The following is a 72,089-nucleotide window of genomic DNA, read 5'->3' as shown; positions in this document are numbered from 1 at the left end:
AGAACTTTTCAAGGACAATAGTGATTTTTTTAAAAATTGTTTTAAAAAAGTTTGTTTGTGCTGGGCATGTTGAGATGGTCCCTGGATCCTTTTATATATAATATGGTGTGTAAGGTCGCATATGTTCCATGCATCCTCTGGTTATTTGTGGTGGTCATGGAAAGCACAGGATGTCCTTGAACTCTTAGTCAACCTGTTATTATCCTGCCAAAAGTAAGCACTTTTAGTCTACATCCTAATTAAATCCTTCAGTTTGGATTTCAATATTGGTGAATGGATTAGACAGTGGCTGAGTAACAGTCAGACAACATTTACATAATAAAGGGAATCAACACGATAAAGGAGAAGAGTGTAGAAGAAAAACTACTACAACAAGAGGGCATAGTCTTCAATTAGAGGGGCAAAGGCCTAAAGGTAATATCAGGAAATATTACTTTACTGAGAAATAGTGAATGTATGGAATAGCCTTCCAGCAGACGTGGTAGAGGTTCATGCAGTGAAGAAGTTAAAGCTGGTTGGTATATGGAAAAGGCTGGCAACAGATTAAGGAAAGTTCAGAAATTGGGCACACTGGATAGCCGACTGGGTCTTGCATGAGAATAAAAACATAGAGGCTTTTCATGGCCAGCCATTACATCATTAGTGGCCTCCGGACTTAAAGTCTCACGGCCTCCTCGTTATACCCAGTCCAGGCCTGGTGATGACATTTTATTCTAATATCATAACTTTTATATATATGCAATATAAGCCTCCCTTCTCTACGGCAACCATCAGTCTTCCGAAAGAAGATAAAGTAGCAGTGCCACTTGTACAATATTATATAATATTATATAATAGTTTAAAATCTATCTTAAATACAATATGTGTGCAGTGAAATTATATTTTTATCCAGGTTGTCTTGATATTAGTACAACCTGTAAATGTGATTGCAGGTTACAGTCTTGCATAGTGTTTCATGTGATTGGTTTTTTTTTTAATAACATTAAACCTATGGTAGAATTTTAATGATAAGGATGTATAAATAAAATTGATATGCCTATATATATATATATATATATATATATATATATATATATATATATATGGACCGATTTTTTGTCTTTATTTCTGCTGTGTACTTTACTGTTTCCTTTAAACAAACTGTACATTTTAAAAGGTCACCAAAAATAATGCTGGGGTAGCCTTATCCATGGATCTATAACTGGCTGACACACCTGCCCTTTATAGCTTCTGAAAAGCATACAGTAAATGATATAATCCATAAAGCTAACCATCTATACATAGAAAAACAGAACGGGAACTAGCAGAACTAAAAATAAAACCATTTTGTTCCTTCATTCTTTTTTCTATTCCGCGTGATCACACGTACCTAACAGCAATCCTTATCAATCATTGTAATTGCCTATTAAGTGCCTACTACTGAATTAATGTGATAAAATCTTTCCCACAGTACTATCTCCCCTTACAGATACATTTGGCCTTGATCCATTGGAACATTTTGGAGAGATGGTCATAGTTTCTCATTGCATACCTCATTGCATATAAAAAAATCAACATGGTAACATTGAACTAAAATCAAGTGAGTAATATGCATATGAAATATTTGTACAAGGTGTAGTCTACGTTATCATTGCGTAGTTATTAACGAAGTTCAATAAAACATCAATTGTTGGGTGAGGTTGACCTTCGGATGTTGAATTACACAGCTGATATATGTGAAAAAAAACATCTGACATGAAAAAACTATGAACCGTATGATAATAAAATACATTTATCTGGCTTGCTTTAGGTAAAAATGCTACATCTCATTACAATGAATACACATGGTTAGTTCAGACAAACCTACTCTCACTTTTTATATGTTGGTCAGCAATATGAATGAATCACTGGTATCCAATAGAATACAAGATCAAAAACTGGGAGTTTATACACATATTAAAAAACTATCACTTTCTGCCCATTAACTTGCCTATTAACTTGCCCTGGACCAGGCCACAGACATTAATGGCCTCACAAAAAATAAATATGAAATATTTAATGTATATTTTTCAGTTCTGCTTGTGAAGCAAGCCTTTTTCCAGGCTTTTCAATGATCTAAAAGAGAGAGGGGAGATATAAAAAGAGAGGGTCAGAGGCTTAGAGGTAATGTAAGGAAGTTCTACTTTCCTTACATTAGTAGTAAAATAAATAGTAGATAAATGGAACAGTCTCCTAGAAGAAGCGGTGGAGGCTAGTACTGTAAGGGATCGAATTAAAACAGATATAGGATAGACAAAAAGTAAAATGTCATGTAGCAAATGAGAACATAAACTGTACAAATTTCAATATTGTAGAAAATAAAGGAAATAATCTTGCTGACAAATCTTAAGCTTATTGTACTTTCACAATACATTGTCTTGTTTGAGGGTGTGCTTTAGTTAACAATGTTTTATTGCTCCCCGATTATGATTTTACAGTTGTTTGTTATCTAGTTAGTAAACTGTCAGTTAATACTTATCCATTCTGTAATACAGCGCAATACCAATCTAGGGCATTGAAGACAGGCTAAATAAATGTCTCGACGATGGGGACAATTATATTGAGACTTATATCCAATATGGACTTTTTGGAAGAAGTGAATAATTGGGAAGATAATGGTTTGAAAAGGGGAAATGGTGGCCATAGGTATGTTGGGTGAGGAAGGAAGTTGAGATATAATGGTCACAGAAAGTGTTTGTGATTAGGTCTTTTTTTTATTCATTTTGATGATACCATACCAGCCTTCAACTGACTGATTAAGGAGCTAACTTTGGGCAATAAAGGCATTCACTTTCTCAGCCATTTCCTCAGCCATTTCCTCAGCCGTATCCACCAAATGACAATACACAAAGAGATAGAGTGCATTTTGTAGCCTACAGCAGGGTTTCGTTTGCCATTGTGACGGTATGCATGTCTACTTCTGTATCTGCAGCTAGTGGGACCTTCCCAGTTCACACAAGATACAAGATGGACTTCCTTAGAAACAATACAATTAAGACACTCAGAGAGTGTCTTAACCTTCACCGATTTTTATTAGAAACAATGTAGTAGTTTCCATCAAACTAAGACTTTATCGTTCTACCAGCAAGAACATACTTTTTCAGTTAACACAATAACACTCAGGTATTTTATGAGGTAAAAACCCCATTTCTATTGCCGCAGATACATGGTTTCAGATTCCACCGTAGATTGCAATGGAAAGTTCTGGAATGTAAAACAGAGACATGGTCTGGTAGTAGAATCTACCCACAGAGACTTGTTTATTTTACTATTAACTAGACAGATGAAAGATATTATTGACAGACTACTTATCACCCAGAAGCTGTGTCAGATGCTCCAGCTTCCTCAAGTTCTGGTTAACAATACAGTTATTATCATTATCTTGAAGATATCTATGCGCAAGGTGTAGTTATCATTTACAACAGAGGTGTAAACTTCCAGGGTTCAAAGGAAGGCACAGGTACCTCAATTAAAAATTAATTAACCTTCATGTTCTCCGGTAAGGATACAAAAGATTGCAGTCTGTTTGTGGTCCTTGTGGGCTGGAGTTGTGCAGCCAATAAAAATCCTAAAATCACAAAATGATCTCTCTGGAATCAAATGTTAATCTTACATATACTTCTTTTTCTTGGTATTTCATTCATAATTAGCAATAAATATTAACATTCAAATTATAAAAGAGGATTGGAGAGTTGATGGGTATTCCCACGTCAAGACATCAGCATAGAGCACATGATCTATACTTTTCTCTATGTTACAAGAGATTCTATTTATCTTATAGGTTAATCAACAACTCTAGGACAACTATAAAAGCAAGTAAGTGGTACAAAAGCTCTCCGCTGTGAACCATCTCTGAAGGGCTTCATACTTTTGAGTTGATGCCTTGAATGCGCGCTGGAGAGTTAAATAAAATGGATTCACGTTACGACTAGGCAAAAAAGAATCATTAATCAGTCACAAAGACATTTTTGAGATATTAGTTATTTAAATGACAATTGACTTCCTACATTAGCAAGCTATCTTAGTGGTCATGTTTCTCCATAAGTATCCTACCCTGTAGTTTGTTACTCTCATAGCTTCTTTAGGTTGCCGGTATTCAATCAGCTCTTTTAGGCTAATAACTGTTTTTCATGCTGCCTTCAGAAACGTTTATTTTTAGGTTACATTTTATTATTTCTATTGCTATTGAGTCTAGACTTTGATAATTTAAGTGTCAACGGATAAGGCTTAAGACTTGACTACAGCCACATGGCCTTGCAAAATAGATATCTAGGTTGAGATTTACAACGACTACTGTACAAGTAAAAGGTAATAAACACGGCGTATGTGCAGGGAAAAGCTCGTATAAGCATTGAATATTCGGCATGCAAGCTGTGAGATATCAGCTCTCGTATGTTTCCAGCACGAAGCACAGGATTTGTTTGTGTGGAAAAAAACAGGTATTCTTTTACTTTTTCCACAGTCCCAGTGTTATGGCTGCTTACCTTTCTCATATTTCTTTACACAGATAAATAAAATAAGAAATGTCAGTGTTGGTGCACCTGTACACAAATTAAATATTGTTTTGATTTTTTGTCAAACTATCTATGGTCTCCATCCTCATCCCACCTGCAGACTCGTGTTGTCACATGTCTTGTCAAAAGTATCAAACAGGGCTTTTGAGATGAACTTGAAATCTGAGAAATTAAATAAATTACTATATTGATTAACACTGACGAAACCAGAAATATAGGAAAATTTAGCATGTGACATCTTTGTGGGGAATTTACCAGAAAATTGTTACGTACCTGGCAGGGAGATCCTCCAGTCAGCAAACTCTGCCGCCGCGAGGTAGAGGGAGACACCCCCCGCTTCGGTCCGGCAGCAGCAGCTGCCGCCGCGAAAAGGGAGACCCCCCGCCTCTGCACGGCAACTACAGCCGCAGCCTCCGTGAGGAAGGGGGAGACACCCCCGCCTCTACACTGCAGCCGCAGCCGCCGCAAAGAAGTGGGAGACCCCCTTCCTCTGCACAGCAGAGGCAGCCGCGGCCACGGCAAGGGAGACCTCCTACCTCCACGCTACGTTCCCAGCATCTGCAGCCGGGAGACGTTCCGGCAGGTACTACCTCGACTTATATTGGGAGATTACGAAATCGCCACACACAAGATGGCCGCACAGGAAGTGACGTAACGGCACTTTGAAAATTTGGCGGGAAATCTCCAATTAGTGCCTAAACTCCTGTGCCTATTTAAGAGACTCCCTAACTCAGAGACATTGCCTTCTGATGGTCGTGCCTATCTCGGCAGTGCCTATCTCAGTACGCGTTCCAGTTGTTTTCCTGTTATTGACCTCGGCTATTCCCACGACGTTCCTGCTCTCCCGTATCCTGACCTCGGCTCTGGACCATCCCTCTCCTGTCCTACCTGACTTCGGTGTCTCCTTGTTACGCTGTGTCGTGACAGAAATAAAGCACTTTTAAAGTGGATTGGAATGCATGCAAAAAAGTCGTAATGGTTATAAAGAATGAGGACTTGAATGACAGGTTATAGGTCAATTATTACTATGGTCTCCAACCTCATCCCGTCTGCAGACGTATGTTGTGGCATGTCTAAAAGTATCAAACAGGTCTTTTGAAATGAACTTGAAATCTGAGAAATTGAAATTATGTGTAAATAAAATACTACAACTTATCTCTAAATTATTTGTTATTGGGTATTTAAAGTAGAATAATCAGAAACATACCTATTTTTCTAAGATCATATTACCCCTGGCAAAACCAGAAATATAGAAAAATAGCATTCTCACGACAGTAATCTTTCACCTTTCTTAAGCATGTGACATATTTGTGGGGAATTTACCAGGAAATAGAGCAAGTTGGTTGGAATGTACGCAAAAAGTCATAATTGGTATAAAGTTATACACGTTATACACGTTATAGGTGAATTATTACTTTTTGCACCTGACCTTGAAAAGCAATAAAATCCAATAGATCACATTACACATTTAGGGTAATTTTAACCAAAAATATTATTTGTACATATTATTATTATTGATATCATAAACTGGATTAAGCACTTTACTATGTAATTTTAAACAGATTAAATATAAATTCCAATAAAGTAGAAAGCCTTTGGTTTTAGCTAGTTGGGTTTGGTCTATATGAGAGTTTGTTATTTGTTTCAAAACTTATGGAAAGAAGACCACCCCTTTTACCAGTTCCCACTTTTAGTCACACATTAAGAAAACAAAGTATAGATTAGTCAGTATACGAGATTTTGCTTCCATTATATAGATATCCTTAGAGCATGTGAACCAGAATTATTATTAGAAGTATTTGTTTTTCAGTAGGTGTTGAAAACATCAAACTTAATATATAGTTATTGCATCTACAACTATGTCATAGCTGCCAACAGTGCTACATTTCCTGGGCCAGCAATAACAATCAAGATTGTGTTTCGGGTATCGGTTGTCCTGGTTAGGGTCCTGGGTAAGAGGTTTTGTGGGTGTAACGTCTTGGGCATCACAACAATGCCTATGTAACACAGTGTGTGATCCAAGATGGCCTTGAACACACCCATACCTACCCTGTGTTCCACTAGTTTCAGGGGAGGCATTTACTTTCTGTAATGACATTACAATCATGAAACGTCCTGGAACTGCAATGGTTAAATGCAAGAGCATAAGGTTCACCACGGTCTCCTCCTTGTGGCTTTTAAGAAAAGTGTCAATGTTCTTCTCCATTTTTATTATATACTATATATTCTTCCTGTTATTTACTATTTTAGAGGGGGGAACAAGATTATGAATTATCTGATTCTATTTTATCAGCTGTTATCTATTTTACTTTAATCAAGTAAATCTTCCCGGAGCCAGTAGGCGCAATCCACTCCCTCCACCAAAACCAGACAGTCTTTGGGGACTTAACCAAGTGGTGTTTTATAACCAGAACACCTGATACTGAGTCATCATCCTTACATGATGCATGAGGTCACCTCTTCCCATAGACGATGTAGGTTGGCTTGGGTATGACCCGTTATTACAGTCATAGTACAACAACAACAGTGGAAATACAGAAGTTATATCCTTTAGTAGATTTCTCAAGGTAATTAGTATTTGTGGGCAATCAACAATAAAATAAACCAAAGTAAAAAGAAAGAATGTTGGGCAACACTACTATATAAATTAAGCAATATAGGACGTATTAGTAACACACACCCAGTTTATAGTTTATCTATGAAACATAGCTCTGCATAATCCTTATTACTCATAGTCCCAAGTGTTTGAGGAATCATGTGCCTTATGACTAAAGCAGTGTGACCTATATTTTAAAACATAATGCTATCCATTTTACCTGAGTAATATACAGGTATTCTAGAGTTGAGCACCGTAAATACGTCTAGTGGCATATTTACCTTCAGTATTGACCTAGGCCTAACCCAGGGCAGCACCACCTGCCACCTACCCAACACCACTGTCCTTTTTATCCGGTCATGAATATGAATGTCACATCATCTTGTGTAGCCACTTAAATATAAAGGTACAGTAATTTTGGTTATAACATCAAGATTAACTCTATTGGTCATGTTGGTGCAGGGCCGGCCGCAAAGGAGTTAAATCTCAGCCGGGCAAAATAGTGCACCTAGGTATGATGAGGCAGGCTTGAATGGGTTAACCATGCAAACCAATTAACCTCATGTGTATCATTACATTTTTATTTAAAGTAAGCCTCACTGTCTTTAACTAGCTGGTGCCCAGGCTAGTTATACAGATTAAAGCCCTGCAGAGAACAGCTACCACTACATGTTTATTCTAAGATTAGTGTTGTGCTGCATATTGCTTATATGTTTTGTTTAAAATACACTTTTTATTTGTGTGCCTGTTGCAATCTCTGTTGCAATCCCTTACACGTTAGCTACCAGTCTAAACTTAACAGATCATAGCCCTAATGACTGTGCCCCAGGGACTTGGCTCATATAAGTAGCAAACGTCAGCACAGGATACGTAGAATACTCTGCCAACCAAGTATGTAGAGTAACAATGACTTTTACATGGCAGCATTTACACTGAATGTGCTCTTTCTGTGCCCATTTTAAGCAGTCTATTTGTATAGTACAGAGCCGGATTGTGGCACTATATTATTGGGCCTCGAGCTTGGGCTTCCCCTCTGTACCAGCCCTCCCTTGTCCATCATTTTCCTTACTTAGCTGGAAGCTCACTATTTGATCGTGAACAGCTGTGCAAATAGCTAACGCCGGTGCTACTGCAGATTACGCTGCCAACATTTATGTGACTGCGCAGCATAGAACGGTGATAAAAGGAGACTCCATGCAAGAGTGGAGAATCACCAATGCATTATCCATGATATCCAGATACCTTCTGCTACCGATTGTTCAGAGAATGCTACAGCCTTGATCGCTTCTTTATATCAGCATTCTTTTTTCATAGTATTCATCATAAAGATGTGATACCTGAGGTGTAGGGGCATGAAAGTATTGAAACATTTTACTAGCACATCTTTTTTATTAGGCGTTGTGAGCAGATGGACCATTATCTCCCATATTGATGGTCGCATGCAAAACGATGCCCTGCTGTACATGAGGTGTATAAACTCACAGACAGGAATTCATTTCTCAATTAAACATCCCACGTACTGCACATCTCGTGCAGATCGGCATGTGAAATCCATAGGAGTGCTGGGCAAATACCCCACCCTGTCTCTCGAGTTTCTGTACACCTTATAATAAAATGTCGTCAGCTATTTGTCCGATGAGCATATCCACAGCACCACATGGTAAAATAAGCTGGCTCATTACATACTTTAAACATACAGTAAATAATAAGAATGGGCCATCAAGCTTACTAAACTTTTCCTTAGCTTTTCCTTTCAGATCCCTTGTGTTTTATGTAAATTATTGATCCACTGATTCAGTAGAATAACCAAACACAGGCATTCAGTGGGGTTATGTTCTATCTCTGGCATAATAAAACCTGATCTCCCGCAGCTTGTAAGAATTTTGATTCCCTTCGAAAATGTTCATTCTCCTAGTTCTTGTCTCAGACTGCCATTATGTACCCAGAACACATAAAAAGAATAGGTATGATAGCACGCCCTCTGCTGGCAGCCATAAAGAACAGCAGTATTTGTTTTTTTCTGAAGATTTAATAATTTGGGATTAGCAGAATTGAAGCAAGTATTCTGTAATTAATAATATTAAACAAGAAGAGTTCCCTGGAAACAATTGCAACATTATGGAAATCTAAATATCTAAAAATCTATCTCTCTTGGTTTAGCTTATGTGGTTGTTTTAGCAACATCACCACTGACGTTTAACTTGTCCCCATCAGTGTGTGAATAGGTTATGATGCATTGTAACAATAATGCCATCTACGGCATCAAACGTCTCTGTAATTAATTAAATAAGTCATATAAAGGGACATTTATTTTTCTTTTATAATTGTGAAGGCCAATACAGAATACTGGAAAATCAAATAAAAAATATGTTTTATCTATATGGGTTACCACTCTTGCTTTTATTTGTTTACTTTTCCATTAAGTCTGACGTTGTGTCAGACTTAATGGAAAAGTAAACAAATAAAAGCAAGAGTGGTAACCCATATAGACCATGTATAGCATTTTTCAGTAATACAGAGTTAACCCCTTTTCTTGCTTCAAATTGAACATAAATATTTGCTTCCCAATTATTTTTTAGAAGAAAGTGGGGAATCAATCAAGAGAGTAAGTCATAAATAATAATGTGTGCGGAAAATTGATGTTATGAGTTCTAATGTTGAAACGAATTCATAGAAGGAGGTAAGTTTAAGATCAACTGAGATGTTAGATATTTCATTCAATTTATATTTGTCCACTCTACCAGCTCAATATCCAATTGCGTGTTCTAAAGCTCTTAATTGAGTCATTCAGGACATTGTGTCAATTGTTTTGCTATTAATATTTGAATATTTATTAAAATATTTCATGTACTATTTCATTAGAGGTGATTACTTGGTTAAGAATGTTAAGTTGTAACCAGATAATGTTTCTCAAATTGATAACTGTTCCATATTGTTCAATATCGAAACAGTTATAACTACATAGGCAAGCACCAAATAAATAAATGTGATATTGTATTAATATATATATATACTGATCCTAAACCATCATAAATGGATGACGTTGTCAATACCCAGCCAACTTTCATCAGGAGCAGGACCAACGGCTGGCCAGGGTGATGCGTACGTTCGTTTTGAGGGTCCATTAGGGGCACATCTTAAGGTGACTCATCAGCTTTACTACACCTGTATTATTTTAATACAGTAGCTTGCCGTACTATACGTAAGAACTACATATATGGTTTGATGGGGTAAGTTGAATTGGCCAACTTCAAAGATGTCCCAAATAGTATATGGGTGCGGAATGACAAGATTACAAAAAAATATTTTGAAATAGCAATGCCCTACTTGTACTTATTTAGCAGTTTTTTTTATTAGCGTTTGTAGATGAGTAAAATATTTTTTAAATAAGTTAGAATATATAAAATGTTCACCATATTTTATTACCATATAAATAATGGTATCTAAAGAAAGCCATTCTTATAAAAAAATATATAACTTGTGTGGGTACACTAAATCAGAAAGAAAGAAATTAAAGCTAAACACAAACATCACAGAAACAAAGGATCACAAAGGGTACAAAAAAAAATAAATATCCCACTCCTTAAGGGCTTAACCCCTTTTCGTCCTTATGTTGACTTAAATCGTCATAAGCACAGTGTTGATAGCAATCTTAGAATTAGTTAACTAGTTAACTTCATGTAATTAAGAGGGAGGTGCACCCTGTACTCGCTGCCTCTCTTTGCTTCCTGGGTCAGGGACACTGGCTCGTATTATTATTAATTACATTTAAGAGCTTTTATTAAACTGATTCATATATTTATTTAGTTTAACCATTGCAGCCCCATGCTCAGATTTCTCTGATCAGTACATTGTACTGTTCAGTTTTTTTGTGTGGGAATCTTACTTTATTAGTCAGTTAGGTGGGCAATTTGGCGGGAAAAGTGGGTTAGTGTTAGGTTGGAAAATGTTTAAAATAAATAAGAAACAAACAAACAAAAAAAACAGTTATATGTCTGCATTTAAAATGTCCCAAATGTATACTGTGGAGGAGGCCTATGCGATTCTGGTGTCTAGTTCGGACACCGCCACTGCCTCAGATATTGAGCCCATTAATGACAGTGACAGTTATGGGGGTTATGCTCACAACCCGTGTCTCCCAAAAAGGAGGTGTACCTAGTCTATGCCTATGCCTGAAGGAAATCCACGGGCCCCACCTAATTAGCATGCTGCTAACTGTCCCTTTAAAATGAAGATAGAATTTGTACGGGTGTGTGAAATCACAGAAAAGAAAAATACATTTAAACAGCCGCATATCAAAAATGGAAAAATTGCTCTGGTCATTGACCCAGGAAAATCTCTGTTCATTAAGGGGTTAAAGTGTACATTACCTAAAGTACATTTTGATCTTACTCTATAATATATATATATATATATATATATATATATCATACACAGTAATATTAATTATAAAACCTTTAATAAATTCTTGTAATTTTTGACCAGATATAACTTTGCTCTTAACCAACGTTCACTTGAGGAAATAATTTTCCACTTGTTCAGGTTTTCTAAAAGAGTGTTGATGTTTCACTAGCAATTTGGTGGGAAACCCCCATTTATATGAGATGTTATTGTCTGTCAGATGTTTTGTGATGTTACTACATTTCCTCCTAATTTGACAGCTTGAAACCATGAAATCTCGAAATATTAGTAGACATTATTAGACAAGCTTTCATAACTTCTTGTATAAATACATAACTAGAAAAACTGGCTGCCACATCTCTAGGAATGTTGTATAAAAGAGGAATAAGTCAGCAGCAATGGTCAATATCACGGTTCTTTTGGTTTATCCCCAGACAGTGGAGGAATTCCATTAACCTCTTTAAACCGGACTGGTTTTTTTTAATGTTGTACCCTTAATGGCAATGCTAACAAAAGACATTAACTCCTTAAATACACACATGCACAAGTTTACTTGGCAAAATCAATGGCCAAGAATTTCTATGTATTCACTCTGATAGGAAATAATTTACCTTGTATAAGGGGATGTACCTTAAGAGTCATAAGGTCAATCAAAAAATGCTATATATTTACATATACACATACATACTATACACACACATCACCGAATAAAATAAATCTCACATCCCCTGTAAATGACATGCAGCATGCATATATAAAAAGCATTTTTATTAATGTTGAACTGAAGGACATACCGGCTGTCCTCTTCTAATTCTACAATGCTGCTTTGCTCAGGCTGACTGCCTATCCTCGTTTAACTTTCCTGCGCAAGCAAAGCGAACAGAGTCTTATATCTGACTGTTGACATCAGTCACAGCATGACGAAGAGAGCTTTTTATGGCCATCCACAAGTAATAAAGAGAGGGTTTGTTAGGTGCTTCCTTGTGGCAGGTATAAAAAATGCTAACAGGGGGCACACGAGGAGCATTGTAAAGGGGGTGCATGGACAACTCACCCCCCCCAGCAGTGCCGCGGTGTATCGGCATCCCATATTAAACATCAAACAATATATATAAAAATCTCCTTCACACAAGAATCCTTTGTCTGATCTTCTAAGCTAAGCTATAAACGGTCCCCTGCTATTCTCCATGAATGGCATGAGACCCAGCCTCTCCACCAGCTTTTCTTGCTACTATGGCCAGACTAGATGGGCTGAATGGTCCTTATCTGCTGTCAAATTATTTGTTTCTATGAACCAGCTCCCATAGATACTGCTTCTTAATAACCCGTGCACAGCTCTTCCATTTAGGCTTTTTTTTCCTTCTGAGTTTCAGACTACTTGTAGATATGGTGAACCCTAATGTATCAAGAGATGCATCTTGCACAAGTTTGACTCACAACAAAGCTTTGCATTAGTGAATAAACACACAAACTGGTCCACGGTGAATACAATTAAATCTAATGGAGCCACACCATCTGTCTTTCTGTCATGTTATTTGTATCCACAGAAGACTTTTGCATAAATTATTGTGTTAAGTAATGTATTTGATGGATAAATAGGCAGATGTTTTTACTAATGACAGATTATACTGCTTAATATTGTCAATCCATAACACACTCATCTGTCAAAATTGTTTTTCTTATATTTTTGTAGAGCCCTGCTTTTCAGTGACTATGTCTGTTACATAGCAAAACCACAAAGGAAGTTGGAAATATATATAATTAAGTGGTGGACTAGCTAGAAGCACAGAGTCCCGATGTCATTGAGTTATAAAGAGATATATATAAACCGATGAAACATTTACTGTAGTATAGAAACAAATCGACATAGAAAAAATTTAATTTGCACTTTTAGTCAGCAAGTTTCATAGCCTGACAAAGAAAAAAAAAAGAAACCAACCGTACAGAGCTCCACAACCCTGCCAGAAAGAAGCGAAGTGGAAGTGATTTGAAATGAGTGTTAAAAATCACTGGTTCTTGAATACAACATTTTTATTTGCATTCTGGTGGTTGGTAACAACCTTTGGCACTTCATGGACGGCTGAATGTGATGCGGGAATGTTTAAGGTTCGTAAAGGAGGAGAAATGATATGCTGCAAAAAATGCAACAATGGTAAGTCTAAACCTGTCCACCTAACTAAATTATCACCCAACAACTAGTGTGTATATGTTGTGTGTTCAGGCATTTATTGGCTTAGTGATTCCTTTTTGTCCTTTAATTCATAATTCATTTCCAGATACATTCATTTATTTTGAATTGGTTCTCTACATTTTAGCTTTTTTATTTGTATTTGCTTTTGTTGATTAGTTAGCCACTTTTAGGGTAATGGTGTGGTTAACAAAATCTTGAGTGCCTGCATAGATTTCAGATATATCTCATTCAGAACTGATCCTGATGTAAAGTTCTCTGAAAATCTGACCCAGATCCTATTGTAAAACCAGATGCCCAACAAGGACACTCCAGCATGATTGCTTCAGAGGGTACCAGTTATACCGTCCTGGTTTGCCATAAAAAATACACAGGGAACAGAATATAGGATCACACAAGATACTCAACACATAGCATGTTCATGGTACTAAATACAGCCAGGGTTTATTACAAGACGTATAACATTAAAATGTTCTATAATGCTGACAGTGTGCTCTCATCAGTGATAGGAAACATAATGGATAAACCTTCTCCTGTATAATGGGGATGTTTTATTCCTTAGACGTATATTATCTATGTCTTAGTAATATCATAAGTGATATGTTTAATACAATTATTAACAAGAACATATGGTAATTCACACATACTCCTACTACATACACTGGGAATTATGTGGGTTTCTCACTTTTATTTCTTGGATTTTCCATTTTTGTTTGCTTAACTACACATTAACTACTGGTTACATAGGGCAATCTAATCTACTTTAGTAAAGGGGCTACCAAATCACCCTGAAGCATTTTCAGCGAATGTTTTTTGTGGTAGGGTAAAACATTTAGATTAGAAGTAGTTGACAGGGATGCACTAAGGTGGGTGTTGTGGGTCTACAGCGCCGTGGTGTCCTAGTAAGAGACACAGTAGTAGAGTGGCAGAGGTCTGGCAGCTCTCATTGAGAATGAGAGCTACCGTGAAGACAGGTCTCAGCACGAAGCAAGAAGAAGGGGAAGCAAGAGGAGTGTGAACTGCATGGATGATAGGAGAGGGATAGAGCGGGAGTGTGTGTTTGTGTACGATGTCATAGTGAGTGTGTGTCTATATGTATGTTATTATGCATGCGTGTTACTGTATAGTGCTAGCATGAATGTGTGTGTTATTATTTGGTGTTAGAATGAGTGTGTATCAGTATTAGAGTGAATGTTAGTGTATGGTGTTGGCATGATTGTAGGTGTTAGTGTATGGCGTTACCATGAATATGTGTGTCAGCATATGATGATAGTGAGTCAGGGTTAAACCAAGGGTTAATGGTACGAGGAAAAGGAGATATAATGTGTACGTATGTGTATAGTATTAGAGTGAGTGGGTGTTAAAGCAAAGTTTGAGCGTTAGTATGTGTGTATGTACACAGGGGCGTTGAAGAAATTCTGCAGCTAGGCACCACTAACCACCTATGTGCCTTGTGGGGCAAGTGGTTGATTTGGGTTAACCCTTTCATAACCACACCACTGGCTGACCTGGAGATTAACTACTATGAAAGAATGTACTTAGAATAAAAATCCAAAGTTTTGAAAAAATAAATGTTTTAGCTCAGAAAAACAAAGTCTTAAATTGTTAACAGGCCTGGAAAATGTAGAAACTATTTTTAAATATGTTTAAAGAGGAAGTGAAAACTGTGCATGATTCACGGCATCCATTAAAAATGAACCATGCCTTATTAATAACTGTAAACAATTTAAATTTTACAGTAAATGTACAAGATCCATGCCATGATGCTATGTCTCTGCCAGAGGAGGGCCGTTGTAATGAAGGTTATGGTTGTGATGAAATACGTTGACTGGCATGCTTACAGCTACCAACTTGCGAGGAAGGTCAAGAGTTAAAGAGAATAGGTAAATTCATAATGTTTCTAGTGTTTCAGTACAAAAGACTAAATGTTAAATGGCCTGCCCATGATGCTTTTTGAGATGCTAATGTGATGCTAGAGGTAGGTTGTGTCAAGCAAGAGTTTGTCTCTGTTAGAATAACTAGAACTGATACTACCACCCAGACCTCATCTTCTTGAAGATCCCATAGAAGATGTTTAATGGAGACTCCAAGGGCAAAAAAACAACCTTAGGGTCTTGCCACCATCACTCCAAGGTAACCTTTGCTTTAATGTGAAATCAATTTTAAAAAAGGAACACAATCTCAACTTTAAAAAAATCAATAGAGGAAGGGCATCAGAGTTGTTTCAACTCCTTGACTTCACTAAAGAATGAACAGCTAGTTTTTCCACTTGGAAGGGCTGGGCTGACCCTACATAATGCATAATCCAATAGGTTAGGGAGAAAAAAAAGAAGACTTTTAAGTATAGATTATACAGGACCAGCCAAGCACCTACCACAGCAGAAGCTCACTGGAGTGGGCCTTTTTTAATGTATCAAGAAGTTGCAATCACAATTCTCACACAAACTTTCCTTTTAGTTATTAGATTCCATAATGTCATCAATCTCACTAACTGATAGATTATTATTAATTCATTAAGTTAAAATGGGTACCACAAAAAGGCAGCAATACATCATTCTGACTCCCCTTATATTCGTGGTAATAAAATAACTCCCTGTGTACATTTTTTAAGGTACAGATATGTATGATTACAAATGTGAGGCCTGTCCAAATGGAACATATTACGACAGCATCAGTGGTTTCTGTGAGCCGGTGCAAAGGTGAGTGTTTTGGATCCTTTCAACATTTTGGCTTTTATCACTTCTGTTTTCATATCCAAGCTAGAGATATGGCTGAAAGTAATTGACGCCGTTGCAGGTGTTTCAGTACCAATGTGAGATCCAGCCAGAGCCAATCAAGGCTCTATATGACCCTAGGTTGGGGCGACCGGCCTTAGGACCATTCTTCTTTAACAGAAAATATGTCCTTCTAGGTATTTAAGAGAGGCTCGTTTGTGGCGCTGCAATGAGCCAGGGCTGGTGTCTTTCACATAAATACACCAATGGCCAGATTATGTGGAACATCAAGACATGCCATGACAACCTGATCAGGAAGCACAGAAACTCTTTTAAGAGACATATGTTAGAGGAGTAATTCCTCAGTTTTACAGTTTAGGGGAATCTGGTGATCTCCAATTTGACCCATTAGTAATACGCCCATTGGCCAGCCTAACAGAAATCTGGTTCTAATAATGATCTTTACAAGGATTCTAACTTTACAGAGAAAGGTGTTTCAGGTGATCACGGCAATAATGTCAACATATTACTCTCATTGACAGGCCTCTCTATCCTGTTACTCAAAGCTCTACTGAAAAAGAACTTCAGAGGTCAACCCCATGTGTTTCATATAAGAAAGGTAGAAAACAAATAATAAAACTTTTTTTTACAACTGTTTTCTTTTCTTAGATTTACTTATAATAATATAGATTTTGTATAATAATTGGTTACCTGTTTGCTCAATATTCAAATCACATTACATCATGTTGGATTTATTTATGTAGCACAAGCAGATTCTGTAGTTGTGACAAACTAAAGACAAATTTGAATGACAATACGCTTAACAAATGTTAAAATATACTGGTAAAGAAGGAGAAGATGGTCCTATTTAAAAAATATTATTGGAATATGCAGGACTTTGTAAGTCCTAGGTTGAAAAAGTACATTTTAAGTGCCTAGGTAACCTCAACATTTGTTCCAGAGTCTCAGAGTATCATAACTTATTACCAGGTCTCTTGAACAGCTATTTTTTCTCCAGTTGGGATGAGTGGCATTTAGCCTCTTCCCATAGTGTCTTTGACATGATAAGGGCTAGCCATGCCTATGTATGACTAAACCTGCCCCTCAACTCAGCTCTTCTCCAACCTGGCTCCCATAGGAAGCTCCAGGTGAGCCATCTTACAAAAGTTCTATTGAAAGGTATACTGAAACCTGTACATTATGCAAATGGACAAAAGTCAGCTTCTTAATCATCACTCATAGTTCCGGGTATGGCAACCTTTTTACTGAGCCTCCAGGCGCCCACTTGGGTGGAGAAAGCAGTGTTGCCCTCTGCTTATAGCCACCCTTGATGTGCTCACTTTCCAATCAGATTTACTCCTTCTCTTCCCTAGCCAAATGCCCAGGTAACCTGGGTGTGCTCTTTAATTTTAGAATAATTAATAATAATTAATGAATTACTGGTAGCTACTAGAATCAACTAACAAAAATGAATAAACCACAAGTGAAAGTGCTGGGCTTGTAATTATTTATTATTTTCTGAAAGTTGTAGACCAAAAGGCAGTTAATATCAAAAGTGATTTCAATATTTTAGAAATGAAATACATTTACAGTGTATGGCTGTTTGATGTGGTACATTGTGGAGCAATGCATGGTAGAAAAATCTCTGTATACTTGAATGTAGTAGCGTCCAGTTTCGGTACCTCTTTACAAATAAAACAAGAGACACTTCTTTATTTTAAAAGCTTTATTAATGTCAGATATGGAATTATTTGTCCGCGGTGCGGACTTAAAATAACTTCAGCACCGCGACACTCAACCTTTATTAACATGTTATAAAGTGTCAAATATTATTACCACAACCAATTTGACACAATATATATAAATAACATAACCAATTGTAAACATTTTAATAACCACTTAATAACCAAATTAATAACCACATAAGTAACCTGCTGGTATGGGCGTGTCCACCTGTATCCCTGCTGAAACTGCCGGTGTCCCCCAGCGCGGCAGTCACATGACCTTACGATTCACAGAGGCGCATGCCCCTGGAGTGTCCTGCACTTACACCTCTGTGCACCACAAGTAACCATACCTAGATGGTTAACTCCTGCACCGTACCAGCTTAAAACCAGAGTACCCGGCAGAATGCCAAAACAGGGGAGGGATGGGTGGGAAAATTTTCTTTAAAATGGTTGCCCCTAAAGGCCACGACCCTTCCTTATATACCCCCCAAGGGAGGGTAATTACCCCCTCCCTTCTGGCCCTGCACGTGCCACTAGCTTAACACCTTCAGTGCCAAAATTTCCCTTAGTCATGCCTTAACCCCTTCAACAGGCCTGACCATGGGTACCTCGTCCGCACTAAATTCATGTGGCCCCTCCGTCCAATTTCTTTTCCCTCCGGGGCTGTTCTTTTTACTTTTCCTGTTCTCTTGGAATTTGTTTGCACAAAGCTGTATAGCTCCGTGCCAAGTCCCCACTGTTAAATGCAAAGGTAAAAAATAGAGTTTTGAGTTCCAATTTCAAACTTTAGTTAATCACCAGTAAGAAATGCATTTAATGTGTCCAAGGAACTGATAAATGTTGCACAGCATTGTTTAAACAAAAATAACAAGAGTATAATGATATATTAGTCTGTATGCCAAACAGCATCATGTGTAAGACAAACAGTATCATTCCATTAGGTGGTTGCCATTAGTTTATTCTCATTCTGGTCAATAACTATTTGAATGATAGTTGTTTTCTGGTTGGGTTTGTAAGTATATACACTCACAAAAGGGGAACATGAAGAGGCTTTGTTGCTATTTACACTCTACATAAACTCTTACAGAATTAGTACTGGCAATGAAAAATAACAGAGGTGACTTTTGTTTGGGTATGATTTTGGCAATAGTATTGCAAGTGGCTTAACACAAGTGGCATTTGATGTGTGTGTTAGAATGTCTGCCAGTATGTATGTTAGTTACGGGAGATGGCGGGTCAAGGGACTGATTGGGCCACATGGCTTTACATGCTTCCCTGGCCAAAAGGTTCCAGTCCTCTCCTGAAGTCTGCTAAAGAGTGTGCTTGAACCTTGTTACCATCCTTTCAACCTGGTTTAATTCTGCTGAAAATCTGCATTTCCTTGCTTGTAATCATCATAATTAAGAACTGTCCAGGTTTGAGCCAGAGTCTGGAGTTTCCTCGGGTTTCTGGGTCGGTTTCTACTTTCTGCAGGCAGGGAAGCGATGTTTGTCAATGCCCACTTCTCTACCACTTCCCACCCTCTTATGGTTGTCAGAGGCTAGCCTTGTCACTAGGGTGACCACATCTGCCATGTTTTCCAGGACACATATTTTCTATATTGCTGACCAGCCCAGATAAAATGCTGCTCTGCAGGACGGGGGGTGTATATCTGACTAATTGGTTCCCTTAAATATGTCTATACATCCCACATACTGCAGGGCAGCATTTTATCGTGGCTGGTCAGCAATATAGAAAATATGTGTCCTGGAAAACATGGCAGATGTGGTCACCCTACTTGCCCTAAAATCTATTCCCAGATCCACTCCCCCAAAAGAGGTAGCCTACAATAGGAAGTTCCAAGATATGTCCATCATACAAATGAACATGTTTTGTATAGTTTTCTATATTTCACAATAACCAACTGTAGCATCTGTTCTCACTTGGTATTAGCAATCTGGTAGCGCTTTAAAAAAAACAGGATTTTTTTTTAAAATTGTGTTTATGGTGACAATAATGTTTTTGCATATTTTATAGATATACTTTCACACCCTCTTTGTTTCAGCTTGTTCTTTAACTATGTAAATGTAATACTTTTTACATAGAGATGGTTGTAAAAAAATTAATTTAAAGTCTACCTGTGCCATAATGCTGGATAAAATGATACCTCAATACATATGGTACAAGTCAGAGGTGAACTTGATATGCATCAGAAATTATATTTTGTGGAGCCTATGAATCTATTGTTTAAGTTGCCTTCTCTTTTGCTTCCTCAGAGATTCTAGTTCTCCCGATTTTGGTTGCATTTCTAGTTTTGATGTCTGTCATTATTCATGTCCTCATCTGGAAGATTAAGTCAAGGTTGCAAATTCCAGGTCAGTATTATTCCGTTCTTTGGTAAGAAGATCTATGAAAAAACACCACCTTGTGGAACTTATGCCAGTTCTCCATTATCCTTACTGTGGGTGCTACAACAAATGTAAAGGTACTCTTTAACTATATACTATGCGCAGCAAAAAATACAGAGACTTCAAATGGCATCAGATGCCCCTTGACTGAAGCCACTCATCGTTACTCAAGAGGCATCTGACATCATCCCAGTGTAGAACTGCCCTGTTTGGTCTGGTCGGAAGAGAGAAGATATAGCAGGCTGTGCAAACCAAGGAAACCTGCAAGTAAGGACACCCGTGGGAAACATCAGATATGTTTTCCTGCACACTGTTTTACCTAACACTTAGCTACTAATCACACAACACTAGGTACCCTAATAACTACGCAAACTATAACACCTAGGGAGAGTTCCCCTTTAAATAACTTCTACCACTTAGCATCAAATGTTGTCCTCTGTAGTCCCAGCCAAAAGCCCTAAAATCTATTCTAGGTATCTCTGAAAATTTCAAGAAAATAATTTTTCCACTTCCCAAACCACCCACACATATTGTATGTATGATACATTAAACCAAATTGACCTTTAAACATGTATATATATATATATATATGTGTGTGTTTTCCACTATGCTTCTGGTCCGAAGCGAATGTGTAGGAGCATGTGAGTGTTCTCATGAAAGATAAAACATCAAATTAATAACCTGCTGTTTGACAAAATGCATATAATGGACTAAAGTGGGAGGATTTTCTGGTTAATAATTATTTTAAATAGCATTAATAATGCTAATTTATTTTATTAAGTTTTGTCCAACTTGTGTGAGTTTGTTGCTGGATTTTTACCAAGTCTCATGGACACGCAGTTTAGTGGATGGATGTTCATTTCTGTGACTTGGCTGGATGAAGTTCCTAGTTTTATAAAAACTTGCAGGGGTGCAGTTATTTTGGATGTTCCTCTACCGTTATAATGCTATAATGTTACAAGTATTGTTGGCAACAGCATCCTATGGAGACTTTGCTGGCTAGGCGCAGTCATCCATTGTAAATGAAATTGGATATCTCCCTTATAGCCTACCAAATGTTCCTGTAGAAAGGAGGTCTGGGTACAACTATGATCCTCATCCAAAGAAGCCATGCTGATGTTTTGTTTTTCTGCGATTTCCAAGACATTGAAGAAAAGTGGTAGAAATATTTTTATGAAAATTCTCACAAAGCCTCACAGAAGGATCCTCTGAATTTTTCAATTGTTGTTTACATGTTCATACGTGCTTCCAACATCTTACTTCCCGGTGTGGAAGGACACTTTTATTTCAAGACAAATTCTGGGGGTGGTCTCACAGAGGTCTCCAGGTCCTTCCTCGCTAGAGTAGATATTGACCTTTTAACTAAACGTTAAACTAACTTTTAACTAATGTTCTTAAATTTGAAGGATGTTCACAACTGGGCACTAACATGATGGTTGATGTTCGGTATAGAGTTATGTTTCATTATTAGGGTTGAGTCCGTATATTGAGATTTCTAACCCAAATTGGGCAGCATATAACATTGACACATCAGAGATATAAGAGTACCATGTGAGCTTCTGTTATTTCACTTTTTTCTCTTTCTGTCTTCTTGAACTTAAATTTTAAATCCAGCAAGGGAAAATAGATAAAACAAATTAAATAAACTACACAGAAATTACTAGAAGCACTTGAATTTCCTGGTTGGACAGGATGATTTAAATTGATGGAAGACCTCAAAAGGAAAAAGTAGGAGAAACCCATTTTTATTTGGAAATTTGATTATGTCTAACTGTAATATCACAATTGCCATTTCCTAGGTGAACATCCTGATTGTAATATGATTATGGCCCAGAAATATGATATCGATTCCTGGAGCTGCCAATATCCAGAAGAAGAACACGGGGAAGTCACAATGGAGAAACCGTCAATATGCTAGTTGTGATATTTCAAAATGGAGATATGCTTTCTTTCCAGAAACCTAGACATTTTATTCTGTATTAAGCGTTACAATATATGGAATTGGCTGGTTGGAGTCAATACATTCAAAACCAAAGACACATAGAAGATTCTGATTCCGGTAGGAACGAACTTTGAATTGTACACATCTGCATATGATGTTTGCAAAAATAAATATTTTATACATTTTAGTGTGTAACTCAATATTTCCTAGATTCTAGAACATGCAATTTTAGGAAATAATTGTGATTATGTTTGATGGGTCAGTATATGGGCAGTCGCTGAGAATAAGTTGCAATGTAAGCTTGTGAATAAATCTATTTTTGTCTATAAATCTGTTTTTGTCTATCTTGGGTGGGCAGTCCCCATTCTTTATTGTATCTCATTTACAATAAAAACTGATAAAACCATACTGTTTTTCAGGTGTGTTTTTCTTAAATGATCTTTCATGATTCATCATGTTTTTTTTATTTACAGACGCAACATGCCTTCTCTACTTTCTTTCTGAAATGCATAATTCTATACACTTTTCTATCCAGTTAATTTTGCTGTTTGCTGTTTTGGATGGTTCATAAGAACTATGTTGAGCATTAGGCTGGGACCTTAGTACCAAGAATAAAGTAACACAAAATGTTGGAGAAACCAATAGTTTTATAAAACATCAAGATACATTAAATTGTTGTTCTCTATAAATGTGGGTGCTATTGTTAGAACATTTTATTGACTGATACAGCTTATTACTTAGAATGTGTACAGATCTGGTAACATGAAAATAGGATAGAGTTCATCTCTTAATGGAATGAGGCATATCCGCCATGGTTCCATAAATCAAACAATAATTGGGGAAGCATAGACACTGTCCTTAGGTAGTCTCCATTTGCAGGGGTCATACCTTGATCGAGACTTCTGTCTTCCATTTCTGTGTTTCTCAAAAACTGTCCCCAGAAAGTTATGTTGAAATGACTGCTATTGAATACTTTTAACGGTATTCATCATAGTCACTGGCATTATAGAAATGCCCATCATTCTGTGTGACATTTTATCTCAGACAAAACAAATTCATTTTGACGGCACTTGCTTTTCATTCCACCAAATACATGGTATACCTTCTTCTCCTTTGCCTGTATCTTTGTGGAAGCATAAAAAAATGTCCTAAGAATTTTTTTTGAAAGAAAGCTTACCTCAAGTAGATTACTTATAGAAGCTGACCTTATGGCAGGGGTGTCCAACCTGCGGCCCTCCAGCGGCTGCAGGACTACATCTCCCATAATGCTCTTTCAGCTAAGTGGCAGGCTGAGGAGTATGGCAGATGTAGTCTTGCAGCAGCTGGAGGGCCTCAGGTTGGCCAGACATGCACAAATAATAAAAAGCAGATTTTTCCATGTCATTGCATTATTTTATTGCACTTACGCCTAATACTCGTTTTAATCCACTTACAAATGACCATGTATGGTATTTTTCAGCCAGGATCACGTGAATGCACCGTGTTCTCTGACCTTGAAAGCCAGATAGTTGCTCAAATGTTCAAATTTTTTTTCGCTTCCCCTTTCTACTTGTGCCGTCTTCCTGGACAACGTTCTGAATGTCTGTTATTTTGATATACAGATAACGCTGCTTTTGTAGCAACTGACATCCTCAGTCTGTGCTTTAGTCAACGATACATCAGTAATTTCCAGTTTGACTTTACAAACCACACGAGCAGTGTATGTGTTTTTTCCCTTCTCGAAGGCTAACTTTTCTTCAGAACCCTTTCAAGAAATTTGCTTATCTTTTTATCTTTTTCTGTGTTTAGAAGGCACCGATGGTGGAGGGCGCAGGCTGATGGAACAACTGTCTTGCTCTGGCTGCAATAAAACATTATAATTATAAAAGATCAGACATGCACAAATACAGCGGCATGGCAACACTTGGCTCACAAGTACTAAAAACATTTTGATCTGTGCCTAATTCCTATCCCCTTTTTTATTGTGATAAAATATTTTGTATGTATGAATATGCCACATAGGTTCATGGCATTAGAACATAACTAAAGCATGTAGTTAAACGTATGTATTTAGAAATATGTTTGTATAAGTATAATACTTTGCCTTCCTGCTTTTTACACAACCAGTCTCCGCTGTAATCTCTAACTTTGTGGGAACAGTTTGGGGAAGACCCTTTTCTACTCCTGCATGACTGTGCCCCAGTGCACAAAGCAAGGTCCATAAAGACATGGTCGGATGAGTTTGGTGTGGAAGAACTTGGCTGCACAGAGCCCTGACTTCAACCCATTCAAATACTTTTGGGGTGAACTGGAATTGAGATTGCAAGCCAGGCCATATCACCCAACATCAGTGCCTGACCTCACAAATGCTCTAGTGGATGAATGGGCACAAATTCCCACAGGAACACTCTAAAATCTTGTGAAAACCCTTACCAGAAGAGTGGAAGCTGCTTTAGCTGCATATTAATGTCTATGTATTTAGAATGCAATGTCATAAAAGTCTCTGTTGGTGTAATTGTCAGGTGTCCCAGTTCTTAAACTCCATATGATGCATATATAAATGTACCTTTTGTAGATAGAATATCCATTTATTGTAATCCTCAGCAGTCAAATAAGAGATGACAATTGGTTCCATAAGATCACCTACAACACAAACAATCAAAAGTGTCTCAAAATGAACACTATGTAATGCTTTGCCTAAACACATCAATCTATTGGGTCATTAAATTATTGTTATTTGATTATCAGAGCAATAACCAATCTGTATGCTAAATGATAATGATTTAAATGGTTCTTGCAGTGGGTAGGCATCTTCTCTCATTAAGGAACTAGATATATTTTGGTATGTTATCAAGATACCTATTATTTATGAGCAACAATTTTTTTCATTTTATTTGCAGGTTTTTTTTTTGCTTGAATTTTATGGGCACCAAGGTAATTGTAACATGGTTAACAATTACCACATTTGCCAAGGAGTGTGTACGCTTGACATTACTGGCATGGCAACAAGCTGGCAGTAGCCGGATTTGAGCTTACGGGCAACGGGATGGAAGTCTAACACCTTAACCACAACTCCAAGCCAGGGATCGAGATACCTAATTAAGATACTTACATTTCACACATTGTATTTCCCAAGTTTTGCACCATGAAAAGTGCTAGCATATATCATGTTCCAAGCACATTGGTTATTGGAGATTGGTAATCAAAAAGGCACGATCACAAAATAAAAACAGATATGTTAACATGAATAGGAGGAAAAATGGCTTGTTAGGAATCAGGTCTTTTTTTATAAAATGTAATGTTTCTTCCATCTCCACTTTCTTATTTGACTACGATCACAATACCTTTGATTGAAATGTGTTATTTAGACCTTAAAATAAATAAGAATACATGAAAAATGAAAAAAAAATATATTCAATATTGTTGCCACAACAATAAATCAAGATTAAGATCTATGGGTTCGATTCAATCACCTGACTTAAGCTTTAATTGCAACCACGGTAGTAAATAAAATGCAGTTAGCAATTTAACAGCCTAACTAGCTAGCTAGGACGTTTAACCCATTCAGTGCTGGCACCCTTACTGTTTCAAGTCCTGCAAATAATAAACTTCGATCAACATTAATCACAAGAGATTCTTTCTCAGAAAACTCAAAGTAGAAACGTGCGTCTCATCTGATTAATGTTGATCTCAATGGTGGTTAAGTGGTTTTGCCGTTCTCAAAGTGCATGCTGTGGTGTGATTAGGTGATACGGCCGCTTCCTGTCAGATGTGTAACAGGACCCGGTCCTGTTAATTTAATGTTCCTGTTGATAAATGCCTTTTATTGTATTAATATTTATGTTGCTTCTGTAACTATATGGTAGAACTTTATATAATTGTAACTCTGTGTGTAGTTATGCCCCGTCTTCATACCTCTGTGTCTCACCTGTCCATGTTTGAATCTATTGGCCACTTCCATAGAAAACTCGCCCTTTATATCTGATGCCCCATTGACTATAGATAAAGACAAGCACACCAATTGGTGTCCTGTATGTTTACCCTTAATCACTTTGTCTTGTGTCACAAAAATCCAATGTTTTCACCAATAAACAGTATTCATTTTGGCATCTGATTGTGTCGTCTTGTTATTCTTGTGGCGAAGTTCGAGAAATTCTTTCCGCGAGCAGTACTGTACTACTTCTACTAAAAATTGAAGGGCTTTGGTAGTGCTAATTAAAATGAAAGACACCTGAAAAAAATGCTATATAATGGTGGCAAGTAGGGCAGTACAGTTTTAATCATATGCAAGCTGCAGTCTCTGGGTGAAATATATACGTTTATTAGTATTATCATGAGGTTTCCTAATATAAAACAATTTAAAAGGTAATACCATAACATTTTCAGATTTCTCTACTAGAGACCATAGTCACAGGACACTCTAATCCACCTTAAACCAGCTGCTAATAAGGGAAGTTTTCCTCAGCTTTTTCATGAGAATGAAGAACTTGGTGTTACTTTTTTATCTTCTTCTGTGGCATTGAAACTAGATATTATGACTAATCGCAATACAGAGTGATGCAAGAAACAAACATAAACATAAATAGTTATTTACTGATAAAATCAGGTCAATGACAACGGGTCCTCATCTTCAGCCCAGGGAAAGGAGTCACCCAAATAAAATAGGAAAAAATAGCCTGACAAAAATAGATAAAAAAAAAAAACAGATGCAAAAAACTCTCTGTGCACGATGGCAGCAGATTATTAATGGGATGGGGGTGAGGAGAGTCAAAAGCACCCCCTCCCTGTTTAGAGGGGACCCTCAAATCCCCTTGAAACCAACCTAGGAGTGTGGGGTACAAAAGTTTTTAAGTGATTTTCTGTAAGTGCAAGTGTCAGTTGGATATTTTTCGGCTTTTTTGCCAACTCAAATGGACTTGCAAGTAATTAAACTAACCTTAAAAGTTTGGACTTTTATCATCAATTACTTTTTATCATTTTGCATTCATAGAATACATAATGCCAGAATACCCACCTGTGATAAGAAACTCCAGTCTCCCGTTATACACTATGCTTTCCTTGACACGAATTGCATTTAATGGAAGTGTACCCTAAAAATATTTAAAAAAAGACATAAAATCCAGGCACTACTTATTCACTTTGCTATAAGAGTCATAATTCCAAGATCAACAGCATTAACGATTTAGTCACATATTTTTTCTTTGTTAATTTATCTGGACTAGATTAATTCTACCATTTGGTTTTGTCACACAGGGGCTACGACGGAAAAAATATTTTCAAACATTTCTTTGTTATTTTAAACTATTTAAACATGACAAACCTGTAATATATTATTTAAAGAAGTAGTAGTACAATAGAGGTCATACCCTAAAACTAGAGGGTCAGAGACTCCATTTCAATGCCAAAAGAAGCTTTACTTTACTGAGATGTGGTAGCCAGAGGGACTATCCTTCAAGCAGAAGCAGTAGAGGTCAGCATGCGTGGGGTAGAGATATGGGTATACCGAATGTAATGCAAATTAAAAAAATGTTTTTACAGCAGGAAAGAAGAAAATAGGACAGAATGATTCCTATCTACTACCCTCTCAGTAAAGTTAACACTTCCGTACATTAGTTTTAGATTATGACCTCCAGTTCTAACATTTCTTTTCATGTTAACAATACCTTTGGTGAGGCTTAACAAAAGATATGTAAAGTGGCATAACAATCCCTTCTTTCCGCCATTTCTGTCTCCATCGATACAACCCAGCACCTTGCTTGCCTTTTCCAACACTTTGTTGCACTGCTTGCTTAGCTTTAAATCTTCAGAAATAATTACTCATAAGTCTCTGTTTTCTGTGGTACTGTGCTTTCTGTGACAGCACAGTACTCGTAGTACTATATTTTGTCTTTGTGTTTTTTGGGTTATATATGAAGAACATTTCTGGTGTGGTAAGGCCATAGAAACTAAAGGAATGGTATGGTGATTGTTATACATTTATCATTTTGCACCAGAATTGCCCTTGATGTATAACTTCAATTTAACTGTAAGACTACTTTGCTTATGCATGCAATAAGGTTTTTAAGCATTGTACATTGTTCTTCCCTGATGTTCTATCAACTTTCCAAAGTATTAAAGAATGTTTTGTAAACAGTCTTCATGCAGTGGACTGGTACCAGCTTCATAAGAACCAATGGGATGTGCTTTTACAGGAGGACTCGAGTTGGACACTCACATGATGTGTCACAGTTGTTTTCTTAGCATCTAAAGAGAGGAACACCAAGTCATCAGGAAACAGAACCAGAAGTCGATCTTCAAAGTCCTGCAGAGTAGAAAACACAAGAGCATCTTAGAAATAATATTACTGTATCCGATTTTACTACCTTGCACTATATATATATATATATATATATATATATATATATATATATATATATATATATATATATATATATATATATATATATATACATATGTGTATGAAAATGACTCACTGGCATACTTGGGATCTACCAACGACTGGCTACCTGAATTTCTCCCTCTTCCAAGGAAGTGCCATCAGGAGGGAGTGGTGCTAGTCATTCATGAGGGTGAGGAAAGCCATATGAGGACCATGGTAACCCAGGCAAGGGGCAAGGTTATTCAAGGGCAAGGCCCAGATAGCATTAAGTGGGTTAAGAGAGAAGGGGGAAATGGTCAGAAAGTGGGTGTGGCTACATGCTCAGAGAAAGAAGAGAGTGACCCAGAGAAACAGCACTTCACCCAGAGACTCCAGGGCAAACTCAGAGAATTCCCGGGTAGGGTGACTGGTACACCCATTCTGATTTAGTTAGGTGGCTGATATGAGATGTGGGTTGCATACCGCATCTATGGCGTGAGCCACCCGTGCTGCAGACAAGAAAATGGCAGTGCCCAGGTGCTGGATTGCTTTGCCTTCCCACTTCTGGATGGGGCAATGCATTAAATATTTAATTAGTTCTTTCTTTTTCCACAATTTGTCACATGGCACCTTCACAGATAAAGCAAAACAAAATATTACAATTACTATTTACATCACCTATATTACAAACATATAATAATATTTCCTAATAGTTTGTATGTTCATAAAAGCAGGACCCTCCTTCGGTACCAGTGACTATTGGTGTTCCTGTTATTAGTAAGGTTTGTATCTTGTTTATTTTATTATGCTGGCAATGTACAAATAATATATAACGTCTGTTAGGAGCTAGACCTGATATCAAGTGGTGGAATTTAATAGCTGTGGTATTGACAGAGCTGCATATAGTGTATTATGTGCATATATTTTTAAACCTATAACACAATGGTCTAATGATCATAAAACATACAGGAACAGAAAGTGAAGCGATTACAGAGCATACGAACCTAAGAAAGGGATAAAAATAAATGTTAATGATACAAAATAGAGCTATACTACCCTTACAAGTGATACCATAAACTAGTATTTGACATGTTTTAGTTCTATAAAGACCATTTATCGTGTTTTTTTGGTTGAATAGGGGGGATAGTGCCCCCATTCACTCTCACTCACTCTCTCACATTCTCATTCTAGCTCACTCTCTCCTGCTCTCTAAATGTTTCCCAACCTTTTCTGCCGACCTTTTTCGCTTCTGCCGACCACTTCTGCCGAGCACTTCTGCTTCCGCGTCTTCTTCTGCATCTTCTATCTTCTCCCTTCTCTTCTCCTATTTTCAATCTTCAATTCTTAATCTTCTTTCTTTGTCCACATCTGCGTAGACATTACCTGGCAACGTCCACCAATATGGTGACACTGCAGTGACGTCCTCCGCGATCCTCCGATCGAGGGAGAGGATGTCACTGCAAGCACCACCATATTGCCCTCAGGTGAACTGAGCACATTATGGCGGTGCTGCAATGACACCAACTTCTTCAATTGGAGGAGAGGATGTCACCACAAGCGCCGGCATTTGATTGTGGAGGACGCCACCGCAGCACTGACATTTTGGAGGAAGATGCCGGGTTATGTCGGCGGAGATGTGGGTGATAAAAGAAGATTAAGGATTGAAGATTGAATAGGAGGGAAAACAATATAGTGCACTACTAAATGCTAAATTAATACAGACTCACCAGGTAGGGTAAAATGCTAATGTTTGGTGAAATGGGGGGACAATGAGTATTGGCTTCCTGAATGTGGTGTTGAAGAGTGCCCATCCAAAGATTTCTTTCACTGGAGCTAAGGCAGGACAGCTGACGAGGTTCTATCATTGGACCTGTTAGGGCAGAAGTGAATTTGGCACAAATTATATAAAGAGTAAACCATAGCACAGTAGCCATGATAATAAGGTTTCTCATCAATGTGTGCAACCTTTGGGTAGGACTATAGATATTATAGTTATTATTTACCAATACAGACTTCTGATTTATACAACATGTTGTGCACCATAGGTTAGTAAACTAATGTTATACTTACCGCTGATTTGCAGTGTATGTCCCGTACTTGCATTAGCGCAAACCACACTCATTCCAGAAAGAGGTAGGAGGCCCTGTAGAGAAGGTAGATAGTATTTAAATAGATAGAAAATGAGGTACTTCTGGTGATTGGTAGCAAGTCACATGGCTGAAGGTGAAAATAGAAAAAGATATTAAGTAGTAAGTGTTAAACACTCAAGTGATGCGCATACTATAGTGAGTTAGTTTCCCTTTAAAAAGATCTCGTTAAAGTTCAATGCAGAATCTTTAGCTTTTTAGGTAACCGTTATATAGGAGAAAATACTGAAAAATAGTTCATAGTGTAGAAAGCACACAAATAGATCACAATTTTCAACCCACCATAAGTATACAGAATTGTTGGCCAGATTCTATTCAGATACAGATATGTATTTGTATGAGCGATAGTGGTTCCTATCATGCATCAATGAGATCTAATGAGATTGGAAAAGCTGTATGCAGATGGAAGATTCAGCCTCATGCATTCTAACACTATCATGTGGTATCAAAAGCCGAAGACATATGCAAAAAATAGATAATAATCAATAGATCAATAATTTATCCCATATTGCCATAACTGCTTCATTTTTGTATGCCATTGTACTGCAGATGTATTTATTTACCTGGTAAATAAATCTTCTTTCGTAGTGATCCATGGTCAAAATAAGTAAATGGAAAGGGAACAACACCAAAAAGCACTCAAATATCTCCTGTAGAGAAAAAATTGTGGCATAAGCACACGTACTGTGTCGGTTCTATGGTGACAACCGGTTTGATATAAAGAATAAAAATATGTTCTAAAAGTGCAGATCGTGAAAACAAATGGTACACTGTATGTCATTGTATCTGGATACACAAGCAAACCAGACATTTACAGCCAATTAGTCCAAATACAGAAACAATATTGCTAATTTAATGGGTGTCCTAGTAAAGTAAGGGGCCACCCAAAAAATAAATGTCACTAGTTACCTGTGTTTGATTCATCTGCATGACAGCTAACGAAGACATGACAATATGTCCATATGTTTGAATATCCTGACCTTCCCAGCCTCGGATAGGCTCCAATAAAATCATGCAGTTTAAGTCATTGTGAGATTTTCCCCAAAACAGTGCCTTAGGAATAAAAAAATAAATAGAATAACAAAAGCTATTAGTATAAGATTATTATGAGAGCTCATCTTTGAGTTGTTGAAGCACAGCCTTAAATTAAGAAATATTAACTTTGCACCCAAAGCTTTGGGCTGTTGGGCAAATCATTATATATTGATATTCTGGTGTAAGTGTGAGAGGGAGTGTGTATGCTTGTGTTAGTATGTGTGTAAGTGTGGGTGCTGTGTTAGTTACTGGGCAAGTCAAAAAGTCGGGTTGGGGCACTCAGCTGTGCCTGCCCTCACTGTTAATAACTCATCACAAACGAATCTATTGAAGTAAAAATTGCCTAAAAATTTACTTTAACATTTTTAAAAACTGAAATAAACCTGAAAATGTCTTACCTTTTGGTTAAGTTTATCCACTAAACAAGTGTGAATATTTCCAGACGTCAGAATCTGTTGAGAAGTATATATATATATATATATATATAGGTATATTAGCACCATATGCTATTAGTTATAGTTTCACAACAGATGTGTTTCACATATTTTGCTGCATACTGTTATAATTGTACGTGAAAAAGCAGAAGGGACACGTGTTAACATTCTTTACTCTGCCATATTTAATTCATGTTAAGTACAATTTCGTAATTGATCATTTTTATATAAATATGTAGAATATTTTTATATTTTGGCCAACTGGTCCTTTCAGTCATCACATACGGACTCCACATATGACTCATCCCATATGTATCAACTCATACTTATCATAGGTTATGTCAGGGCTGGACTGGTAATGACTAAGAAGCCCTGGCATTTTGAGGCCAGCCAACGCCAAATGGTATAAGTCCAGGCGCCACTGGATATCCACAGACGCACATTATGTTTTTAGACCTATTGCAGTGTTCGGCCGCACGTTGCAGGACCTGATCTGCTTCTGGTATCAGTAGGGATGCATGCCTGTTTGCCACTCAGATAGCCTGTCCAGGCCTTGGTTATATATCTGCTTCCTAATCTTAGTGGATTGGAAAGTACGTAATGGTATGGGGTCACTTCTGCCCAAGTGGTGTAAACCTTTTTATGTGATGTTTAGGTGATGGTGACCTATGTTTAAAGGATAAACTTAGGTCCTCGTGGTAGGTTACAGCTCTTTGAAGCTTCAATATATAGTGATTGTTTAGGGTTCCTGACAGAGAAAATATTTTGCTATTGCTTCTGGTTTATGTAGAGAAATAGAGATTTTTGAAACAGTGATCACACTATAGAGAACTATGATTCACATAGTATTGCCTATATTTTGTTGTAGTTGCTCATATTTTGATTTAATTATTTAGTTAATTCTCAGAGCAACATTGTTTTTTAATACTTACTGTCCCAGTGCATTCTTGGTGAAAATAGGTAGATCCTCCACTTGGCACCGCGGTAGATGGAGACCCAATGGATGACTGTTTCCTAGAAAATGAGTTTTTAAACTTTGATAACTGCATCAAGAGAATGTTCAGTCCCTATATCAGAATGAGAAATTCCCTAAATTCCGTCAGCCATTTTTAAATTTTGACTGACCCATTTTACCAGGTGGCCATGTGTTCCAGAAGTCATACTGCCTGGACAAGCTCAGAATGTAAACCAAGCCCAAACGCTTGACCTAACATGTCCAATCGGCAACGGCCCTATCTTTTTATCTTAGACCTCTAAGTTCTGCAACTTGTATTTAAATGACTAACATGGTTCGTCCTCAATAATTGTACGTTATTTTATTTGAAATATTAGGTCAAGTTCTGTGGTCTGATTTGAAGAAAATTGCCCACCTGCACACTTTTTTTTTAACCAAAAAAGACACAATATCTCACCTTAATAAAAACCTTTAACTCAGTGTCTTATTCATTTGTTGTTCGAACTCTGGGAACTCTGGCCTCTAAAATGTCTCCTTGTGCTATGCTGGAAGTTGTATATATATATATATATATATATATATATATATATATATATATATATATATATATATATATATCTTATTTGCATATTTTCATGTAGAATTTTTATTGTATTGGAACCTGTACAGAGGGCCGGATTGACCAATGGACACATCATTGATTAGCCTCCATCCTGTAGTAGACTTAAATGACATGCATTAGCCTGAGCTGCCCCTCTGCTGCCATAACCTGGGCTGCCTGTGATCTCTGGATTAACGCGAGGGGCTGTCAGACATTACCGGAGAGAAGGGGCTCTACAGCAGGCCTGGATATTATCCAGGCCTGGATATTAATCCAGTGCGGACCTGCAACCAGCCGGGTAGAGCCGGGCTTAAGGTGACAGATGGGCTCTGATTGGCTGTTCAACCTCCTTCCTGTTCCTTTCCCTCCGTGTTACATAGGCTTGTGTGCCCAGTCACAGGCTGCGCAGGGGCTTATACCGGGCTGGTGAGAGGACTGCAACCCCCAGACAACAACGAAGTGTCTTGAAGTGCAAAGTCCCATAGCAGCTCTAGGTCAGTTTGGAGGATTTTAAGTGCTTCATTGTTCTAGCACCTGTGTTGTGTGGTAATAGTATGTTTTGGCCTGCATTATATTAATAATATTGTAGCATGGATATTGTGTTAATATGAACAGGCTGTGGCATCCTCAACCAATGTAGGGGAATCCACAATAAGCAGTTTTTTTAAATTATGCTTTATTTGTGGTGATGTGGAAATATAGTTAGGCCTAAGAAAAGCCAGGCCCTTTTTGTGTAAGTGCTCCAGGGCACCAAGTTGCTTAATCGGGCCTTGACTGTGCATTTTGATTTAAGGGCAGTTTTTTTTTAGACTTGCCTATATATTTTTTCTTTTTATGATGAAACTACATTAATATACATCAAAAAGGTCTGAACTATCATCTAAACGGTAATACTATTCACTAGAATGGAAGTACATGTGAGTTGGCGAAAAATGCGCGGTTGCTGTAGAGTAAAGTCTGACACTCAACTGTCATACACTCGACTTCAAAAGAGTGGAGTTGATGCAATTTGAATTCTTTTATTATTTAAAAAATAGTAGTTAAACTATTATTTTTTTAAAATGCTGTTAGAAAACTCAAAATGACTGACCCCCTTTACCCCCACCCCATGTGTGGTTGGGGTAATATATCAACCTTGGGAGAATACAACCCATTGACCCCTTAGTGACCCCTCAAGGTTATGAAAAGCAGAAAGGTCACCCTGAGCCTCCCCCACAGGCATGGGATAGGGGGTTACAAGTAAGAAATATACCCCTTGGGGCATAGATTGTGTATAGATTTAATTATTTTACTTCATGCAAATTGGTGAATGAAAGTAGATCAAATTCTACTTATGTCTCCATTAATTATTTCTCTGACTGCCTGTACTAATAGCGGCATATGACTTGCACATGCTCAGTAACACTCCCAATAAAGTCAATAGGAATTGTGTTCCCACTGAAATCACTGGGAGTAGTAGCAGCCAAAGCATCAGCGTTCAGATAACATATGCGTGATTGGCTGCTGCTATTACCATTGACTAGCATAGGAGTGCTACTGAGCATGTGCAGAGAGTGTATTGAAGAATATTTCCTGTATTCACTAGAGACAGGCCTGGGGTGGTTTTATTTGACACTGAAGTATCTAACTCCAGTGACTAAGGAATGGCTGCACTGATTTACATGCTGGAAAAAGCATTGGAGTCCATCCAATGAATGCATTTTATGGAGAAGCAAGGTCATGCCCCAGTGAGTTTCCCAAGCATGAAGGGGTGAAATTGTGGGCATGCCATTGTACAGTGCTGTGGAATATCATGGTGCTATATAAAACAATATAATAATAATAATAATAATGTCATTACTATTCACTACAAAATAAAAGACAAGTCCTGCATAGCCTATGTCTGAAACTGAGACTTTTAGTGTACCTTTAGCACAAGTGCAAATCATCACCTGACTGGTGCCGTATAAGTGACACTTTGATTTGACCGCATAAAACCCTTTTCCCATTTAAACTCCTTGTGTCCTTCTTTCCTCCCCTGGTGTCTTTCTTTTCTAAGACCTCAGAAAGGTTAGTGGCTATACCTAGTGAATACCCCAGTTCTGTGGCTACTCTTGGGCCAGCTTTGTGTTTCTTACTATTCTAGGGTCTCAAGAAAGGTATCTCCCTTATAAGATGCGGTTGGTGTTTCTTGTAGGGTTTCTATATCAATATGTGTCACTTTGGTTACAAATTTGCTGATTTACTATATGTGTATGAGAATTAGTATATATATCTAATATATAATATGGAATATATCTGTAACCGCAGAGCGTTGTTCGGTGACATTTAATGGCGCCTACAGATGAAGTCAAGCTATAGTTTGTGATTTAGCCACCACACCATTGTAGTCGCGAGGACAATAAGCTTGATGTTAATATAAGCTGTTAATGGATCTGTGATAACACATAATGTCAGTGTATATGTATACAGTGTACACTGTGTTGCTGCTTAGAAATGCATTGTATGCGTGAAGCGTAAAGGCTGAAAAGTGAACGATTTAGGCAAAAAAACGGCGATGCTTTTCTTGTTATGGGATGGATAAATAAATAATGTAAATAATTATTGAAGAGAAACATTTTGGCTTGTTTATCATTGGGCTATGGGCGTACTATTCTGCGTGGTATATGTAATTCTAGACAGAGAAAAGGGGAAATTCTACGCACTATAACTCTTGCAAATTTGGACGGACAGTCAGATAACTTACTTGCTCTCTCCTATCCGTAGCAATTCAACTTCTTCATGTATATCATCTTTAGCGTTGGCACCCCTGGCTGTCACACTGCAGCAGCCCATTCTAGGACAGTTGTGTCACATTACTCTAAATGTTCATGCGCCGTCACCATACATTAAAGAAGCAAAAAATCAAGGGAGATGGACCCCCACATCCTTCCTTTAACAAACCAGAGGACCTTTTCTTTCTGTATACAGGAGAAGGTGGACACGTTCAATACACTCAGATATCAGAAACCGGTAGTGTGAAAATGCAGAAAGCTTCCTGTTAGGTTAAAGCATGTTTCTGTTTCCTGCAAAAAAAGAGATGACCTGGGGGGTTGGGATGTTTCAGCAAGATTCTCGGTTTCAGGGAAAAAAAAGTTTAAGCAGAGTGAAAAGGGGTATAAAGAAAGAAAGGATGCAGACAAAAGAGAGACTGAAAGGAGTTTAACCCTTCTAAGGCTGCTCAAAAACCTTAGGAAAAATGAACGCACTATTCCGTATACGTTAAAGCTACCTCTGAGTTGTCTAAGATATGCCCCAATTCCATTGAAATGCATCATCATTTTCCTGTAGGTATCTAATGATAGAACGGAATTATAACAAATCAGGAATTTACCGCTAGAATACACTTGAATACAGAACAATATAATTCTAAATATATCATAAAATATATAATAGTATAAAACCTTACAGAAAAGTGTATGTAAAAGCAACAAAGTACAATATTCTTCTGAGGAGGACTGGCATGAGGGCAGGGGGCAATAGTCCCATGGGCTATTCTTTGGGCGACTAACTGAAGCCTCAAAACCACATTATTATTTTGTGTTGCACATATCAGTTACTCACTTATTATTTGGGTGCGCAGACACTTGTGTGGTTTTGATTGTATTTAATTTGGAACATTTTGGGGAGTTTGTTCCTGTGTCTTTGCAGCACCACCTCACCAGAAGGTGTAATACTTATATTTAATTAGAATATTGCGCTTCACTTTTTTGTATTTTGAGCACTAACTGAAGCCTTTTTATGTGTTTTACCTGCAATTCTACTTACAGCCACTGGGAGTCTAGCATGACAAGGACTGTAGATTAATGTAGATCAAGGACTGTAGTGTTAATATGATAAAGTGATCATTCCTGTGCTCTTTTTTGTAGATTTAATATGCAGTCCATTTCTTTAAATGTATTTTAGACAGAATATGTTATTGATCAAATATATTTTGGGATGCTTTACCCCAGGTCCACCTGGCTGGATCTGCCTCCCTGATACCATCTCTTACTTGATGTTCTCTATACAACATTTGGAAGAGGATATTTAATAACTTATTATTGGCGCATACAGATACATCAATAATAAATATGTTTTCCTAATTTCATATTATTGCAGCTTACTGAATGTTTGATTTGTCAATGAGGCCTAATCAGTGTAGAAATGCTCATCGAAGGAATAAAACTCCACATCAGTAAATTTTACAAACCACTTTAATTTTTCAGGAAAAATACTTTTTCTGCCACTCTTACTAAAATTAAATGAGATAAACGCTAGATGGTTGCTTAAGTGGCCCACTGGATATGGACAATGAGGAAATGTATGTTTACAGATGTTACACTATAACTGTGTTTTATATACATATTGTTATAATATCAGTGTTTTCTTATTTATTGGTAAACATGGAATATAACAATATGCATAAGACAAATAACAGACATCAGGAAAACAAAAATGTCAATAAAAGAGAGGAAATTAAATCAATAAATGTACTTTAACATGTTCACATCAGGAAACTTCACAGATTATCTATTGCTGTTTGTTTTAGGAAAAATATAATTCAGTAAAATGAATTAGTAAAATCAGTGATTTCTGTACTAAGACGTAGAAATGATAAACAATTACATACTGGATTAGAATAAAAAAAGGTTCAAAATAATTTACTAATATTCGCATTGCACATCTGTTCACACACAAAAACAACATGTTAGTTCTTGAAGAGCCTGCAGCATATAAAATGCTCTTGTAGCAAAATGTGAATTCATGGGTGATATACAGAAGTATATTGCCATAGCATCAGATTTTCTAACAAAAAAAGTCAGAAACCGTATAGACAAAATAACGAGACAAAAAAATGCCAAAGGGTGGATTTTTAGATTTTGGTTCGTCTTTAAGAATTGAGGGGTGGGGAGTTTTTGTTTTGCCATCAAGATGATTTAGAGATGTATTCATTCCGGGATCCAATTGTTTGTCTCCCCTATTGTTTGTTTCTTTGGAGAAGAAGAACAAGCTCTTCAGGGTTGTTGAGCTGGAATTTTTCAGTTGAGATCTTGGTTGACCTGATCATCAGAGCTGGAATTGACCAACATGTTCTTTCTGATATTCTGAGGTGTCTTGCTTCCAGTCACTCTGAGTTTATGAAGATTTGTAAAGGAGAACTTGGCTACTGGTGCAGACTGTAAAGATATGTTCTTTGGATGTTCTACATCTGATGATACATCATTGTTCTTAGACGCTTGTACACGATCTATGGCCTCATTCTTAAGTTTTTGTTTTGGTATATATGGTAATTTGCCATACACATTGTTCATTATGTGCACTGTGGACATTGTTAGCGTTGGCTTTGGTGTTATTTTGGAGATCATCGGCCTGGTCCCATTATGCACAGAAGCTCTAAACCCTTGCGGATGTCTCTCGATAGTCTTCACAGGCTCATTCTGCACTTTAATAGGACTGGCATTTATGGATCTGTTGAATTTCACAGTTGGCTCATTCAGCTCTCCATTGAACAGAAGAACACATTTACTCTGAGTTTTTAGGGGCATAATGCTTTGACTTTTCAAAGTCTTACCAAAGATTTCAAGAGCCAAATCTAACAAAGAAAAACACTCAATATGACATAAATGGCATACATTTTCACTACGTATTAAACAGTCACCTTCATATACTTTAGCGTTACCAACTTCATTTTTTTATATTACCCACAGCTTGCATTTTAATAAAATAATGTGCAAGTATAAAGTCATATAAGATGATGCTCGGCAGTAATGCTCTCCACTTCCTTACATTTAACCTTTCTTTTAAAACATATAATAGAATTAGTCTAGCCCTGTATTAATTAATTATGTTCTTAATCATAGGCCTTTACAATTCTAGTCCACCCAGAGAAAACGTTTAACCACTATAATATTACCGTTACTGGTGCAAAAAGGTTTTTTGCCTGGAAGTTTATGAACTTACCAAGTGTTTCATTAACTACCCCCGGGATCACGTCCTTCAGCACTTCGCAGTTGGTGTGCAAGGCTGGGTTACAATTCATTTCCAGTAGCCACACCTGTTAAACATTAATGCACGGTTCTACCAAAACTGCCATTGGGTAGTCAAAATTAAATGTCTAGCTAAAACATGATGTATTCAAATACTAACCTTACCATATTACGCATCTGTGTAACGGAGCCATGCACTCTGGCAATATATATAACATTTGACATACAAACAGGTAACCACAGGGCTAACTTTTAGCAAGCTCATCACTAGCTGTGTACGTGATTCTTTTAAGTGAGTTTTTTAAGTCATTACCTGACTTAATGTTAGGTCAAGAAGTCATAATCATAACCTAGAAGGTCAGAGGCTTATATGTAAGGTAAGGACGTTTTACTTCACTGAGAGGGTTGTAGATAGGTGGGACTGTCTCCCAGCAGAAGTGGTTAGGGTTAATACAGTGAGGGAATTTAAAAATGCATGGGATAGTATATGGCTATACTAAATCCAAGACAAGACCGATGACTGATAAAGGGTTGAGTCTTTACATCTGGAATAATGAGCAGACAAGATGGGTGAATGCTTCTCATATGCCGTCCAATTCCATGTTATTTTTGTGAGATGTCATGTGGACATTATGACATTTTATTATCTATGGTAATTGCTATTGTTATTAGTAATTCACCTAAAAATCAATATCACTCAATATACAATGGGATAATTAACTGTTGTTTTTATTTAGTGCATGCTATAGAAAAGAATAATAAACGCCGGTCGCGTAAAGATTTTTCATAGGAAAAATACCTTAAAGTTTTCATCAATTAGGAAATCGCAGCCAATGAGATCAAAGTATCCCATCCGGCAATCCAGCTTTGACTTAACAGCCAGGAAACAGTGTGTCATAATCTGCTGCATCCTTTTCTGTCACAGACAGGAAACTATGAGACAAGGGCAGGCAATCGCAAACCCGCACTCACAAACAATATTTCCTACACAGAGGAAAACGGTCGCAAAGTTCCAAATGTTATTTGTGTACACTTTACATTATCTACTTGGCATGGGAAAACAACAAAACTTGGAAGTATTTAATCACATTTGATATTTCATTTTATATATATATATATATATATATATATATATATATATATATATAATTATTTAATATGATTATATTTATTTATACAGTATAAATAATACAGAATATATGTTAATTGTGAATTTTGATGATTAACCTACCGTGAAAACATGTAATACCCAGTCCTGAGGCAGGCCTTTTTTCGATGCGTACGTTTCATTAACGTAATTGTTGAATCTCTCCATCGACCAGACAGTTTCTTCCTTTAGCTCACTGTAAAGAGGATGCTTCTTTTGCATGTACTGTTACAAGAAAAAACACATGTGATTTGTTACGTGAATTAAAAAGCACCATACCCATCCATGCCTGGACAGGTCTATGTAGTAGTTGGAATCAAACAGAAAGTTTCAGGAGCCGCCTTGATCTCCAGAAAACAATATTAAGAGATCAGTATAGAGAGAGGAGACAAAGCATTTAATTCTGTATTTCTCACTGTATACTGATTAACGTAGGCATGTTTCTCTGATTAATATTTCATCCACATATTTAAAAACCTACATAATTAATTACAACACTAAAACATACCTAGAACAGTATACTCCATCTCGTCAACTATAAGGCTCTATATTTTCCATTAAAAAATCCTTTTCCACATACATAGACTAGGTTGTGCTGGAGACAGGCATATTTTAATGTATTGTCTTTGATTAAGTAAAACACTTAGTTATTTACAGTTATCTAGGTGAATTTTAAAAAAAAAACCCTTAAGACATAGTATTGTAATGTAAGCAAAATCCAAACATATACCTGGTTGGTCAGATGGCCTGTGAGGTCATCAGATGTGGGATCATAATTGTTACATGTTAAACGCACATAGCCATGGTGAAAGAACACAAAGTAAGGCACGGTGGAAGCAATGACCATATAGGAGCGAACATCAAATTTCCGTCCACCCAAAAGCAACGGGTTGGGTATATATCTGTAAAATAAGTAAACAATACTGTAACATCCATGCAGGTGGATTGTGGCGTCCCTTAGCACAAACATGAACGATAATGAAATGTCCTCCCCACAATCATTTAGGATGCCTGTGATGCAAAACTTTCTTTATAGCTGCATATATATATATATATATATATATATATATATATATATATATATATGCTTAAACATAGAAAAACATAAATGTGTTTTCTATGTAAAGACTTTCTAGTCTATCTAGTCTGCCCATCTAAGGACCCAGTCTTGTCGGGAAAGTTTTATGCCTATCCTATACATGTTTAAATTCCTTCACTGTATTATACTCACTTCGGATGGGTGGTTGTTCCATTTACCTACAACAATGTCTGTAAAGTAAAGCTTCCGTATATTTCTTTTTAATATTATCCACAAGCTTCATATACATTTATCATAACAGTAAAAATAAAAAATAATCAAATCATGCAGCAAAAAAGTAAAAGGTTTTGTGCATTTTATATATTCCTGGGTGTTTTCCTCATTGGCATAATATATAACACACTTGTTTGTACGTGAACTATTTAATTCCACCGGTCTAACGTTCTATTATGTTACAAATTATTGAAAAAGTTATCGTTTTGGCACAACCGTGTCAGATAGTTCAGGTAAATTACACCTTACACTCAACAATTCTGTTGAAAGGATTCAGCATTACAATGTGACACTAGGTGGAGCAATTACAAAGGAAAAATATTCTTATTGGCAGCCTTCGGTGCCTTTTAGTTAAAATGTTCCACAAAAAGAAATATCTCAGTAATAACCAGACTCTGGCTACCCAGAGCCATCCCATTTCGGCATCCATTGATAAACTCAAAGCAAAAATTCTAATTTAATTAAATATCCGTAAACCTGGTAACAGGGTTGGGATTTGCAGAGAATATTGAAAGATGATTAAAAAGCAAACCACAGTATGAAACTATTTCATTGTGATAGGGGTTCTCTGAGCCTGATCTTTACATCAGATACTGTTCCTTTTCCAGCAGGCTTTTCCATGAAACAGTCACCATTACCTGCATTCTCTTGTGCTGATTTGTGTCCTACCTTTGTGCAATCTTGCCTTGTGGGCTCCTGTATGGAGACCTCTTGGGGTCTTCGTTTATGGCTTGCAATTGATGCCTTAGGTCATTGACTTGCTCTGCATTTTTCAGCAAGAAAATACCACGTCCCTGATTTAGTCCAGTGGGTTTACAAATCCATGTTTGACTCTCTGGAGGCAAGAATAAAATTACAGTTGGGAAATTCTGTATACTCCCAGTTCAAGGGAACATGTAGTCAGTTCTAACAATAACTAGGTCTAGTGGACAAAAATGCCAATGTTATCCAAGCTGAAGAGGCAGGTATATAGAGTATTGCTCTTACCATCATAAAGCAAAAAGAATGCTTCCCTCTCAGAGGCGATGTCCAAACGGTATGTCTCTGGAAAAAAGTCCTCCATTTTTAGAACTCTGTTTAGGGATACAAAGAAAATTGAAAAAATGGAAAAAAATTGTCTGGAATGGTCAATAATATTATATCGGTTGTACTTATGAAGTACACTGTCCATCTGATCTTTTCCCTACAAGACAATCTAGTTTTAGTAGACCTGTCATGTTCTGTATGAAGAAACTTTGTCCTATATTTAAGCCACCGACTTTGCAATTCAGTTAACAAGTAGCCTATATTTAATACGCTATTCTAAGGAAGTATAATACCTGTTCTGGAGAGCTGAAAAATAAATAAATAGATAAAAAAAGGATTGCAGCATTCAGGTCTCTACTGCTCTCCCATAGTCTCAATGGAATTGACATGCAGCTCAACATGAAAGCACATGACTTCTGCAGAGCCAGAAAATAAAGGTAAATATGGACCTATGAATAAGTACTGAGTTTAGCGCAAAACTTTCATATTTCACATCTGGGCAACATATGCCTGGTGTGTGCGATGCTGTGGAGTATAAACCTTTTTGGACCTTTTTTTGCTGGCTCCTGCAAAAGTTATGTTGTTGTGCTGGCATATAGGGAGCTGAACAGCCAGGAATAACCAGATTACACTTCTACAAACTACATTGGAAGTCCATCTGGTGCATGTAAACGAAATGTTAGTGCACCATAGAGGTGGAAAACCCATGAACACATGTTTCCTATTACATAAGGTAAAGGTACACGGGTTAACAATGAATATATCCAAACAAAAGTCTTGGGAAAGTCCTGCACAAATGTCTTTAATAGTCTTGGTATTTGGTGATTGCATTCCTAACTCACCTGGGATTCCATAATTTGCTGATTTTCCTCTTCACTCTTTCATATTCTCTCAGGCTGCTTAATAGTCCAATTTTTGTGGTGAGGATTTTATTATTGGGTATCTGATATAACAGTTGCTGTCCTAAAGAATAGAATGAAAGAGCGTAGTGTGCGACTGGATGTATCATATGGCAATTAGTGATTGCTGGTCTTAAGGTGCTAGCTTTGCCTGTCCAGCCCTGATTATACTAGTAACATTCAGGAAGGTGCACCTGAATTCAGGCCTCACTGCTTTCTCACTCCCCTAAAGCCAGGCCTCTCCTCTTGGCCAGAGAGGTGCACTGAAGCGGGTGAGGTGGGTGGATGGCACCCAGGCCCCCGATAAATGAGGAGCCCAGGGTGGTCATGTAATGTGCATCATGTGACCCCTGCTATAATGTACTGTAGTGTTAGAGTGAGTTTGTATGTAAAGTGTTAGAGTCAGTGTACGTAAATAAACTTTACATCACTATATATCACTGTACATAAACAGTGCATTATATACACACACACACTAACACTATATAGTGTTAATATATTTAGCATTTTTCTGATATATAGAATTATGATAGAGGTTCCATGTTCCCCATGACTTGGGGGAAAATTACAAACATTTTATGTATAGCCCTGCTCCCTATGACCAGTATTGACAAAAAGTGGAAATTATTGGTTGCCACCCTGTCCTTAGTTATACTCTGTTTTCATATTTAAAATGAAGAACATAACATTTTAATATAATAACAAATTATTTCCTTACAAGGAAAGTAAGCCACTTACCTTGCCGAAAGGAGTAATAATTAGCAAAACGTTTCGTTTCACACCATTTCAGTTTGTAATCTTCTCTCTTATTGTCCTGGATACGCTGCCAGCCTTTGCGTGTGCAGTAAGCGCTAACCCTTAAGGAAAGACGCAAATCACTGTTAACAAACAAATACATCTGGGCATAATAATGAAGAGCAAGACTGTCTCAAAAAGTATAGAGTAATCACCATGGAAACCAACAAAATATTCTTTCTGATTGATCAACATTTAGCAATTTGCATCAGAATTTCAATGTGTCTTTATCACATACTTTTAGGATCTGCCACCACTAACAGAGATCCAACTTCACAAAAGGCTCAGAATTTTCTGGGGTTTCTGACACATTTGCTTTTCTCAGAATCTTCCTCTCGTGGCTGTCATTCCCACATGATATGTACTGTATCTACTCAGGCGCTATTTTGCTCCATTACTAGTAGCTTGTGGAGGACATTTAAAAGAGGGAATAGCGTCTTGGTTTGAAATACCCCGTTCTACCCAGTCTGCTGAATTTAACCATTTTATCACTGCTAAAGGTCCCAAACACTTCCCAGAAATAAGTATTTAATCTAATTAAGCTGTGCTTCATTCATATTCTTATTGCTAGGAACACTTTATTATCAGGTGACTCAAAAATAGACACTGGTAGTTTGGTGTCATAGAAGTTTCTTAAATGTTTCTGTGGTGTTTTTTGTCATTTAACTTTCAGAGGAACTAACAAAGTGACATATCTGCAAAGACTTGAGAAGCTTTTTTTAATCAATATATTGGTGGGAGCAATTAATGTTTGGTGTAAATGGAACAGCACCTTTAAATCTGGAAGCACTATAGTGCATTTTATAATGCATGGTATGGGACAGAGGTTGGTAAGCTATTAAAGGCTGATAATGTTAATAATGCAGTTATTTTCATAATTCCGTATACTGGGTCAAGACAAAAAACACAAAAAAATATTTCTGAATATATTTAAAAAAATACTTACAGATTTGCCCCATTATTACCACCGATATAAAAAAATGGTCCTTGTCCCCGTGGGTCTCCTGGCTTCTTCTCCACCGTATTGGGTACTTCAGAAGAAGCACTGTGGCTCAATATTAAAACTTCATTTTCTGTCTCATCTAAATTCTCTGAAGGAGATGATTCAGATCCCGCTGGTCAGGAAAAGAAACATATCATATTTTTTAAATTTTTTTAAACAGCATTTATGACTGTCTTTTCTATACGTGTTAGTTACAGCTGGTTAATAGCACTTAAGCTATTCTTTTTTAGGTTCCATGAAATAACTATCCAATGTAATGTATATAGACGGTGTTATGGGATTTGGTTTGCAGCACTATTACAATAGAGAAGACTAACAATTTAAAGCTGTCTGAGGTTCACCTGGAGTCTCCGGGTGATTTGTGCATCCCCAGTTGAGCTACAGTATGTGTTAACTTTTTCAGTGACAGCCTAATCAAAAGGATGCTCATATATTCTTAGACATGCTATCCCGGAGGAGAAGGCTGGTGGAATAGAGTTAATGGACTAATCTGGTGTAAGTGTCATATTTAAGCAGGTTGCTGCCCTAGGCCAAACCCAGGGTAAGACCCCTTACATCTGCCAAGCTGAGGAGGAACTGTCGCTTATGTGGTCTGCATATCTGTTTCATGTATCCATCTCCCTAAATTATTAATTCCTGCAAGTAGGTCTTTCACCATTGGTGTGTAATTAACACATTCTAACCGCATAATGCGGTAGAATATTCTGGAGTTATATTAATTATATTGATAATTATGGTTACTGTTAATGTATTATATCCACCCAGGTTATCAGGTTAAAAAATAGTCAAATTTATAGGTTTAATGATTAAGAAAGATAATACAGGTATATCACCTGCATAGCATAATCACCTTTGGACATCCTGGATACGATCCGTGAGTCTCTTCCTTGATTCTTTTTGTTCTTTCTTTCAAAGGTAGGCGTCTTGGTTTGGAAGTCACTGGACTCTTTACTATTGTCTTGTGTTTTTTTTGGCTTTGAGGTATTCTTTATCATTTTCTTTTGGCTTGTCAGTAATACCCCTTCCTTTACTAATGTTAGTAACTTGCACTATTGTTTCACACACATCAATGTCCATGGTCTTTTCTTCTCATCCCACTTCCCTTCAGTCCCCCCATTCTTAGCCATTTGTAAAGTGTCATTGAACCTTTGGTTTAATTCAGTCTGGTCTATAGCGGCTTGTTTTTTTAGGCTGTGCTTCATCTGGTTACAGATTCGTGGGCAAAGTCCTAAGATGCCTAAAATGTTTGATTTTATGGCCGTAACACAACATGATCAGACGTTAGCTGCAAGAGAAAATAACATTCAGGTTATGTTAAGATGCTTATATTAGGGAGTTAGAGAATTATTTATCATGAATCTTTAGATGTTTAAAAATATTCTGGATGTTTCTTGTCCCACATTTCAATTTACAAAGTATACCTTTCCTAAGCACACAAATGTAAATAAGTTTATTGGCACATAAAAAAATATGTTTCAGTAGCCCAATGAATTTAAGTAGGAAGGTAGGCGATACCATATTGACAGATATTGTTGGTGTGGGATAGAAAATGTATATAATATTAAATACTTCTGAACTATAACATTAAAGGTACACTGAGTTTGATGGTGCCCTCAAAGGGGTGAGTTTTTGTCTTTATTTCAGGGGTCTGGGTAGGGGTAATGGGTATAGGCTCCAGACCCAAGCAGTCAAGTGTTCTGGACACTGCTGCCTACCTCCTGGAAGCAAACTGTGTGTGCACTGCACTGTGCCTTCTAAGACATTAAGGGAGTGTGTTTATATTCTCCACTTCCAATGTGTCTAGTCCGAATAATCATGCAGTTACTTCATAGCAAAACTCTCATGGTTCTGCTCGACACTTAGGCAGCAAGGATAAATGCTTAAATATAGTTCATCTAAGGTGGCTCATGTGATGAAATAAACCAAGCCAAATAAAATTATATGAAAACGTGGACATATCCCAGAAAAAACAGGTCTTTTAATGTACAAGATAATTCAAGAGAGATGTGTTACAATCCAGAAACAATGTTGTCTAACCTAAAATAAAACAATATTTTTATCTCCAAACACAGAAATGTCACTCGGGAATTATGCATCGTATCCTGCAAAAATATTTACTTTAGTACCACTAAACAATAGTGATCAGGGGGCATGTGAGGCAATAATGGAGAATATAAGACAAAGCCTTTTTCACCAAAATCATGGATTTATACTCATGTCAATGTATAAAACAATTATAAAGGTAATATATATTTAGGAGAAACAGAATATGATTTCTGCTTCAAAGGAGGAGAAGTGTTAGAATAGCAAGTCATAATCTAAAATTAGAGTGTCACAGGCTTAGATATAATGCAAGGAAGCTTTACTTTCTAGAGTTGGTAGTAGATGAGTGGACCAGCCTCTAAGCAGACGTGGTAGAGGGAATTTCAACATAGATGGGACAGGCATAAAGCTATAAGTTGAGATCAAGGACTAATAAATTGACTCTTTTTATCAAGATAAATGCGCAGATTAGATGGGCTGAATGATTTTTATACATCATTAAATTCTGTGTTTGTATCTGAAATAGCATTACATTGGAAACAGTAATTATCAACTATGTTGTATACTGTTCATTTTGTATTGATCTCATTGTAATAGTGCTATGGAATCAGCTGGCATTGCATAAATGAAAAAAAATAATTGATGTTTAGTAACATTGGTATTTTTGACTTGCCCCAAGGGCTTAATTCTTCCTGTTCTAGGTTTGCTTGTTGATTCATATTCCTTCATGTCCTGAGTTCATCCTTTTTCTGCTGTGGAGTATGTTTAGTTTTTTCTTGTGTTTATTGATAGCATAAATATAAACAAGTAGCTGGTATATGTCATACATTCCCCTCCCGGATCATCTACCTCACTTTCCCTGTGCTGTAGGTACAGTAGCTACTACCCCCTACAATGTTGTATGTAATCAGTTCTACATTTCAAAAATATCCCCATTTTCTTTGTATCCCTTGAAATACTAACCTGGCTTTACTCGTTTGCTGGTGAGAGATCCAGGCAATTCAGGAAGTATTTTTTTTTCTCTTTAAGTGGCTGGCTTTGGTTGCTGGGACACGAAGGGTGTTTCAGTACTCAGGTTTGGCAAGTTGGAGTGTTTCATACAATCCCACCCCGTCCCTTTAACAACAGCATATCGCTTAGCAACTGCTACCTGGAAACCGGTAATGTATTGGGACAGTGTCCACTAGGATAAAGCTCCTTGAATATTCCATATATAATTGTCTTCCAGCAGTATAAAGGCAGGGAACCTGTGTTTATGGGGAGAAATTTGACTTTAAATCTTTACTTCTTAGCTCTTGTGTTACTATATTCCAGGGAGAACACAGTTTCCTCAGTAAAATCAGTGGGTACAGTAAAATATTCAGGCAATGTGCCAAAGAGCCAAAGCATTTACTGTAACATGAGAGTCATTATTATAATCTCACAAAAGTAAGGGCAGCAGTTCAACATAAAAGCAAGAATTCAGGGCACACTCAGCAAATACCATTCAAAAAAACCACCCGTCTAAGGCATGAGTATTGGGGATTCAGTCACACTATATGGCCATATATTGTTTAGCTCACCACTACGTCAAAGCACCCCAAGTTCGGTGAATATAATAATTGCAGGGATGGAGGAAAGGTGAGGCGAGAGCGGTACTCACCTCGGGTGCAGCTGCGAGGGGGCGCAGAGCCGCCCTATCAGCAGCTGCAGCCTCCAGGACTAGTAGATCACACTAGGAGATCACAATTTCCCTCTAGTTGGCTCAACATTAGCCAGTCTGTCACTTCAGACCTCGCTTTACTGCTTCCTAATCACTATGTGCTGGAAAATAATGTTGAGCGGGAGAATTACGTCATACCCCCGCGCTCTGCTTCAATAGCCGGCGCATAGTGATGAGGGAGCAGTAAAGCGAGGTCTGAAGTAACAGCCCTCCCGCTCCTACCACAGGATAGAGGATGGAGGAAGACGGATGGAGGAAGAGGTAAGAGATGGGGATAAAGAGGTCTAAGGGCAGTGTATGTGTATGTATGTGTGTGTTTGTAAGCTTGTGTGTGTGTATCGGCAGGTGTGTGTAAGAGCACTATTTGTGTATTTGTAAGCTGGTGTGTAAGGGCAGTGTATGTGTATATGTGTGTGTAAAGGCAGGTGTGTGTAAGGGCTGTGTTTGTGTATATGTGTGTGTAAAGGCAGGTGTGTGTAAGGGCTGTGTTTGTGTATATGTGTGTGTAAAGGCAGGTGCGTGTAAGGGCAGTATACGTGTATATGAGTGTGTAAGGACAGTGTATGTGTTTATGAGCAGGTGTGTTTAAGGGCAGTGTACGTATATATGTGTGTATAAGGGCAATGTATATTTGTGTGTAAGGGCAGTGTATGTGTATATGTGTGTGTAAGGGCATTGTATGTGTATATGTGTGTTTATGAGCAGGCACCGAAACGAATTCTGGACTGAAACCGAAAGTGCAGCATTTACCTGGCCAAAACCGAATATGACCCCCCACACACCATAAAAAAATCTAACACTTTTATTTAAAGTAAGTAACACACCAAAATAGGACAAAACAATTAAATAACAATATTATATATATATATATATATATATATATATATATATATATATATATATATATATGATTAACACCAAGCACATTCCTATCATGCCCAGGTATACCCAGATTCCAGGATGTACTCGCAGACTTGGCATGATAGGAGTATGATTGCCCTATCTACCCCTTCTCACTTTCTTCTGCCTTATCTACCCCTTCTCCCTTCTCCCTATCTACCCCCTTTCCCCTGTCTCACTCCCTTCTCCCTATCTACCCCCTCCTAACTATCTACCCTTTCCCTCTTTGAAGTTCACTTACCTTTCAGGAGTCCTGCGGTGGGGGTGCAAGGCCTCTGCCTCCCAGCTCTGCCACTGTATGGAACAGTATAGAATGATGGGAGTTATGATGTACTTTTAGAGCATAATTGGATCATGAAAAAGACATTGGAAATGGTACAGCATAACACCCATCACTCTCACACACTTACCAATCCACACACATACTAATCCACATGTATACCAATCCACACGTATACCAATCCACACGTATACACTAATCCACACATATATACCAATCCACATTTACCAATCCACACATATACACTAATCCACACATATATACCAATCCACACTTACCAATCCACACACATACTAATCCACACATATACCAATCCACATATACACTAATCCACACATATACCAATCCACACACATACCAATCCACACATACTAATCCACACATATACCAATCCACACATACACTAATCCACACATATACCAATCCACACATACCAATCCACACATACTAATCCCCACATATACCAATCCACACATACACTGATCCACACATACACTAATCCACACATATACCAATCCACTCTCACTGAATGCTTTCCTACCTTTCCTCTTTTCTCCTTACAGCTCCTTTTCCTTTTCCTTGCTCCTCTTCTTCAGTTCTTCTGTCTTCTTCCAGGTCAGAGGGCACGGACAGCGGTGGGCGCGGCTTCAGTGTTGTGCGCCGGGATCTGACAACAAACCCCGGCGCACAGCAGCTGTTGCCGCGCGGATCACAAGGGAGCGGTATCGGAGGTCTTTAACAGACCTCCGGCTCCCTTGAGTGATTTTAAGCCGGGTTCAAGGGAGATCCTTGAACCGGCTTAAAATTACTCAAGGGAGCCAGAGGTCTGTTAAAGACCTCCCATACCGCTTCCTTGTGAGCCTGCTCCTCCAGCGGCGGACATTACTGTCCGTCTCTGGAGGGGTGTCGGGTGCCCCCCTGATGAGCGGCACCCGGTGCGGACCACCCCCCCCGCTAGGTACGCTGCTGGCGGCAGCGGTACGCTACGGTGGTGTCGGACCCCGCGGCGGCGGACCCCGTGGCGGCGGACCCCGTGGCGGCGGACCCCGTGGCGGCGGACCCCGCGGCGGTGGACCACGTGGCGGCGCCCCCTGGAGTGTGGCGCCCTGTGCGGTCGCACACCCCAAAGGCCGGCCCTGGTAAAGTGCAACTGCTTGTATTGGTGAGTGATGAATTTGGAAGTGAATCGGGCTACACGATTAGCTCAGATTCAGCAAAATGATGCAAAATTGAAAGTATGGCTCTTCACGGTACTAATGGACAATGGCCCAAAACATACTGTGAGATCAACCAAAGAACATTTCAAGGCAAAGAAGTTAAATATTCTTCAATGGCCAAATAAGTCACCTGACCACAACCCAATTGAACTTGTATGTCAGGGCACGGGTGATCAGGTTGAGTAGGAGCCTCATTGCAGGGCATACCTGGGGTTCTGTCTGCACACAGGGATGCATGGTAACCGAAAGATAAAACAGAAAGGCACAAAGGAATACACCACAGGCAGAATTCCAGGTAATGCTATGTATTGTATATTATGGAAGGACAAGCATTTACAGGTTAAACAGTCTCTTAGCAAGAACACGTACGTATGGCAGGAAGACATTGGAGGGGCGCACGGCAGGAAGCCCACTGGTGGGGCACACGGCAGGAAGCCCACTGGACAGGGCACAAGGCAGGAAGCCCACTGGACAGGGCACAAGTTAGGAAACCCACTGGACAGAGCACAAGGTAGGAAGCCCACTGGACAGGGCACAAGGCAGGAAGCCCACTGGACAGGGCACAAGGCAGGAAGCCCACTGGACAGGGCACAAGGCAGGAAGCCCACTGGACAGGGCACAAGGCGGGAAGCCCACTTGGCAGGGCTGAAGGCAGGAAGCCCACTTGACAGGGCTGAAGGTAGGAAGCCGACTTGGCTATAGGTGGCAGTTTGACACACTGACGTTTTTTACTGTGTGGACTGTGGTTATTGCTGCTATTGGTCTTGTTGTCTTGGAGGTCCTTGGGATGGCTCTGTAGCTGACACTTTTGCTTGTGGAAGCTTGAACACACAGCTTCTACATATTATTCATAGGTTCCTTCTGAACCTATTACATATCACAAAGTTAAACATATATCTTCCAGCTTAATGTTCTATCTTGTAGTGAGTGCAAATTATGTGTTTCTTATATTGTGCAAATGCTATGGAAAGTTTCTGAAATCGTAAAGGTACCTTTTCATCAATCAAGAAGTCACAGCAGGTGAGGTCAATGTACCCCGACGAGAGGCAAGCTTGTTTTGAAGGTTTTGAAACAATGTGTCATCACCTGCATCTTTTTCCGTAAGAAACATGAAGACAGTGAGACTTGCTGTAAGTAGTTATATTAAGCAATATTTTGTGCATTAGACTTTGTTACAAGCAAGAAAATTAAAATTATGATCAGAAAGGAGAAATATCATTAATGCCTAAATATTATAGAAGATGTGCCATTATGTTGGTGGCCAATAAAGGGGGCATATGAAACTGGTGAATGGAAAGTCATCTTACCTGCTAGGAACCTAACTTTTACATTTTTGGAATACAGAAGATTTATTGGGTACCAAAAACTTGACATTGCATGTATATAGGCACTAAACCATGATTCGGGACATTTGCCCTTAGCCAGCCCAACCCTGGCCACAGATATGATGCAACAATTAACACTCTATTATTAACTGGCCTTGGATTCCAGATCTTGCTCTTGTCATAGTCTCTTAAATCTCTGCAAAAGACCAATTCTTGTGAACTTCGAGTCGGGTACAGAAACGGTTTCCCTCAGAATAGAAAGTTGTAAACATTTCTAGTGCTTTTATATTGTTGATATACAGGATAAGCATTGCTATAGCTATATTTTTGGAAACATTTTAAAGCATAAATGTCTGGTTATGTATTGTAAGTGAACATGAAGGGGGGTCGAATTTAGTTCATTTCATCTGTTACCTAACTACAGAATCATTATTTGATGTTAGTTGAGGATATCATGGCGTTCAAAAGCTTTGTTACATGACGTTACCAACAAGTTCTTAAAGCGCAATGTGGGCTGTGAGTTTTGTGGAGATTAGAGGAGTCTTTAGTTGATACCTTTTCTTGGGCTAACATAGAAAAAGATTTAAAGTTGGGACCTCTAGGTCATTAGGCCAGTTTTTATTAATATTGGCCTGAAAAATGTAGTAAATGTAGCCTAAGGATCCAATATTTATTTCACTGTTGACATACATGGTCAATTCTAGGTCCACTAACCTTCTTGGCAGGAGTCTTAGCGCATCTTTTGGTGGGCACACGCTTCTAAGAATTCTTACAGCTATATTTCCAACCATTACTGAACGCTAAGGTTACTTCAAGTTACGAGATGCATTCTTTTTATTTCCTATGTTCTCTTTCATAAAAGCAATGGCTCAGTATTTTATCTTTTACAGTGAGTAAAGCACCTTTGATAGCTAGGAGCTGTTCATTAAAATTTTTGTGACTCACAGGTGACCACCATTTAACATACAAAAGAAATATATATATTTTTTTTAACTGATTTGTTTCATTTATATGTACATACAATTAACCAAGTACTTACAGATCGGCCCCATCAATGCCTCCAGTATAAAAGAAAGACCTTGGTTACTGTGGGTTTTCTGGTGCCTTCCTTGTCATTTTGGGTGATTCCTGGTTCTTCCTGCTTGTGCTGCTGTCGGGGGCTTTCATTCAAAGATTTGGACTGGTAGCAGCAATACCTTTTTCTTACATACCCTTTTTAGCTTGTGACATGTGGCTTTGCAAATGTATTGAGGACACGGACCCTAGATGAATGATGTGCTTACACAGCAACTGCGTCACCAGGGCCTCTGGGCGTCTTTTATTGGTATTTTTATTTTTATTAGTATGTTTAAGTAGCAATTAGCATTATAGAGTCTTTTGGAGAGCAGTGGCAGATTTGAAGATGATTGTTTATGATAAAAGGTGCTTAAAAATGGCGGCAGGTAAGCTCAGTAAATCATAGATATCGCTGCCATAATTTTTTATTTGGTTTAGGCTGACTGATGTCAACATGAGGCACATGAGGGCCCTAGGCACATAGATGTTGACCCCAATGATGTGCAACTGGATTATCCACTAACGCACCAGGGCCCTCTAGGCATCATTTACTAGGTGTATTTTTTCCATGCTATATTTATGCAACAAAGTCAGGATTTTAAAACAATATTCATAGTTATGAATTATAGCTATTAAATCAGGATGACTTGAGGGAAAAATATATAAAAACAGCTACGAGAATGGTCGATAGGATGTATTGCCTTGGAGCACAGTGAGAGTAATTACCTTTTCCCATCTTTTCTTAATGAGGGAACTTTGAAATAATAAGCTTGATCTGTCATAAAGCTGATTATGAGGAAGCTTTTCCTGGATTTTCATGTTAACTCTTTATTATACGGTGAGAGCCTGAGCATTATCTCTGTTAATAGGTCCCATGGCGCAGTATGGAAGAAGGTCTTCACACTTTTACTGAGGATCAATGAGAAGATTTAGTATTATCATGCCTTTTTTCCTTGGTTCTTTATACTTTTTATTTGGTTTTTGGCTCTATCAGGACATTTCCATTTTCTCCTTATTGAAATTAGAAGCTTTACTATGTTTGATTGTCCCATACACACACTAGTCGGTGAACTAACAACAAATGCCAGGGCCTCCTGCGAAACTTATGTTGGGGGATCCAAGCTACTCCTACATACATATACATATGATATGCATACACATTTATGCAGATAATTCCTCAAAATTATACATTCTAGTTACTTCATCATTTCCCTAAAAAAAATTATATAGTAATACATAAATAGACAGTTTTCTTGTCTTGCTTTTAAGCTTGCTTTTCTTTACATTTAATGCATAGCTACGTGGTCTCCCCCAATTATCGTGGTGTCCCCCTTGCAAATGTACGCCATTGGGCCAAACATATCTCCATATAAGTGATGTACTTACATGCAGCCAGCTCCAGCCCTGACTCCACAGAGGAGGGCAGCAGAGCTGCAGTTTCCAGGTAAGTTCTTTTGGTTTTTTTTAGATCAGGTTTTCCATTCCTGATTTGTACTTATTGATTTTTTCACATAAACAGGAAATTAGTGCCTTACTGTGATCACTACTGGCTACACTGGCTGTAAAAAAAAAGTCTGCTACCGCTAATTGCTCTTTAAATAGTGAATGATTTACCATAGTCTGTTACTAACACAAGGTGCGGTCCCTTTCTTTAGTACAGCCTGGCAAATGACAGGATCTCTCTCAGAATAGTTGATGACTTAAGATCATTCTGTGTTTAACATATTAATGTCCACTTAGTTGACAGAATGAATAGATGCTATTGTGTCTTTTTTGTAAATGTGACAAATATTGCAACACTGAAACGCAAAGCATTATGCATTACTACGCAACATTGAGTACCTTTCCATGTTAATAATGTAATAGCATATAACATAGCAGCATTTCACATTGAATCCTAGGTCACTCTCATTATGTAGTGGTAATATTTATTAAAAAGTGACATATGTATGACTTTGAAATGTAACCTGTTATAATTGTGTATGATTAGTTTAGAATTTATTTGTTGTTTCCTGTTTAAGGTAGACTATGATTCAGATTTTATTAAAGAAATCTGAATAAATTTGGACCTCATGAGCTTCTTGAAATTAACAAGGATAAGACCCTTTTTTATTACAGCTTGAGGATGCAATTTGTATCCACGTGCTTGGATTTGATGATTTGATACTCCTTTGTCACGCACACTTGTCATAGTCTGTTGGTTGGCCTTGATTACGTGTTTGGTCACAAGTGGATCATGGCACTTATCAGGGACTTAAGGAACACAAAACTAAATAATGCAGAGCTTCAATGTGAAGCCACAATAGGTGTTGGCTTCTGCACTCTACACAGAAGCACAAGCAACGCCCGTGTTACATATAATGACCATTGGAAGCAGTCAAGAGCCACAAAAAAAACCAACCTAGTTCTATACAGCAGACTTTCTTCTAGATTTGCCAGGATTAATAAATGTTCATTGTGTAATATATTTTAACTGAATGCAACAAACTTTTTATGATGAGTTAATGAATTGCAGAGACCTAAACAAAATTCCTAAACACGTTACGGCAACCATAGGAAAAATGAAACAAAGGTGTATTTAATAATATATGCACAGATAAACTTTGCATTCATTTTTATCACTGGAACTTCAAGAAATGGTTTATAAACACTTTTCTCTAATGGACATTATAAGAGCTATTTCATACACACCAATATAGAACCATAGAATTTGACTGCCACATGTCCACTGTCCACTTTTACTAAAGACTCTGACCTTAATCAGACCTTGATCTCATCTTAGATTCAGAAACCATAAACCTATCCCATCTATGAGTAAATTCCCTCAGTGTATTGGCCTCTATTACTTCTGTTGTGAGGCTGTTCCACATTTTTTAACTTCTAAACATATGTTGTTCTGTTTTTTTTTATCCATTTATACTCATACCTAGGAAGTATTCTGAGACCCTACAAAGTAGGAAAGTGGGATTTATGTACCAAAGAGGGCTGTCTCTTCTGAAGAGGGGCACTCAGGAGGTATGCATTATTTTAACTCTGAATAATTACAAGAGTGATTTTTAAAACAGCTTTGTTTTTCAAATGTGTTAGGCAAATAAGTACTGAAACTTTCTTTCACTGGTTAAACAACAGTGTCACAATGCAAATCTGTTCTTAGCCGAGAAAGCACAGCTAATTTGCAATGATTTGTAGAAACGCTGAATAAAATAAGCATCTTGAAGCATTAAGTATAGCATGTTATGTAGGCACACACTGGGCTATATTAAAATTAGGAAACTTTATTCATCCATTGGGGTAAACATTAGAAATGCAAATGGGTCAAAAAATGATTCAGACAAATTTTTCCATTTTTCATTTTTGACTCATTCATTTTTGGACAATAAATTCCGTTTTCTGCCCATTCATTTTCAATGAAAATCAGGGCCCAATTTCATTTTGAGAACAAAATTAGTTGTCCGACACCCATATTTACTCTCTCAGACTCTCACTTACACTCGCACACTCTTATTTTTCCTTTGTCTCCCTACCTTCTCTGCCGACCACTTCCACTTCCATGTCTCACATCTTGCTATGCATCTTCTTGTTCTCCTTTGCCTTTCTTCTATCTTTTCCTCTTCTTTCTTTTCTCCACGGACATAACCTCCTGCCGAACTTCCAGCAAAATGGCAGAGCTGGAGTGGATGTCCTCTTCCCCTGATCCTCCAATCTGGTGAGAGGACATCCATCGTTGGGCAGATTAGGAAGAAAGAAGTAAGAGAAGAGAGAAGAACAAGAAGATATGAGACACAAAAGCGGAGCTAAGAGACACAGAAGTGGAACTGCGAGATGCGGAAGTGGTCGGCAGAGAAGGTAGGGAGACATTAAGAAAGTGGGAGTAAAAGACCCCATGAATGGTGATTTTCAGTAGCGTACCTAGCGGGGGTCGGCCCACCCCGGGTGCCGCTCATCAGGGGGGTGCCACAGGCTAGGGTGACCTTATATATATATATAATATATTAATAGTGTTATTTAATTTTTTGTCCTATTTTGCTGTGTTACTTACTTTAAATAAAAGTGTGAGATTGTTTTTATGGTGGGATGTCATATTTGGTTTCGGACAAGTAAATGCTGGATTTTCGGTTTCAGTCCAGAATTTTCATTTCGGTGCATCCCTAAGCCAGACAATGAAGTGGTAGGCCTACACCACATCAATGTTTGGCTTAGTATATAGTGATAGGAGATATGCTGCACTATTATCAGTGTCTGGCTCAATGTATAGTGTTAGGGATTACGCTGTACCACCGTCAATGTCTGCCTCAGTATATAGTGGTAGGTGTTATGCTGTACCACCGTCAATGTCTTCCTCAGTATATAATGATAACAGTAATGCTGTACCACCTTCAATGTCTGCACCAGTATATAACAATAGAAGCTATGCAGTTTTAAAGTGTTTGGGGGGTGCCACATACAGGATCCGCCCCAGGTGCCAAATACTCTAGGTACGCCCCTGGTGATTTTATAGGGGGACTGGCCTCATTTTCAGAGATTTGTAGGAATTTGCGAAATCAGCAAATGTCAACACATTTGCAATTCGTAGAAATCCAAATGCACGAGTCTAGGAAACATAAAGGAACTCACAGAGACACGAAATACAACCCCTAACACATGTCACGCTACATGGCGCTTAATCATATTATGATTTAAAAATAATTAATTTCTAGTTGCCTGTGCACACCTCTGTCCCCTATTGCAAATGCCTTTACAATCCAACACTCTCAACTAAGCTAATGTATTAAAACTATCTATAACTTGTATGTTTTTTAATATTTGGTTTAGACGTAAAGGAATATTTTGTGTCGCTTGTCATTGACTTTTCCCACAAAGGCTTCATCCAAATACCCTATTAATGATTCCCCTGATGTCAATATATCAGAGCTCTATTAACATAACAGAGAATTATTTAGCCATGGTCACAGTCTTTATTTACTCATATTTACGTATGCCGTCATCCTGGGTCTTGATTAAGGTGTTTCTTGCATAGTGAATATGCCTAGAAGATCACCAGTAGATGTGGCAAATCAGATTATACACAAAGGGTACATAAGATTAGACAGTGGATCTCCCAGGCTTATTTTTGCCACTGCTCAGTGTCTAAAAGACAGGTTACATTTTATAATATTTGTTAATAGTTTGTTTTCTCCTATTTAGGATGACATCCATTGACTGCCTCTTAAGGAGATAGCATTTAAATGTCTATGATTTTTTTTCCAGTTTATTGAATAAGCCTTTTCACTGATCCCCATATATACATATATATATATATATATATATATATGTATATATATATATATATATATATATATATAGGGATCAGTGAAAGAGAGAAAAATAGCTCAAAACTGGGACCAAAGTGGGAGGAAGTATTGGTCAGGAAGAATAAGAAAAGGCTTATTCAATAAACTGGAAAAAAAATCATAGACATTTAAATGCTATCTCCTTAAGAGGCAGTCAATGGATTAAACCATATTAAACAGTGGTTACTAAGGTTGATTCATCGTTGGTTTAATACACCGTCTGTGGTAATTGCATATTATGCAGCTCTGATTTTTATGTTGGAACAAACAAAAACTATCCATTGATTAAAAGGGAACAATATGTCTATGTGCTGTGTCAATAGTTTGAAAAATGTATTAACCTGATTTTTTTATTTTTTTCCAATGGCTCTGTCTCATATCACATCCTGACACTAATACATTAATTTATTTTGTCTTTCCGTAATTGTTTTTAATTATTTGAAACTTAGATAAACTTAAATACGGTTTATTCTGATGGATTTTCAAACAAGATTTTCTGTATAAAAATATGCGATCACAGAACACCTGTTTCTGGTATTTAAACATAGATGTCTTTAAATCTAGCGGCTAGACAGCATATTTAGAGAGGGATACATATTTTCTGCCTTTTGTTAAAACCTTTTTTTGTGTTTTCAACAATATACAGGTCCTATAAAAGCTGCTGAAGGACTCCATAAAAGTTTAAACATCTCAATACCATCCCACTCCCCTACCTCCAAAAACCCTCAGGTTACCTTTCAAGAGTCATTTAATCTCTGATGTTTGTATTGTGTTTATCCATCATTTCAAAAGAAGACAATGGTGTCCCCATGGAGGACCATAATGGGAGCTGGATAATGAGCTGTGTGTGAAAGAAGAAAGGGATATCTAAAAGCTTAATGTCAGATGTGTAAATAAAATTAGGCAGCTGAATCTAGATGCCCCATTATTTACCTCATGTGTGTTTGTATTAGCGTTTCCTGAGCTCCTCTTCCATGAGATTCACTCTGTCCAACCTACCTAGTTTTATCCCATAATCTGCCAGGATATTTGTTTCTTTTTCTGCATATGCCTGATTCCTAGCAATCAAGGTAACTTGAGATGTATCATTTGAGTCATGTTGGGGTTTTTGCATTTATGAAAAGCAAGGGGTATTGGAAAAATTGTTTTGTGAACTGAAACATTATTTTTTTTAATAATTAATTCACCTTCAAACCAATGGGAAACAGAACAATATCCGTATACATAAATAGTGACAGCAGAAAAAAAAAATCTATAGGCCTGATAAGTGTGGCATTTTTAACTTAGGATAGCTTAGAAACATATAAAAACAGAATTTGATGACAGATAAGAACTATCTAGTCTGCCCATTTTTTCTTGCTTTATAAGTCTTGTCTTATATTCAGGATAGAATTTTGTCCATTCCGTAGATATGTCAACTCTCTCCACTTATATATCACGCTACCTGGGTGGTACATTAAAAACCCAGGGTTTTTTTTTCCAATTAATGTAGCTATTGAACATCTACTATATCCAATGGAAGCTTTCCCCAGTTATCTACTACCCCTTCTTTAAAGCAAAATGTTCTCACCTGGTTCCCACTTGGACTTTCCCTAATTCCTTGACATTTTCAAATGTTTCTGTCATGTCTCACAGATCACAAAACTTGGCCAGAGTTGTACCTCATGCACCTCTAGATAAAGGAAGTGTGATGGAATTTAAAATGTGTAGTTACATCCTTATGTGTTTAAGTGAAGCAAGGTATTCACCTGCAAGGTAGTGAGCGTTTGTTTTCCCCTAGTACACCGAAAGACACAAAACTCAAAATGGGCACTAAATATATGGTACACACCTGCTCGTTTTCCACTTACACACACATACAAAACACTTAATCAGTGCACTGAAATGTGTGTTCAAAGATTGGCTTCCAAGGATGGACAAGGGAGGAACTGATCAAGTTGGCATCTGATCAGATGAGGACAGCTTCTGGGGTGATGCATTCGAACGGGCTCCCTTTTCCATCCCAGTCCATATTTGTTCTCCATGGGCTGTTGTCTTCAAGATGCTCATCATGTGGAGGTAGTGCCTTCCCTCCTCATTGAAATGTGGGTGCAACTCTCAAAGATTGCCATATATTGCCACGTTATACTTTCACGCAGTGTGTACATTTTTTTGGTCATGAACCATATTTGTATACAGGGAAAAGAAAAAATGTCGGTGCGCTAAGCTAGTCACAGGCTCAAATAATACAAATGTGTAATACGAGGCCTACCAAACAGGTGTAAGCATGCTGCAAGAAACAGTGTAATTATGCTTTGGCCAATTCATATAACCAAAACCTCTCATTTATATTATGTTTATATATTTGTTGCCAACTTTATTAGGGTAAGAAGCGCAGACAGTTTTTGTTTCTCATATTTGTATACAGTTTGCCTTTCCATATCTTTCTTTGTATTCCATTTTAAACCATTCACCCAAGACGCTGATATTGGGTTCAAGGATGTAATTACCAGTGATCTGCCTCTAAATTTTGCAGCTAAAGGAATAATGTTCCTGTGGACCTTCTGCCGTAGGCTTAGTGAGCCTAAGCCAGAATACATCGCTGATTGGGGGCAAAAGCCCTGAGTCTCGGCACTAAACCCCGAGTACAGTAATGCATGAACTTGTGGTGTGTGATGTTGTGTATACAGTAACCAAGTATGGTTAAACATTGTTTATTGGTGTGAGTCATGCCATCTGCAAACACGAAGTGTGCATAGAATCTTCAGCTTGCCGACTATTAAATGTCTCACACTGCCAGTAAAGCCAAATGTTACTGAGAAATGTAGCCTCTCTACGCAGTTGGCTCGACTGGAACAGTATTAGCACGTGAATTGTAGAACTGATTCCACCATTCTTGTTACCCCTGCAGAGAGGCTAGAACAAACCCCTGGCATTGCTGTTTCTGTCACGCAGTGTGCTTGGTTTTCAGATGCTGGGTAAGCTGCTGTTATCAGTGGAACTGTACTGGAGATTTTTTTACAGATGAGGGTAGTTTAAACCTCAAGTGACACATTACAGATGTAGAGTTGTAGCCCCTTCTTCACAAATGTTTTGGGCCTTTTTTCCCTCTGGTGTTATGTTGCCCATAAACATAAATTAACCAAAGATTGTTCAAAATGACCCAGAACACCAGCCCACAAAGCTGTCTGTAAAACATGGGTGTCCAAATGAAAAAGATACCTGGCACCAAAAATACCAAGTGCTGTGTAGATTGTAAGCTTGGAAGCAGGGCCCTCTTTACCTAATGTATCGGTTCCTCTGTCAATTCTAGTTTTGTCCTACCCTTGAATATATGTGCTGTGTAAATTGTTGGCGCTATATAAATAAAAGATAATAATAACTATAAAGTCACATCTAACTTATTTAGGTCATTACTCCATTATTTAAGTTTCATTTTATGTGAATTTTCCCCATTTTGTAGATCAACCATCAAGTATTTGTATGTTAAACACATTCCAGTATCATAATTAAGAAATTTACCTTTTTATTTTCAGTATATTGCTCATATAATAGTACAATCGGTGATTTTGGGAATACAAGTGAACAAGAAATGTTTCTGCTCTGACTGCAAACTTTGAAGCTTCCAACAAAATCTTGCCTGAAAAGCCCTTCAGACGACTGCTAAAAAAAATCTATTTTAATATTTGCTTTCTTTGTTTAAACATAACATTTCTAATTCACTTTTGCCAGATTGGTAGACAGAGCAATATGATCTCGGTTGTACCTAATAGATAATTTGTAAGCTTGGTGTTGCATGAAAGGTAATGACATTTTTTTTTTTTAGAATTCTTTTAAAATAAAAGGTGAATGTTTGGAAAGAATGTGTGCATTGCTAATCTCGCTCGCCTCTGCAAAGTGCAGGTATAACAGGGGTTAGGCTGGAATGCTCTCTCAGGCTCCATGAATGAAAGCAAAGAGAGCATCTAACAAAGCCATCCTTTGATTACTTTTGGAATCACAGATTCAGCCTATTGACAATTACTGTTTTGTAATAAGTGCTTTTTGCTTTGGTTCATTCTGTATTAGCTTAATCTCTGAAGCTACAATATATGTATTGTATAGATTATATAGCCACAAAACTTTGCTTTACAACAGCGAGCTTTAGGTGAGCTGAAAAAAAAACCATATTCTTGACATATTAACTATGCAGCTGCCAACAGTCCCCATTTCCCCATGATGCAGTATGTGGGCAGCGGGCCAGAGACTAAACACTGGAAATAATATAAAATACCCCTCCCCAGACTATAGACTTGTCCAGTGTCAGAGGGTTATTGTTGTTTGAGGAGTTTTGACCTGCTCCATGGGCAATGTTTTAAGAGTTATTTGTAATGTGTTTTATTGTATACAAGTATCCTATAGATTATAAGGTCACAAGCAGGCCCATCTGTTTTAAACAAACTTTTTGTGAAACTGCATAAGGCTTGATTGTCAGCTCACATGGCTCAACCCTTTTTGTGTGTGTTTTTTATGTACAGAAAAACTAAATATGATAATATTCCTAATAAATAAAGATAATAATATTAATAATATGATTCCCAGTTTTTGCTTTGTAGTGTTTGTGCAGCCATTTTATATGTAGCTTCTTAACCCATTGGGTGGCAAGGAACTGAATAATATCCTGAAGGGCAGTCTTGAAAGGGTTATACATTTATTTTAGGTGTAAGAGGTCCATTCGTTTTAAGCAGCTGCGTCTCTTACAACCACTTTGATTGCACCCAATGAGGAACCAGATTGTTTTTTTTATTTTCGCTCTTGTTCAGTGCCTTTAATATTTTCTCTATACATATTTCCCTTTTTAAATAATATTCCAAGACAGACACAATTGGTCATAGTTATTATGTGTGTACAATTCTAGGACACACAGACAAATATGGAGCAGCCAGCAGTAACTTTTGCCTGGTTTTTATTGGACTACTTCACATTTAGAACTTGACCTCAGAATGGATCTTTATAAAAATGGCATACAGAAGCATATCTTGGCTGAGCGTTGCTCAAGGCCTGACCCTGGGCAGAACTCTAGCTGCCCTCTGCCACTTACCTCCGTGGCCGCAGTCCTATATGCAGAGTGCCAGTATATGAAACTAAATGTAAGTTCACCATGGAGGTTGTACCTCTGATCTCTCCAACCAAGCCGGAGAGCAGTGACAGGTCGGGAAGTCTGATCGACGAACAGGTTATGTGTCAGAGGGACCTCTGGACGTCCTGCAATATGCCCTGGCTAGAATATGCCACTGATAGCCCAGTTCAGGCTATTATTGCCACTGCCATAGTATAATTCCCCAATGAGACTGTATTGTGGCACTTTGTTGCATAGTGCTCTTTATTGCAGACTCAAGACAAAAAATTCAAACATATTAAAAAAGACACAGGTATGATTTCATATTAATTTTATTAAATTCCACAGCTGTGAAAACAAGCATCATTGTACATGTATATAACACAGCTTCCAAGTATTTCAAGTATTTCGTACAGGGTTGAAACACCATGCTTTTCTCAATCATTTGTCTTACCGCAAGAGTTTAAATGGGCCACACACATGAATATTCACAGGATTTCTGGATTTTCTTGGATAGTTTTACAGCTGTATGTTTTTTAAAAAACAACGCACATCTTCATGAACATGAGTGTTAAAACTATGGCATACTATCATCAGTCAAAAAGTGCAACAGACAGTTAACTCATTATTAACTTGTTTATTATATTTTAGTTAAATCTGTGTCACATTTGTATCAGTTATGTATAAGTCTGGCAAAGTAAAGTTAATCAGGGACATCTACTTTTCAGGAATGCTTTTGATGCATTTTAAATAGAGTTTTAAATCGTTTGGTCCATAATTGCTCAAAGCACAAGATTTCTATGGCGATTACTCTACATTCAGCACTTTGCCCCAAGAATGAATTTTCTCCAATAAGTATAATACACAGATTTTGGTCTTGAATTCCAGCTTAAGCCTCTAAACAATACCATAACCTTGACACACCCAGTATTCCTCCCTTTTACATATGGCTGTCCTGTATCTTCTTTTTATCACATTTTTATGACTGTACAGGCTATTAACTGAGATAAAGACGGACTTTGACCAGGTTTCCTGAATTGTGCCATTGAACCACACTAAACGGTTATCTGTAAACATTGCAGTCTCAACTTACCATTTTACCTCCTACTCTGTCTGCGTGAAGTTTATCGGAAAAAAAGAAGCAAAACCAGCCTCAGTTAAGCCTCGAACATTCTCAAGCCGACGATTTGGCCAATGTGACCAACGGCATTACCAGACAGTATTAGACGAGGGTAATTAGATCTAACCTTGTCTGGTAAGACATTGGTCAACAGGCAAAGGTGCTGAATGAAGTCCCCCTAAGGATGTGCAATTTAAATTGGGAAAAAAAGGTTGATTAATAAATATTAACAGTCATTTGGCACAACAATGAAGACAACCTACTCGGTTTCCAGCTGTATTATGGCTACCCATCACCTCTCTAGCACATCATCAATGGTCCTTGCATAGTCTTAGAAAAACCAGACCAACCTGTGTGAATGTATAATTGAATTTCATGAACATGAATATCCAAAGGATATAATGTTTTGTATGTCATCTATACAACTAAAATAGATCTGACAGCAACTAGTGTTAGGGAAAGATCAACAAACCATGTGCCTGGCTTCATGTGCCTGACCCCCCCCCCTCGCCTTCAGTATGTGCCCAGGGGTCAACTTTATAAAACCTTTATGTCTACTATTGCAACCCTGAAATAGCTCTTGCTCTGCATTTCTATAAAATGCTTGCTTGTAACCCTTAAAGAAAACCGTAATTTTAAAGGATAATTGGAAAAAATGTATTGGAAATACACCTGGAATACTAAATAAATGTGTTTTCAATTAAGACACGTTTTTTTTAGTCTAACTTTTCCTTGAAGGAATGATAATGCACGCCACGCAATTCTTACCTATTAACTACTCCCAGTTAAGTTAATTATCAATCCATTCTGGTTAAACTTCCAATGGAATGTTCCTTCTGATTATTTTCTCTGTTGCTATGGGCATCTATTAAAGCTTTGGACCACTTTTTAGTAACTTTTTTTTATGTTCCCTATTATTTTTTTTTTATATATAGCTTCATCATATCCTGTAGCGCTGTGCAATGTCTATTTTCAAAAATAGATGGAAGGCCAACAGGCCCATAACTAACTAGGTTGAATAAAACCAGTTTACTGTTCTTTAATACTAAAAACGTTCACAGTTTTTACAGAATGTCTTGAAAAATAGATTATAGATGGAGAATTAGAAAATGTTCTGGAAATAAATGGCATGACTAATTCGGATTAAGTTATATGTTTAAGGATACGTTTCCTAGTTTGTTAAATGACGGTGAACAATGGGCATTGCTTTGAAGCTGTGTGTTGTGCATGTCACTTGCAGGACCAGCCCTCTTTAGACTGCTTTGTGTGCCTCACCGGTATATCTACCTTAGTCCTGGATAAATAAATATTTAACAAAAGGCAGTTTTGTTCACTGCTTCAGATTAATCAGCTCCATCCCTTTTAGCAAATAAAGGAAGGGACTTTTTGTGGGGGTAGGAAAACCAGTCAGACCCCACACAGCTAATGCTATAAAAGCCATTTTTTTTCCTTGACCATTTTTTTGGCCATTGCCCTGTTTGACTCTTTTGCAAGATGCCAAAATAAGATAAGGATTTAGTTAGAGAAACGTACAGCTGTTTTTTTTTCTGTACAGCCATTTGCCTTCTGGTATTTTTCCTAAAGCATCATTTTAAGGTTGAAAAATCCACACTAATAGCTGTTACTTCAGTCTAGAATGACGTACAAATATTATTTAACCCTTTTGAATTGCATGAAAAATTTGATTTCACTTTATTCAAAATGACAATGTTTAGTGTTTTGTTTTTCAGTTTTAAAAATGTAGATGCTGTGACTCTTTATACGTCACATAATAATTTATTAATTTATATGCCTATATATATGCACAGATTACTTCTCAAAATGTTACTTTTTTTGTACTTCGAGATCTTACTATCTTAAAAAATAGCACCCGAAACTTCTCCACATGTTTTCATGGCTGTTTACGGGAGGGGTATGTGTACTCATCTGCAAAGGAGCCGTTTACTGGCTACTAGTGATATGGATCACCAGTGGGGTGTGTTTCCCTGCAGGGTAGTGATGGTGGTGATAAGGGAAATAAGTTGAAAAGACATTAGTTGTCCTAGAATAGGGGCTGAAATAGGCTATAATACCTGAAATGATAATTAAGGTTCTCAACCAAAATATATATTCAGTGAGTGCTATTTCTTTAAGATTGCCAAAAGGTCTCATTTTGATTGTTCAAACAAGTCATCACCATTTACAAATACTTTAAGAAATATATACCTGTTGCACTTAAACAAGGTCATTTTGCACAAAAAGGATATTTATGCATATTAACCTCGCAATATAGGGTATATATTGAGGGTATAAAGAGAAGCTTATAAAAAAATCTTGAACGGGGATGCTTCTACTTTAAGAGAGCGTGTTTGAGTAGTAACATGCCCTGACACGGGGTATGAGTTCTGTTTCTCTGACCTCCTAATGTTCCAGGATCTCCCTGTTGTTTTCCACTGCTATGCAGTGTGTATAAAACCTGCTTCGCAAATAGGATGTGACGGGGAACAATGATGTAGTGTTGATTTATGCTGACATTATTTAAATAATACAGTATTCCGCTAGAGCGCGAATATCTAGATTTTACATCTTCTGTGTACAGAAATAATTTAGTTATTTTCCATTTGCATCGAATGTACAACGTTTATTTTAAATTAAATCATCATCTTGGAACACTGTTAGACTAGGAGTGCCAATTAGCAGCTACCATCAATAAAATGTAATACGCGATAATAGTTTCATTCTTTGTCATATCTGTACATTCTAGAAAATGATTCATGATAGAATGGAATTAGTAATTTATTTACCCTATAAAACAATTTCCTATGCTCTACCAGGCAAGTTGTTTCTAGTATGTGGACTGAAGAGATCATTTAGGGTTTAACCTAGAGTATTTGGTTGCATTGGTAATAGTGCTGTCCATATGTAACTTGCATATAATTGTTATTTTGTGATTCATTAGTAGTTCAGTAATTCAGATTACATGATTATTTGCATAAAACATGTTATACAAATAGTGGATCTCCCCTTATTAATTTGTTTGTTCTAGTTAATCATTCTGCAAGAACAGCCTTGCTTCTTATAGAATAAAAGAGGTACCCAAATCTACCTTTTACCTGACCACATTCTGGCGACGTTCTCTTCATGATATCTTCCGGACCACGCAGTTATTGGTACACTCTTTAAACATCGTTACCAGACAGTGTTAGAAAAACTACAATAAATCCAGCACTGTCTAGTAAGATGTCCATAGAGGACCAGATTTCCGTCCGTCCCTAGAACAACATTCAACTACCGTATTATTGTGCTCTCACATAGTTTCGAAGAGCCAAAGACCAACTATGCTCCGATTTCCATCCAGGTAATAAACGCCTTATATCGATTAACAAAGGCAGAGAAGAACAGAGTTGAAAGAAGTGGCAGTTACAGCATACGTTGCAGAACAAGTCATGCAAACTCAGCATGGCAGCCTTAAAACTAAGAAGGATCCTTCTTGGAAGTAGTACTCTAAATGTCTGTGATCAAAATATGTCTCCCTTGATGTTCCGGTTACAAACATTTTCTTCACTATCATGTAGATCGTTAATAAGGCCAAATTAATGACTCATCATAGCTTTATAGAATATTATGTGCCACCCATATTTAGGTAGCAGCAAAGTGTTTCTCTAAAACTAGGCCTGGGGTATAGTTGCGGAGGCCTAATTAAATATTTTAAAACTGGTGTCAGTAATAATGTTTTAATGCTCCAACAATTTAATTGATTAAATAAATCATACTTGAGGGCAATATGTGACCCTAAGAGTACAAATCAATCAGCTATTAATATACTTAAAACTGATATTTTAAAATCAGCATACCAAAAAATGTTTTTTTAATGGTATTCTTGCTATATATTTTTAAAGTGCAAATGTATTACAGAGCCCTAAACAATGTCTAACGGGAGGTTCTAAAGAAGATTCTATATTTACACAAATGAGTCCCACATCATAACATATTTGATCACTATGTGCAATATTTATCATGGAAAAATCTCCAGCAACTTTGAGGGGATTCTTATTTTGTTTTAATGTTTTTTATTTAAAAAATGGGTCACTATAAACCAGTAATATTTTAACCTTAAAACATTGTGGGGAAGAAACGTACTTTCTTGAAAAGAAAAACACACAAATATCTTTATATGTGCGAATACACAAAACATCGGGTTTATCCACTAAACTTACTTACTGTCTTGCCACCTTACCCCGAGCTGTGTGCGGGACGCGATAATCATCATTACCAGGCAGTATTAGAAACACAGACATCATCCAATGCTGCCCAGTAAGATGGTAATAACGTCACAAAATCCAAAGGGGCCGCTGTAAGGAGTGGGCGAAAAGTCAGGAACAAGAAGACACATCCAGAAGATACAGTAGATAAGTAGAAGAGACAATTTAGATTGAAAGCTCTTGAGACAAGGCATCCCACCCAATTTGACATGTATCTGTAGAACATGCAAAGCCTACTTTGGCTATACTTTACTCGGCATGTATAGTAAATCAGAATGTTCTGCGCACTAATACTTTCCAATGGCAACATTTAACTAATTTAAATGTAATTCATCCCAATGACTACTATTGGACGGTAAAAAAATAACTTCACAACCCCAAGGGACCTTAACATAGAGTTAAAAAAAATCTATTTTTGGGCATACCATGCTGTGAGAGTTCAAGAATGAGAAAAGAAAAGGAAGGCAGTGGAGCAGATGAGGAAAAGAACAATTTGATCAAAAGCAAACAATATGGAGCAGTTTAAAGTGGTCATGGATATAAACAACTATAATCTGGCCAAACATATAAATCCAAAGGCACTAGCATGTATGCCTACTTTTTTTATTTAGTGTTAGGTGCATGGATTTTTGTATTAAATGTTATGTTTCTGTAAAAATCAAACAATTCCATTATTGCCAAAATACAAATAAATTAGTAAAAATGGCTGCAAATAGCATTTCCAAATATTAGTTGTCTCACTATGATCACAATGACCTGAATGCAGTTAATATAGTGTAAGAAAGCATTGACAAATGTATTAATCTGTTTGCAAGTGAATTCTTAGGGAATGATCAGATATGAATATACCCAAGTAAGCAATTATTCATTAACCCTTTTTTTCTGGCCTAACGTAACACTCAGAAATTTCTACTAAAGGTGTGTGCCTCTTGTCGGGGAGGCTTCAAGCCCATGGGGAAACTATCACCATTTTGTCACTGAGAAAAGCAAAGCAGCAAAATGGCCTCCAGGTTTTCAACAGCGAGGAAATGGGAATGTGGACTTGCAGCTGCTGAAAACACCCACTCTGAACATCCCCGAGACTCACAGTGTAAGGTAAAATCCGTGTGAGTCAGCCAGCTGCACACCGAGCTCAAGGAGGAAAAAGAAAGGAGGGGGTGGCAGAACCCACTTATATGTCAAATAAGCACAATCCAACCAACGTCAGATCCAAATGTACAAAGAGGAATGGGTTCCCTAACCCTGGATGAGTGCAAAACAAGGCATGCTGCAGGATACTCAATCTGACCAAATGATTGGGTCTTTACAGCAGAACAACATGCAAACTAGATAGGAATCACTCTTATCTCAAATTCTATGTTTCAATAATACATTTTAGTGACAAGTCTTGCGATTATACTTTACATTATATCTATAGTATGAAATGGCCAGCTTAATGGACAAGGACACTAGCCAACCATATAGTGACCGGGAATAACACTTTTTTTTCTGCAGGTTTGTATAAACCTTTTTTCTGTGTTTTTATTTTTGTTGGAGGAAGAAGTTCATTTCTCGGTCAGATAAAGACATTATTCTTTACTTAATGATGAAAACAATTAACGTAATAAGTGTTTTCTAACATTTCCCCTAAAGC

The 72,089-nt window shown here is 37.6% G+C and overlaps 2 protein-coding genes across 2 annotated transcripts; both read right to left on the bottom strand.

Annotated features, from left to right (window-relative positions):
• Window positions 1-24,029: 24,029 nt before the first annotated feature.
• LOC128470138 (probable pleckstrin homology domain-containing family N member 1) lies at window positions 24,030-36,969 on the bottom strand. The gene is made up of 12 exons (XM_053451969.1): window positions 36,722-36,969; window positions 33,373-33,454; window positions 32,405-32,458; window positions 31,881-32,024; window positions 31,535-31,621; window positions 30,895-30,967; window positions 30,552-30,694; window positions 29,308-29,454; window positions 28,681-28,767; window positions 27,481-27,556; window positions 25,033-25,109; window positions 24,030-24,327 (listed from the first exon to the last, which is right to left on the bottom strand). Exons 1-12 carry the CDS (start codon window positions 36,808-36,810, stop codon window positions 24,256-24,258), a joined length of 1,131 nt encoding a protein of 376 aa, XP_053307944.1. The 5' UTR covers window positions 36,811-36,969; the 3' UTR covers window positions 24,030-24,255.
• Window positions 36,970-38,886: 1,917 nt separating this feature from the next.
• On the bottom strand, window positions 38,887-47,048 carry TTLL10 (tubulin tyrosine ligase like 10). The gene is made up of 11 exons (XM_053451933.1): window positions 47,016-47,048; window positions 46,109-46,277; window positions 45,106-45,224; window positions 44,311-44,431; window positions 43,430-43,515; window positions 43,112-43,277; window positions 41,861-42,032; window positions 41,215-41,355; window positions 40,783-40,899; window positions 39,958-40,051; window positions 38,887-39,589 (listed from the first exon to the last, which is right to left on the bottom strand). Exons 1-11 carry the CDS (start codon window positions 47,023-47,025, stop codon window positions 39,036-39,038), a joined length of 1,749 nt encoding a protein of 582 aa, XP_053307908.1. The 5' UTR covers window positions 47,026-47,048; the 3' UTR covers window positions 38,887-39,035.
• Window positions 47,049-72,089: the final 25,041 nt, after the last annotated feature.

This window comes from Spea bombifrons, chromosome 12, assembly GCF_027358695.1.
Source record: "Spea bombifrons isolate aSpeBom1 chromosome 12, aSpeBom1.2.pri, whole genome shotgun sequence".
Lineage (NCBI taxonomy): Eukaryota > Metazoa > Chordata > Amphibia > Anura > Pelobatidae > Spea > Spea bombifrons.
This window is presented reverse-complemented; position numbering and strand designations above follow the sequence as displayed.

What these genes read in the sequence shown, in the direction of transcription:
- LOC128470138 (XM_053451969.1), bottom strand. Translation starts at nt 36,810, where the DNA reads ATGGGCTGCTGCAGTGTGACAGCCAGGGGTGCCAACGCTAAAGATGAT. An exon ending in TTAGCATTTTACCCTACCTG is followed by an intron (nt 29,455 to 30,551) that starts GTGAGTCTGTAT and finishes TTATCTGTGAAG; the next exon opens with GTGCCATGTGACAAATTGTG. An exon ending in TGGCTCACGCCATAGATGCG is followed by an intron (nt 28,768 to 29,307) that starts GTATGCAACCCA and finishes TCTACTCTGCAG; the next exon opens with GACTTTGAAGATCGACTTCT.
- TTLL10 (XM_053451933.1), bottom strand. An exon ending in TTATTACTCCTTTCGGCAAG is followed by an intron (nt 44,432 to 45,105) that starts GTAAGTGGCTTA and finishes TCTATTCTTTAG; the next exon opens with GACAGCAACTGTTATATCAG. An exon ending in CAGGCCATCTGACCAACCAG is followed by an intron (nt 41,356 to 41,860) that starts GTATATGTTTGG and finishes TTCTTGTAACAG; the next exon opens with TACATGCAAAAGAAGCATCC.